Raw genomic sequence first — 60,948 nt, forward strand, 5'->3', positions numbered from 1 at the left:
GCAGTTCCAGCATAGTGAGGATGCATTGAAGGGGTTGTAAACCCTCGTGTTTTTTCACCTTAATCCATCCTATGCATTTTAACGGGAGTCCGCCGTTTTTTTTTTTTTTTTAAAGCCAGCAGCTACAAATACTGCAGCTGCTGACTTTTAAAATAATGATACTTACCCGCCCAGCACGCCCGCGATGTCGGCACCCGAAGCCGATCTCTCGATCATCTCTCGGGTGCTGCCGCCGCCATCTTGGGTATGGGAATCAGGAAGTGGAGCCTTGCGGCTTCATTTCCCAGTTCCCTGCTGCGCATGCGCGAGTCGCGCTGCACAATAAGGATGGTCCCCGCTGTCTCTGGAATCCGTGTGTTTCCCAGCAGGCAGCGGGGGACCTTCGGAAAGGGGCGTCGATTCTGCGGAAAGGGGCGTAGCTTCTGCAGAATCTACGCCGGAAGTGGGTGCAGATACCTGTACTGTACAGGTACCTGCACCCCCCTCCCCCCTGAAAAATGCCAATTGTGGCGCCGGAGGGGGGGAGGGTTCCAATGAGCGGAAGCTTCACTTTAGGGTGGACCTCCGCTTTAAGGTGAAAAAACACCTGGCAGTCACCTGAACCCCAGCCCCCCCCCCCGTTTTACTAACCTGAGCCCTGGAACTTTACCAGGTGGAGATGTGCTCTTCCTTTGCCTGGGGTTTCTCGGCTCCTGATTGGATAGATTGATAGCAGCTCAGCCATTGGCTCCACTGCTGTTAATAAAATCCAATGACGCGGGCATCCGGGGTGCCTGCAAGGTAACACCCCCCCCCCCGGGAGAGCGATTCTCGTAGGGGATTGTCTGATAAGAGGAGGAGCCACGAGAGCCACCGAGGGACCCCAGAAGAGCAGGTTTGGGGCCAAACGAGCTGCACAGTGAAGGTAAGTATAACATGTTTGTTATAAAAAAAAAAAAAGCAAACCTTTACAATCACATTAAGGGATTAAAACAGGTGGTCAGGAGGCAACATATTGCCCCTTTACCAGCTGTCAAATGCCTCTGAAAAGCGATCTGAGCACAGATCGCTTTTCAGAGGAATAGCATTTTTTTTTGCTGCTACTTTGAACAAGCAAGAAAAAAAAACAGTTCTGATTGTACACATATGGGGTAGGGCTGGGGAAAAAAAATCGATTTGAATCTTGAATTGAGTTGAGAGGTCAAATCGATTAAAATTTTCAGCAAATAGTTTTTTTTAGATATTTATTTTTTCACCAGGATCAGTGCTGACACCACATCGGTCCTCAGGAGCTGCGGGCAGGAGTTTTTAGGTGAGGCCGTGGCTTCGGCCTAGTCCGCGAGGCCAGACCTGCGGACTAGGACGAAGCCACGGCCTCACCTAAAAACGGCCTGTCCATAAAAAAAAAACTGGATTCGAATTGTGAATCGAGTGTTTTTTTTTTTAAATGACAACTTTTTTTTTTTTTTTTTTTTAGAAAATTGCCCAGCTCTAATATGGGAGGGGGGGGGGGCAGGATGAAACGCAGATACATAAAATGTGCATACATACATCTAAACAGCGGCGGCACAAATTTTTTTATAAACCAAATCATCAAATGCAGCCACTGTGCCGTCAAACACTGCCACTGTACCCTCAAATGCAGCCACTGTGCAATCAATCGCAGCCACTGTGCCCTCAAATGCTACAACTGTGCCATTAAACGCCGCCAGTGTGCCCCCCCCCCACCTGCTCACCATCTACACACATGCACATACACATGCACACACATACACACACACACATACTGTCACACACATGCACATACACACACACATACACTGTCACACACACGCACATACACACACAAATGCACACACACATAAAGTCTTTTCAAAAACGGCAGTGCTTTATCTTACCTCTTCCTGCTGGGTACTGCACTGTAGGGGGAGACAAAGAGCACACACTGCTTTCTATTTAGTTATAAGCAGTGTGATGACTCCGAGCTCCCCGCACAGTGCCGATTACACTTCGGCTGAAGATCGGGGAGCTCGGTCTCAGCCGCCCGCACCTTCAGATATACAGGGGGGCCCCCAAGGCCCCCCTGCAGCACGGGGCCCGGTCGCCTTGGCGATCTCAGCGACCCCTATAATTCCGCCACTGTGTAAGGCAATGATCAACTAGTCTAATATAAGCTTTCTCAGTGGTACCGGCATATCCTTTAAATTTAGACTATCAAGCTAAGCTTTCAATCTCTTACCGTTAAACAGCGATACTTCCTCCCTGCAATATTAAGCCATTTAAATGTCCTATTTTTCGTCTATATTATACAACTCTCTGAAAAGCATATATGTAGAGAATAAAACTAGTCTTACATCTTAATAAAACTGTTTTATTGCTCAACACGTATGAAGCGGTCATGACATAAGCAAATAAGTCACAGTTAAAACACAGTGACAAAACATTTCTTTTTACCGCAGCAAAATGTGAGAAAAGCAGCGTAAGCCGTCTTTCTGCCATATGCTTTAGAAAATTAATGTACCGCTTTTAAATCCATATCAATTCCACATCCTAATTTAAACCGTCTTAAAATTTTAACATTCACTGATAGCAATTACTGATATTACATTATGATTATACTAGTGAAAAGGACCGCGTAATTTAGCTGATAAATTTACGATTTACTCAACGATTTAAACTTAGATTTTTTCAAGCTAAGTCAATTTAATCTTAAATAATTTATACTATATTCTACTGTACTCTTAAATTATGTACTGTTTTTCTGTATTTTAGCCGTACTCATATTTCGTGTTATGTTGCTACCATCTAATCTCATTGCTATTCCGACATTCTGCCTTAATGAGGATATTACTTTGCAACTATCCCTTGAACCCTTTTGTGTATTCACTTTATCTCGACCTATATATACTGCCTCAATATACTTATTATTATTATATTATAGAGATTACTATCTCTAAATCATTGTAAACGTATCCATAGTTATAATGTACAGCTAATTTTACGTTAAAGCAAACTTCACACAAAACCATCTTTTTAAAACCTTTTACACACTGCACATTAAGAGTAATGCAACCATCTCTCTACCTCTATGCAATAGGATTCTCTTTCTGACTCTATTTTGTGTATTACGTCTTCTCCACATTAACTGTCACACTGATAACCATTTGTAACACATAACACTGGCAACCCATTTTTTAACAGCAGCAAAATGTGAGAAAAGCAGTGGGACGGTTTACTTGATTGAGAAGTGGTTGCAGTACCAAAGGACAGCAATAAAGTTTGATTGCATTAATAATACATAATGCAACTATTTTACATTCACATCAAGCACACATCCTAATGTAAACTATCTATCACTATTAATGTTCAGGGTTACTGATACATTATGCCGATAACCAGTGGAAACGGAAAACAGTCAGTGTAAGCCGTCTTCGTGCGTAACAAAATTAATGGAACGATTTACACGTTGGAATTTACAAGCTACGTCAATTTACTCTTAAATAATGTATACCCTTTAGCTGCTTAGCTCAGACTTTGCTGTATGTAGCCGCGTTAACTGTATTAATGGTTACATGTAAGTAACCAATGGGTATTGACATTTCATGTCTATCTCACATCTCTAATGCAATTTGTCTCTTTGAGACAAGTTGCTGATATTTGCTGATATTTCATGATTACAGCAATCATCTCATCTAATTGCTATTCCAACATTTTGCCTTGGTATTACTTTGCAACGCTCTATTGAACCATGTAAAGGTAAGCTAGATATTTTGTGTATTTCCACTTAAACTCGACCTGTATATACTGTCTCAATATTATCCTTTCTAATTTTGCTAAATTAGATTATAGAGTTTGCTATGTCTAAATCCAGGTTACCTACTCACCTTTATTACGTATACTGCTAATTTTAGGATAATACAAAATCATCTTTTGCTTCTTTACACGCTGCACATATTAAGAGTAATGCAATGCTATCGATGTGAACAGTTTAATTGCTCTTCTCACATTTAGCTGGTATATCTCTGCTATAGGAAACTGAATTTGTACTACAACGATAACTCGTCTAATATCAGTCCACTCAGTGCTACCGGGATAACTTTTGCATTTAGAGTAATGAAATGATTTCTCAGTCATTTTGAAGCTACTGCAACAAACGTTTCCGATCTCTTTTCAACTGCAATACTTAAGCTCTGCAATATTAAGGAATATTTAGCTGCTTAGCTGAAACTTTGCTGTACGTAGCCGTGTTAACTTGATTAATGGTTACCTGTAAGTAACCAATGGGGATTGACATTTCATGTCTAATTCACATTCACATTTCTAATGCAGTTTGTCTTTTTGCCATGTCATCCTTTGCCAGTTATTATCCTTTCACTTCCTTATGCTATATTTGGGGTATATTCACTACATGATTAAAGACACGTAATGAACCTGATTGATAAAAACCTACACTCGTCGTTGCACTTATTTCGTGTATTTCCACTTAAACCCGACCTGTATATACTGTCTCAATATTAATCTGAGTTATTTTGCTATATTTATTATTAGAATAACCAGATTACGATCTCTAAATCCTGGTAAACCAACTCACACAAAACCATCTTATTTCTACCTTACACGCAACACATTACATATTAAGATATTAACATTTAACCGGTATCTCTCTGCAATAGTAAACGAAATGTGTAGATCACTCATCTCAGTGCTACCGGAACAACATTTAAATTTAGAGTAATGCAGCGATTACTCAGTTTTATGAAGGTACTGCAACTAACGCTTTGGATTTCTTTCCTGTTAAATTACGCTCTGCAATATTAAGCCATGTAAGTTGTCCTATTGGTCTACTAACAATGCTATGTATAATAATACAAATCTTTCAAAAGCAATATCGTCTCACTACAATACTTACACTCTGCATAATAAATAAGAATAATGCGACTAATGATAATAATAAAGTCGTCTAAAACTCGGCTATAGGTAGAGAATAAAACTATCTTACATCAAAATAAACCATGTACTGCCAAACCAATAACATCCAATTACTGAACGTCTATCAGTCAATGACTTAACAAAATAAACTTAGCACTCTTTTGCTCTATTTTGTATATTTGTAGTTCTAAACATTAACTGTCACATTGATATCACCACTGACAACACACCACTGACCTTTTAACAGCACCAAAATATGAAAAAAACCACTGTAACTCTTTACATAATTTAGAAGTAGTTGCATTAGCAAAAAATAAAGTCCTGTCTTCTGTACACGCTAGCCTTTCTGTATACATTAATCTTTCTGTGTACACCAGTCCCTCTATATAGACTAGCCTCTCTGTCTTCTGTATACACGTGCCCGTAACCTATATACACTAGCCTGCCTTCTTTTTACAATAGTCTCGGTGTCCCAGCCTCTCTGCATACTCTAGCCTCACTGAATTCCCCAGACTCTCTTCTGTATACACAAGCCTATCTGTAAACAATAGCTTGTCATCTGTACACACTAGCCTCTCTGTATACACTAGCCATTCTTCTGTTTACACTAGGCTCAGGGGCATAACATTAGCCTATCTGTATTACCTTGTTTGACTTTTCTGTTTTCTCTTTCTTTTCTAGGGTGTACCTCGCCGTATACCCAAGCCAGTCTTATTACCCCAGCCTCATTCCAATTATAATAGCCTCACTGGGTTTTTGACAGGTCGGTCTTGTGTTGGGTTTTTTCAGTCTGCTCAGCCATCTTCTTGCAGGGGTTCTTCGGGTCAGCCCTTGCTCCCTTTTCCCCACGTATCCTCTCATTCACAAGAAGTTCATTCTCATGTCTGGGTTACCTTGGGCATCAGGCTCATCCTATCCTTCACGGGACATTCATTTGGGTTTGAGTAGCTTACAGGCTCTTAGGGGGTTCCTTCTCATCTCCAGGTCAGGAGTCGGTGGGTTCTACTCTCACAGCGGTAACTTACCGGTTACTTACAGTTGGCATTTGGGCATACATCATTTTGTGGATGGGATCTTTACCTTCCCTTTTCCACCTATACTTGTGTCTTTTTGCCCTCTTTTCAGGCATACTGATCGTCCAGGCCAAGGCACACCTTAGGCCTTGGTTCTTAAGTAATATCGCATTTCCCACTTGAAGACTCCCATTAAAAGTGGGAAGGCTGGCCGCAGGCCAGCCTGTATTTGTGGGAGGAGCCTGAGGGACTATTTAACCCTCCTCCTTTGTCAGGGCCAGGGTTGGTGTTTTCTAGGGAGAGAGAGACTGGGTTACACAGACTTGCTAGTGTATATAGATGGAATAGTGTAGTGTACAGAGACAAGCTGACAGTGAGGCCGGGGTATAATGAGAAGCTAGGTTATACAGTAGACAGGCTAGTTTATATAAAAGACAAAATTGGGTAAACAGAATACAGGCTGGGGTATAATGAGAGGCAAGATTATACAGAGAGGCTAGGGTACACAGAGAGGCTAGTGTATAAAGATCTATACAGAAAGGCGGGGTATACCGAGAGACTAGGTGTATAAAAGACAAGCTAGGGATACAGAGAGGCTAATGTGTACAAAAGACAGACTAATGTATACAGATAGGCTAGATTATACAGAAGAACGTCCTGGGTATGCAGAGCGCTCAGCTTCAAGGGAAGGCCAACGTGACTTTCTGACAGATCTGACTTTCATCCCCTTGCCCTCTCTGCCCCGGTCATCTGGTGGCAGTTTTATGCACTTCCCTGGCCCCCACCCATTCATAATCCTTACCGACCTATCCTTCCGCTGCTCACAGGAACACACTGGATGACTTGTCTAATTAACCAACTTGTACAAGACACCGCTATCCTCCTGTCTGACACCGGTCCCCCTTGGAGGCTTTACCCCTCACTGTTTGGGTTGTCCCTGCCTCCCCCTGGATGCTCCACATATACCCCAACGACATTGTCGAAGGGGCACCACTTGACAGGCCACGGGGCTGTCATGCCAGTGGCATCTCCCATTGGAGGAAGGGATGATGTACAGACCAGGGCGGCTCATCTTCCCTTCTGGAGTCTTGACCTTAGAGGGGGGAGTTGCACTTTGGGGGGTCTGAGTGATACCTAGTGCGCTGTACTGGAAGGGCTTGACATTCCCGCATCTGTGACCCCTCTCCCTGGTTGCGCCCCTCGTCCCCCCTCTCTGGCCCCCACCTACTCTTTGCCGACATTGCCTTCTGCAGCTTTCGGGGACACCCTGGATGACTTATTTATTGAGCCTATTGGTACGAGACACTGCTTCCCTCCAGTTTGACTCTGGACCCCCCTGGAGGATTTACCCCTTACTGTTTGGGCAGTCCCAGCCTCCCTCTGGATGCTCTACACAGCCCCCGATGGTGATGCAGGAGAGACACTAATTGGCAGGCCCCAGAACACCTGCTCGGGTGAAGTCTCCCGTTGGATGGAGGGATGGTGGCCCCAGCCCCTTGCCTGCCGGATTCTCCATGCACCGACCAGGGCTGCTCCTCTTTCATCTTGATGTGGTGACCATGGAGGGGATTAGTTGAAACTTATGGGGTCCGGGTGGTTGCTGGTGTGAGTGCGCTAAAGGACTTGACATTTACGCATGTTTGTCCCCTCTCCCTTGCTGCCCCCCCCTTCCCACCCCCTTGCCTCCCTTACCTCCTTCCCTTCCCTCACCCTTTTCCCTCTCCCTTTCCCCCCTTCCCTCCCCCTTTTCCCCCGGAGCGTGGACGGAGGAGAGGGGGTAAGGAGAGGACAATCTGCCAAAGGGAGAAATGCATTTGTTCGGGGGCTGCATGTACTTTTGGGGTATGGGACCAGGGGTGGTGGATCCCATTCTGTGATGCCTTTTCTGTTGTGACAGCCTCCCACATGCATGCCTACATTTAGGGCGAGCTGAGGAGACCCCTCAGTGCTGACAGTTATATGCTCTACCTCTGTTTTGATTATACTATTGTTTTTTGGTTCTATGATGTTACTGATTGTCTTTTATTTGCATACCGGTATCAGACGTGACATTTACCACTGCCGGGACTGGGGGGACTGGGATCCGGGGGCTCCCTCTCTGACCTGTCTACCCACCAACCCAAGTAGGACAGCGCTTTAAACCTAGTGTACATCTGGTAAGCGCTATAGCATAATTGTGCTGTTTTAGTGTACAATTCCTGTACTGTTGAGTGCGGACAACCCTTAATTTCCCTGTCCCCCTGGGGTTGAGGTGCCCAGCCTCTTTTTCCCCATACCTTTTCTTCCATTTGCCCTTCCTTTCTCCCCCTTAGTTCCCGCCATCCATTACCTACCCAATACCTACCTTGGTTCAACTTTCTTTGCTTTTCTCTGACGTCCCCCTTCCCCTCCCAGAGGAGCGATGGCAGACTCAGTCAAGGTCACCTCTCTAAACGTTAAGGGACTGAACTCCTCTGAAAAACAGTGGATCCTCCTGTGAGAACTGAAGACTTCCTGTACTGATGTGGCCTTTATAGAAGAAACACATTTTAAAAATACTAGCCTCCCCTTTCTATGGTCAAGATCCTTCGCTAAGGTCTACCACTCTACTAACCCCTCCTCTAAGACCAAGGGAATCTCCATTCTGATCTCTAGCAGGCTCCCCTTGGTTCTCCAGGATTCTCTGGTGGACCCTGGGGGCCGATATCTTTTTCTTAGGGGCCACATTGGAGAGCTCCTTTTTAAATTTGCCACTGTGTACGCTCCCAATGATCACCAAGACACATTCCTCAGAACTTTGGGACTTGGGACTTTAATGTCCCCTTTCGCCATCGGTTGACACTTCTGCCTCTTGCTCCTCGCTCCTCATTTCCTCTAGAAAGCGGATTACTAAGTGTTTACTGAATGACCAATTAGTTGATGTCTGGTGTCTGCAACACTCCGGATAAAGGGACTACTCATTTTGCTCTTCCTCTCACAAATCATACTTGAGGATAGACTTCTTCTTGATTCCACATGACCAACTGCACTTGGTGAGCTCTTCCTCCATCGGCCATATTACTTGGTCCGACCACGCTCCTGTAGCCCTTACCTACACCCTCTCTAGGAACCCCTCACCTAGGTCTCTATTCTGGCACCTTAATGAGAGCCTCCTCCAGATACCGGAAGTTTTAGCAGATGTGACCAGGGAATTGGACCTTTATTTCCAAGAAAACTAAACGCAGGACTGCGACCCGGGGATAATTTGGGAGGGTCACAAGTCAGTACTCCGCAGGGTACTTATCAGGCACGGGGCACGCATCAAAGGAACACGGAAGGAACAGCTTGCTAATCTGTTTTGTGAACTTGCCTCTGTGGAAGCAAAACATAAACATGCCCCCTCACGGACCTTAGAGATTGAATTGGGGACACTCCGTACCCAGATTACTGACCTACTCCATTATAAAGCGAAAGCGGCACTCCAGTTTTGTCGTAAACTGACGTAGGAGTCAGGGGACAAATGCGGAAAAATCTTAGCCAGGTCGGTAAATGAATTGAAATCTGCCTCTTACGGTGGTGGCCTGGCGATGCAATAGAGCGGACGTGTGCTCTGTGAGCTCCGGGCCCGACACTACTAAAATAGCCTAATTATACAGATCCTCTCACACCCTTCTCGCCTGACGATGGGTCGGAGAACGGGTAAGTACCTACTCAAGAAAGGTGCCTCTACGGGGTCGATAGGCCGGAACGGAGACCGCGCTCGCCTGAATCTTCTGCGGACTCGGGCGATGAGGAGGACCTGCCTAGTTCAGCCGGTGCGGCGACGAAGGTGAGCGGCCTGCCTACCAACTCTGACCTGGCCTCTATGTTGCTAAACTTAGAGCGGATCATTAAGGAGGTCTCCGCGGTCCGATCGGACCTATCTCAAGTACTGCTGCGGGTGGAAGAATCCGAGCAACGCCTGGATCGACATGCAAACGCCATTAGGACTTTACAGGCGACTACCCGTCAGCTTGCCATTGCTCATCGAACGACCCTTTACAAACTCGAGGACCAGGAGAATCGCAACAGACGTAATAATGTTCGGATTCGGGGCCTACCTGAAGCAACTGGGGATGATGACCTCTTACCGTCAGTCAGAGGCATTTTTAACAGCCTCCTCGGCCGAGCGGCGGATGCCCCCTTAAAGATTGACCGGGTGCATAGAGCTCTTCGACCCCGCAATCTCACCACTGACACTCCGCGGGACGTCATATTCAGGGTCCACCATTATCCCGAGAAAGAGCTGATCATGCAGAAGGCCAGGGGCTCCACACCATTCGACTTTGATGGGGCGATGTTATCCTTCTTTCCCGATTTGGCAAGGGAGACTTTAGATAGACACAGGGCCCTGCGTCCCCTCACGGAACTGCTCCGGGCGGCGTCCATTAAATATAAATGGGGCTTTCCTGCGGCCCTGATTGATTCTAAGGATGGCAGAACCGCGATACTTCGCTTCCCAGAAGATCTGGCCAGATTCTGCAACGACCTAAATGTTAATATCCTGGAGCTACCTGGCTGGCAAGATGGCATCTCACCTTTACCCAGCGGGGCCGACCAGGGATGGCAGAAAGTGGGCCGTGCCCGACGCACCTCCGCCCAGGATAACCGCCCTTGAAACGACAAAGTGCCCTGTCGTTTGCTTCCCCTCACTGGATTCTTGGCTGCAATCGCAGGGATTACCCCCCTGCTGAGGGTGAGATATCTTCCCTGCCCTGGTTGTAAGTAGACATGGACCGATTCTGGCGGCTGCTGGACCTTGCTACGGGTAGGATGTTGATTGCTGTGCCCACTACCCCTTTATGCCTCCCTTGGGGCCCCTACCCGAGGGTGGACATTGCTATGTTTTTGCTCTGGGTCCTCTGATTTTGTTTTGCATATGTTTTGTTTAATGTTGTTTTATTTTTTCTCCCCTTGTTTTTAGTTTTGGTCGGGTTGCGGTTTCCCCTTGCATGCTATACCGCCCTGGTTCCGTACTCTATTATACATGCGTACGACTGTTATACATATTGGATGATGTGAGTTATCTGCTGTAGTGTTGGCGCCGGGCCACTGGGCTGTGCTTCAGACCCCCATGGAGTGGTTTGTGCCCAGTTGCCTGAGTCCCGCCTCCCCCTTTTTGAGCGGGGGCTGTCTGGCGCGGGGCCCTGATGTCCTTGCCCCTTCTGGGGCGGGGGGCGCGGGGACCCTGTGGCGGGCACGTAGCCCGCTCTCGTATGGCATGTTTATGCGTGCAACACTAGCTGTTATCAGACAGTATTTTTTCTGGTATTTTCTGTTTTTCCCACTGCTACGTGGTCTTTTCTCTTTCTGTTCCTTTTCCCTGCTTTTTTCTTCTCTGTCCCCCCTCCCTTGGCTCCTTCCTGCACCCTCCCCTACCCTCCCCCCCCCATTTAGTTGTGGTCCGCCTCTGTATTGTACTGGTTGTATTCTGGTGTTCGCGGTTCCTCCTCTGGAGACCTCATGGCCACGGTGAACCTTGTATCTTTTAACGTTAAGGGGCCTCCATGCTCCGGGAAAGAGACACAATTTATATAGAAAGCTGGATCGTCTGCGGGGGGACGTGGTCTTCCTCCAGGAGACCCACCTCACACATACGACTCTAGTCAGACTACACTCCCCAAAGTACCCCACGTGGTACTACAGCCTTTCAGATATTTCCAAAGCAAAGGGTGTGGCCATTGGGTTTCGTGGGGGAACCGCGTTCACATTTGAAGCTATGCTGAGCGATCCTGCGGGTTTCTCCGGGGCACCCTGGGCAGCATGCCGTGTACCCTAGCTACCTTATATTCCCCTAACAAGGATCAAGCAAGCTTTCTTGCCTCCACACTCAACTCCTTGCGGAGTTTTGCCCGTGGCTGTATCCTCTTAGCGGGCGACTTTAATGTTCCGCTGGAACCTGCCCTGGACACCTCTAGGGGTGGCTCCTCTTTATCCGGCAGAAGATTAAAGTTTATACGCTCACGACTCCATGACCTGCAGTTGATGGATGTCTGGAGAATTGCTCACCCACGGGAAAGGGATTTTACTTACTATTCTTCTGTACACCAAACGTACTCCAGAATTGATTTGTGTTTCATTGATCACCAACACCTACCGCTAATAGTGAAGTCAAACATTGACTCCTCTCCCCTGTCAGATCACGCACCTATCTTGCTAACTATCAAAGTAGAGTCCTTACCCCTGAAATCCACTAATTGGAAGATGAATGAAGACCTGATATCCGAGGAGGCGGACAAAAAGGTGATGGGCGACAATTTAGAATTTTACTTTAGGACTAACGTGAGCCCTGATGTTTCCCCGGAAGTGTTATGGGACGCCCACAAGGTGTATATTAGGGGTAAGTTCATGGAATTGGGATCAAGGAAAAAGAGGGAGCGAACGCTACGCCAATCTACATTGCTACGTGAAATTGCAGGCTTGGAACGCCAACACAAACTAAATCAGACCCGGCCCTTTTCCACGCCCTGACTGAGAAACGGGAGACCCTGAAGTCCCTCCTTCATTTGGACCAAAAGCGACGCTCTCGGTTAGTGGCTCAACGGTTTTACGAGTGGGGGATAAACCCAGTAGGTTGTTGGCCAATTCGGTGCGACAGCGTAAGAATGCAGCGTTTATTGCTAAGGTTAAGATCCCCTCGGGAGACCTGGTGTTTGACACCCCCCACATAGCCAAGACGTTTAGGGACTTTTATCAACGCCTGTATCAGGTGCACCAGGACATCCGGGATGGAGAAACAAGGGGACGCCTTATCCGGGAATATTTGGCCCGTGCTGCCCTCCCCACACTCCCTACGGAGGTCTTGGCTTCCTTGGAGAGTGAGTTTATATCGACGGAGCTCCTGGGCGCCATGAAGGGCATGGTCTGTGGCAAGGCCCCGGGGCCTGATGGCCTCACGGTGACTTATTACCGATCGTACGCTGACATACTGATCCCTTACTTGACCAACTATGCTAACGTGACCTCGACCGGCGGAGATCTTCGACCGGAAACCACTCATGCCCACATCACTGTTATCCCCAAGGCGGGCAAAGACCCCAGTGATTGCGCGAGCTACCGTCCCATTTCGCTATTGAAGATTGACGCAAAAATTTATGCTAAAGCCATTGCAAACCGACTGCTCCCCCTGATACCACAATGGATCTCGCAAGACCAGACGGGGTTCATCCCGGGTAGGGAAGCGCGGGATCAGTCCCTGCGTACACTTTCCCTGATGGAGTATGTACGGCGGACTTCCCAGCCCACCCTGTTACTTTCCACAGATGCTGAGAAGGCGTTTGACAGGGTGGACTGGGAATATCTTATGGCAACGCTGATGCACCTAGGAATTGGTCCCTCTTTGCGCTCTAAAATATCGGCCTTATACCAACGTCCCACTGCTCAAATACGAATTAATGACACCCTTAGTGACCCCTTCTCCTTATACAATGGTACCCGCCAGGGATGCCCACTCTCGCCAATTTTGTTCGCGTTCTCCCTAGAACCATTTCTCTCCCTCATCAGGCGCAACCCGAGTATACATGGTATATCGATAGGCAAAACGGAACACAAATACACAGCGTACGCTGATGATATATTGTTTTATATTCAACAACCGCTGATCACCCTCCCTAATCTTATGTCTGAATTTTCGGCTTATGGCTTGGTTTCGAATTTTAAAATCAATATGTCCAAATCGGAACTATTAAATATTTCTGTCCCCGCCCGACAGGTGTCTCACTTGAAACGGAACTACCCCTTTACCTGGCAGACGAGCTCCATGAAATATTTAGATATTCAACTTACGCCCTCCCTGTCGTCCCTATTCCGCGCTAACTTCATACCTCTACTTAACACGCTTAGGTCAGATATCCAGAAATGGTCCCAGCTGCGACATTCTTGGCTGGGTAGAATCGGGATGGTCAAGATGAATTTGCTGCCCAGGGTGCTCTTTATGCTTCAGATGGTCCCGTTCGGGATACCGGGGTTTTTTTTTTACGATCTTGACCTCTATGGTGTATAGATACATATGGAATAGAAAAAAACCCAGACTCCCTAAATCTCTCCTCACCCGCCTTAAGTGCGATGGTGGTTTAGCAGTGCCAGATTTTAAGCTTTATTATCGATCCATTGTGTTGACTAGGCTCTCTGATTGGAAATACTGCAAGGAGGCTAAATTATGGGTTAATCTAGAGACAGACCTATGTGGCACCGAACTTTCCACGCTGATGTGGATCCCGAGGAAATTCCGGACTCTCTTGCCTACTACGTCACCGCTACGCAATCAACCTTGATGGTATGGGACTCTCTGTGTAAGTCACATGGATGGACGTATAATTCCCCTCTGATGCCCTTGATAGGACACAATTACTTTCCACCTGGTAATATGGACCCTCAAACTCACTCATGGCAGCTGGGCAATAAAATCTACCTGCATCAAATCGCCGGCCCCTCCGGCGTTTTACCGCTCTCTACCATCATGGGCGCATCTCCCATATCATATATGGACCGCTGGAAACATCATCAATTACTGGCCTTTGTTCGTTCACTCCCAAAACCCTTACGCTCCTTGGCTGAGCTTACGCCTTTGGAAACCGCATTTGCTGAAACTCGCCCAACTGAGAAGCCAATCTCGTACTTTTATCACGCACTGCTGTCCCTCACCTCTACTAGCACCCCCACATTCCTACGCAACTGGGAACAGGATCTACAAATGGAACTCTCGCTGACCCAAAAATCACATATCCTAGCCCTGGCACATACCTCCTCCGGATCCTCTAAAACGTCGGAAATGGCGTATAAACTTTTAACCAGATGGTATTGCATAGGTTTTTCCCCCTGACATCACCACTGTGTTGGCGGGAGTGCGGTGAGAGGGCTACCCATGCTCATATTTGGTAGTACTGCCCGAGGATCTGTCCTTTCTGGCTAACAATTTTATATTGGATTAAAGAGATCCAGGGATGGGAGGTCCCTAATGATCCTTGGTATGTTTTGTTCCACTGTACGGGGAAACCAACAGGCCCTTATAAAAGATCAATTACACCCCACCTTCTTAATGCCGCAAAAACCCTCATTCCACAATTTTGGAAACTGAGGAAGATCCCTACGCTCCGACGTTGGTTACTCAACGTGGATACCACTTATTACATGGAGGACCTGACTCTCTCCCTCCGTGGCAAATCTGAGCTGGAAAAAAAAATCTGGGCCTGTTGGGTTGCCTTTAAATACTCCTCTAGCTATGCAGATATAATGTCTCAACCACTGTGATGTAATCATAACACTTAAGGTTCTTACGGTAATTTTGGAGCTGATATCAGAGGCGGACCTGCATCCCCCTACCCCCCCTTCCCCCCTCCCCACCCTTACCTTCCCCACCCTTTTCTATGTTCTTTATTTCCTGCCTCTTTCTTTCTTTCTCCCTTTTTTTTTCTTTCTCCATATCTGTCAATCGTGTTTCCTCTCTTATAATGGAAGAGAAGGGTGTATTCTCATTACCGCAGAGGTTTGATGGTTCCAGCAGCAGTGATTCGTATTGATCACATAGTCATGTGACTTTGAAATCCTGACGGTGGTTCCAGTTCATATACTACCTCTATTAGCGAGGCCCTCATGGGCAGTACTTTGCCTTGAACCATGGTTGCTGATGGTGTGATACGACTGTCCCCTGTGCTGGTTCACGTATTGTCTTTTATGTTATTGTACATGCTTCTTTTCTTCAATAAACATTAATAAAAAAAAAAAAAAAAGAAATCTGCCTCTTACATACCACAGTTGATAGATGAGAATGGCCAGAGGGCCTCTACCCCAACCCAAATAGCCAAAGTCTTTGAAAAATGTTACTCTGATCTCTACAACCTGCCCGATTCAGGGTCCGGACAGCCGGTTCTGGTCTACCAACCCTCTCATCGGAATCACGGGAGTACTTGGAGGACCCGATCACACTGGAAGAAGTCCAGATGGCAGTGGGACCTCCGAAGGTGGGTACGGCTCTGGGCCCTGACGGATATACCGCACAATACTATAAGACCTTCCTCCCTATTCTCGGCCCGCGCTTGGTGAATTTATTTAATACTCTGAGCTCGAATGGGGATTTTCCTGAGGATACCCTTAGAGCCCACATCTCGTTGATACCTAAGGAGGGCAAAGACCCGGGCCTATGTGGGAGCTACAGACCTATTTCCCTCCTAAATTCGGTCCTAAAACTATTCTCTAAAATCCTCGCCACGTGATTGGCACATCACTTGCAGTCCCTTATACATATTGACCAGTTAGGTTTTATTCCCACCAGGGAAGATAGGGACAACACCATTAAGGTGCTTACCCTGGTCCATAAAGCAAAGTCATCTGGGACCCCTTGTCTTTTCGTGAGTACTGATGCCGGGAAGGCTTTTGATCGGGTCAAATGGACATTCATGTTCTCGGTCCTTCGCCATATAGGTCTGAGTGAACGGATGCTGGCATGGATAAGTAAGATATACTCACGCCCTTCAGCTCAACTCAAAGCGAATGGGGTGCTCTCATCTCCCCTTGACATCAGGAATGTGACCAGACAGGGTTGCCCCCTGTCGCCCCTATTATTCGCACTGTCATTGGAACCCTTTCTCTCCACAATTCGACAAAACTCAGACATAACGGGACTCCAAATGGGTACTATTGACTGCAAGATATCTGCCTATGTGGATCGGAGGCCATGGGGGTCGACGTTTACTAGACTTGCAGTCCAACTTTCGATTTAAATGGACCCATACAGCACTTCCCTGGCCCCCACCCATTCATAATCCTTACCAACCTTTCCTTCCGCTGCTCACAGGAACACACTGGATGACTTGTCTAATTAACCAACTTGTAAAAGACACCGCTATCCTCCTGTCTGGCACCGGTCCCCTTGGAGGCTTTACCCCTCACTGTTTGGGTGGTCTCTGCCTCCCCTGGATGCTCCACATATACCCCGACGACATTGTCAGAGGGGCAACACTTGACAGGACATGGGGCTGTCATGCCGGTGGCATCTCCCATTGGAGGAAGGGATGATGGCCCCAACCCCTTGGCAGCAGGTTCTTTCATGTACAGACCAGGGCGGCTCATCATCCCTTCTCGAGTCTTGACCTTAGAGGGGGGAGTTGCACTTTGGGGGGTCTGAGTGATACCTAGTGCGCTGTACTGGAAGGGCTTGACATTCCCGCATATGTGTCCCCTCTCCCTGGTTGCGCCCCTCGTCCCCCCCTCTGGCCCCCACCTACTCTTTGCCGACATTGCCTTCTGCAGCTTTCGAGGACACCCTGGATGACTTATTTATTGAGCGTATTGGTACGAGACACTGCTTCCCTCCAGTTTGACTCTGGACCCCCCTGGAGGATTTACCCCTTACTGTTTGGGCGGTCCCAGCCTCCCTCTGGATGCTCTACACAGCCCCCGATGGCGATGCAGGAGAGACACTAATTGGCGGGCCCCAGAACTGCTGCTCGGGTGAAGTCTCCCGTTGGATGGAGGGATGGTGGCCCCAGCCCCTTGCCTGCCGGATTCTCCATGCACCGACCAGGGCTGCTCCTCTTTCATCTTGATGTGGTGACCATGGAGGGGAGGAGTTGAAACTTATGGGGTCCGGGTGGTTGCTGCCCCCCCTTCCCTCACTTACCTCCTTCCCTTCCCTCCCCCCTTCCCTCCCCCCTTTCATTCCCCCCTTCCCCCCTTACCCCCCTCTTTCCCCCTTCCCTCCCCCTTTTCCCCCGGGGCGTGGACGGAGGAGAGGGGGTAAGGAGAGGACAATCTGCCAAAGGGAGAAATACATTTGTTCGGGGGCTGCATCTACTTTTGGGGTATGGGACGGGGGTGGTGGATCCCGTTCTATGATGCCTTTTCTGTTGTGACGGGCTCCCTCGTGCATGCCTACGTTTAGGGCGAGCTGAGGAGACCCCTCAGTGCTGACAGTTCTATGCTCTACTTCTGTTTTGATTATACTATTGTTTTTTGGTTCTAGGATGTTACTGATTGTCTTTTATTTGCATACCGGTATCAGACGTGACATTTACCACTGCCGGGACTGGGGGGACTGGGATCCGGGGGCTCCCTCTCCGACCTGTCTACCCACCAACCCAAGTAGGACGGCGCTTTAAATCCAGTGTACATCTGGTAAACGCTATAGCATAATTGTGCTGTTTTAGTATACAATTCCTGTACTGTTGAGTGCGGACAACCCTTAATTTCCCTCTCCCCCTGAGGTTGAGGTGCCCGGCCTCTTTTTCCCCTTACCTTTCCTTCCATTTGCCCTTCCTTTCTCCCCCTTAGTTCCCGCCATCCATTACCTACCCAATACCTACCTTGGTTCAACTTTCTTTGCTTTTCTCTGACGTCCCCCTTCCCCTCCCCGAGGAGCGATGGCAGACTCAGTCAAGGTCACCTCTCTAAACGTTAAGGGACTGAACTCCTCTGAAAAGCGGTGGATCCTCCTGTGAGAACTGAAGACTTCCTGTACTGATGTGGCCTTTATACAAGAAACACATTTTAAAAATACTAGCCTCCCCTTTCTACGGTCAAGATCCTTTGCTAAGGTCTACCACTCTACTAACCCCTCCTCTAAGACCAAGGGAATCTCCATTCTGATCTCTAGCAGGCTCCCCTCGGTTCTCCAGGATTCTCTGGTGGACCCTGGGGGCCGATATCTTTTTCTTAGGGGCCACATTGGAGAGCTCCTTTTTACATTTGCCACTGTGTACGCTCCCAATGATCACCAAGACACATTCCTCAGAACTACCCTGCACAGATTATGTGACTTTCGGGAGAACCAGTTGATATTAGGTGGGGACTTTAATGTCCCCTTTCGCCATCGGTTGACACTTCTGCCTCTTGCTCCTCGCTCCTCATTTCCTCTAGAAAGCAGATTACTAAAGCCCCGTACACACGAAAGGACTTATGTCTGACAGACTTCCGAAGGAGTTCTGCCGGAGTTCTGCCAGAGTTCCGACAGAGTTCTGACGGACTTTTCGGCTGAGCGGACTTGGCCACACACAATCCCACTAAACTCCGACGGATTCGAACGTGATGACGTACGACTGGATTCGAATAAGGAAGTTCATAGCCAGTAGCCAATACTTGCCCTAGCGTTGGTTTTAGTCCGTCAGAATAGCATACACACGAGCAAATTTTTCGAAGGGACCGAAGGGCGCAACAACATCATTTTCTCCATTCCATCCCCAATACTCAAACTTTCGCCCGCCCTCAGACGGAGTTTGAGACTCTATGCAGGAGCGAAGGCCCTTTGGTCCACATTCTCTCTCAAACAGATCACCCACACTTAACCTGTCTGTCCAACTGGGAAAAGGACCTTAATTGCTTGTTTTCCCCAGCACAGAGACAACGCATTATCACTTTGGCTCTCAAAACCTCGCTGTGCACGAAGATACAGGAGACAAATTTTAAACTTCTCACCAGGTGGTATTTGACACCATCAAAGCTGCATAAATAATTCCCCTCTTCCTCAAACATATGCTGGAGGTGTGGAGAAGAAGAGGGCACGTTGCTCCACATTTTTTGGTCCTGCCCCAGCTTGGTGGACTTCTCGACAGAGATCCGATGCATAACACAAAAATTCACAGACTTCTCTATCCCGGAAGAGGCTGCATTCTTTCTCTTGCACCATTCACAGATTCCCATTAAGAAGTACAAAAAAATCTATTTTACGACGTGATAAATGCGGCAAAATCCTGCATCCCTCTCTATTGGAAAATATGTTCCCCCCCTTTCATTACTCACTGGCTTAGGAAAATAGAGGACATTAAAAAAAATGGAGGACTTGATCCTCACATCACAAGGTAAACAAGAATTTTTTAAAAAAACCTGGGACATCTGGAATACCTTTATATTCTCGCTGGAAGGATGTCGCCTGCTATCGCCTTAGTGCTCTGAGCTTTCCTTGACTGGCCCCTTGGACAGTGGCTGCCATCGTGTCTCGTCCCCTCTTCTCCTTTCCTGATCTTTCACCCCTTCTCTTTTCTGCCTTCCTCCCCTATCTCTCACCCCCTCCACCCCCTCTCTCTTTTGGAAAAAGTGGAAAATTGGGAATGACGGCCCCACACCCCCCTCTGGATGGATTATGCTGGAGGGACCTGGGGTTTGTGTGACCCTGGATCTTGGTACAGTACTTTATCCGTGCCTTGAATCATTATGATTGATGGAAGGCAGACTCACATTTGCGAATATACCTGTATCAAGTATTGTTCAGCTGCTTTTTGCTCTGTATTTCTCTGTTGCATTATGTACTCGGGGGACCGTCTTCCCCTGTTTGGAGAAAAAAAAAAAGAAGCCTACGACACCTGGTATTCCCAGGCGGTCTCTCATCCAGGCATTAACCAGGCCCGACCCTGCTTAGCCTCCAAGATCAGATGAGATGGAACAGATTCAGGGTGATGTGGCCGTAGCCAATATCTTCAGGCACTCTCAACTCTCTTGACAAATGCCAAGATGGTCACCTTGGGAACAAGCGGAAAAAAATAGGTCAACGGCAACAACATAACAAGAAGCCTACGGCATCTGGAAATCCCAGGCGGTCTCCCATCCAGGGATTAAACTGGTCCCAACCCTGCTTAGCCTCTGAGATCAGATGAGATTGGGCTCTTTCAGGGTGATGTGGCCGTAGGAGATTTCTTCAGGCACTCTCAACCCTCTTGACTAACGCCAAGATGGTCACTTTGGGAAACAAACAAATAAAAACAAGTTAACGCCAACAACATAAGAAGAAGTCTACAGCACCTAGTATTCCCAGGTGGTCTCCCATCCAGGTATTAACAAGGCCCGACCATGTTTAGTCTCTGAGATCAGACGAGATCTGGTGCTTTCAGGGTTATGTGGCCATAGGCAAGCTCTTCAGGCACTCTCAACCCTCTTGACAAACACCAAGATGGTCACCTTGGTAAACAAACAAAACAAAAACAAGTCAACGCCAACAACATAAAAAGAAGCCTACAGCACCTAGTATTCCCAGGTTGTCTCCAATCCAGGTACTAGCAAGGCCCAACCCTGTTTAGCCTCTGAGATCAGAGGAGATCGGGCGCTTTCAGGGTTATGTGCCCATATGCAATCTCTTTGGGCACTCTCAACCCTCTTGACAAATGCCAAGATAGTCACCTTGAGAAACAAGCGAAAAAAGACAGGTCAATGTCAACAACATAAAAAGAAGAATACGGCACTTGGTATTCCAACGCCATCTCCCATCCAGGTACTAACTAGGCCCAACCCTTCTTAGCCTCAGAGATGAGAAGAGATAGGGCTTTTTCAGGGTGATGCTGCTGTAAGCGATCTCTTTGGGCACTCCCACCCCTTTTGACAAATGCCAAGATGGTCACCTTGGGAAACAAGCGAAAAAAAAAAAAAACGAATCAACGCCAACAACATAAAAAGAAGCTTACAATAACTGGTATTCCCAGGTGGTCTCCCATCCAGGTACTAACCAGGCCTGACTCTTCTTAGCCTCCAAGATCAGACAAGATTGGGTGCTTTCAGAGTGATGTGGCCATAGGCAATCTCTTCAGGCACTCTCAACCCTCTTGACAAACACCAAGATGGTGACCTTGGGAAAAAAGCTTAAAAGAAACAGGTCAACGCCAACAACATAAAAAGAAGCCTACGACACCTGGTATTCCCAGGCGGTCTCCCATCCACGTACTAACAAGGCCAGACTCTTCTTAGCCTCCAACATCAAACGAGATCAGGTGCTTTCAGGGTGATGTGCCCGTAGGCAATCCCTTCACGCACTTTCAACCCTCTTGACAAATGCCAAGATGGTCACCTTGGGAAACAAGCAAAGAAAAACTAAGTCAATGCCAACAACTTAAAAAAAAAGCCTATGGCATTGAGAAATCCCAGGCGGTCTCCCATCCAGGCACTTTCAACCCTCTTGACAAACGCCAAGATGGTCACCTTGGGAATCAAGCAACAACTTAAAAAAAAAGCCTATGGCATTGAGAAATCCCAGGCGGTCTCCCATCCAGGTACTAACCAGGTCCCAACCCTGCTTAGCCTCTGAGATCAAATGAGATTGCGCTCTTTCAGGGTGATGCAGCCATAGTAGAATTTTTTTCAGGCACGCTCAACCCTCTTGACAAACGCCAAGATGGTCACCTTGGGAAGCAAACAAAAAATCAAGTCAACGCCAACAACATAAAAAGAAGCCTACAGCACCTAGTATTCCCAGGCGGTCTCTCATCCAGGTATTAACAAGGCATGACCCTTTCTAGCCTCTGAGATCAGAGGAGATTGGGTGCTTTCAGGGTGATGTGCCCATAGGCAATCTCTTTGGGCACTCTCATCCCTCTTGAAAAATGCCAAGATAGTCACCCTGGGAAACAAGCGAAAAAAAACAGGTCAACGCCAACAACATGAAAAGAAGAATACGGCACCTGGTATTCCAAGGCCGTCTCCCATTCAAGTACTAACTAGGCCCAACCCTTCTTAGCCTCCGAGATCAGAAGAGATAGGGTGCTTTCAGGGTGATGCTGCTGTAAGCGATCTCTTTAGGCACTCTCAACCCTCTTGACAAATGCCAAGGTGATCACTTTGGGAAACAAGCAAAAAAAAAACAGGTCAACACCAACAACATAAAAAGAAGCCTGCGGCATCTGGAAAACCCAGGTGGTCTCCCATCCAGGTACAAACCAGGCCCAACCCTGCTTAGCCTCTGAGACCAGATGAGATTGGGAGCTTTCAGGGTGTTGTGCCCGTAGGCAATTTCTTTGTGCACTCTCAACCCTCTTGACAAATGCCAAGATGGTCACCTTGGGAAAAAAGGGAAAAAAAACAGGTCAACGCCGACAACATAATGAGAAGCCTACAGCACCTGGTATTCCCAGGCTGTCTCCCATCCAGGTACTAACCAGGCCCATCGCTGCTTAGCCCCCGAGATCAGATGAGATTGGGCTCTCTCAGGGTGATTTGGCCGTAGGCACTCTCTTTGGGCAGTCTGAAGCCTCTTGACAAAGGCCAAGATGCTCACCTTGGGAAACAAGCTAAAAAAAACAGGTCAAAGCCAACAACATAATATGAAGCCTACGGCATCCGGTATTCCCAGGCGATCTCCCAATCAAGACGCTAACCAGGCCAGATCCTTCTATGGCACCTGGTCTTTCCAGGCAGTCTCCCATCCAGGTACTAACCAGGCCTGACACTGCTTAGCCTCTGAAATCAGATGAGATCGGGTGCTTTCAGGGTGATGTGGCCGTAAGCGTTCTCTTCAAGACACGCCCAACCCTCTTGACAAACGCCAAGATGGTCGCCTTGAGAAACAAGTGAAAAAAACAGGTCAAAGCCAACAACATAAAAAGAAGCCTATGGCACCTGGTATTCCCAGGCGGTCTCCCATCCAGGTACTAACCAGGCCCGACACTGTTTAGCCTCCGAGATCAGACAAGATTGGGCGCTTTCAGGGTGATGGGGCCGTAGGTGATCTCTTCGGGCACTCTCAACCCTCTTGACAAATGCCAAGATGGTCACCTTGGGAAACAAGTAAAAAAAAAAACAGGTCAAGGCCAATAACATAAAAAGAAGCCTACGGCACCTGTTATTCCCAGACGTTCTCCCATCCTGGTATTAACCAGGCCTGACACTGCTTAGCCTCCGAGATCAGACAAGATCGGGTGCTTTCAGGGTGATGGGGTCATAGGTGATCTACGCCCAAAGGAGATATCCTCTTGCCCTCTGACAGCCACCTGATAGAATCTGGTGAATGTGTGGACTGATGACCAAGTTGCAGCCTTACAGATCTGAGCCAGGGAGGCCTGGTGATGCACTGCCCAAGAAGCACTTACAGCCCTAGTTGAGTGGGCTCTCACTTGAAAAGGAGGGATCTTCCCTTTAACACTATAGGCCTGAGAAATAATCTGTCTAATCCACCTTGAGAGAGTGGATTTTGATGCCGCCTGGCCCTTCCTATGGCCTTCCGGCAAAATAAATAAGCAACCAGTTTTCCTTATCTGAGCAGTTGCCTGAAGATAGATACTGATTGCCCATACCACATCCAAAGTGTGCAAAGATTCTTCTTCTGTGGACTGTGGGCCTGATGCAAAGGTTCAAAAGGTTGCCCCTGCAAAGCTGAGAGAACCAAATTCAGATCCCATGGGCATACCGGAGGTTTGACTGGCGGCCTTATCCGCATAGCCCCCTGGATGAAAGCCCGCACCAGGGAATGTGATGCAAGTGGTTTCTGAAAAAACACTGACAAGGCCGAAATATGCACCTTCATAGTGCTTACGGCCAAATTCATTTCTAGGCCTGACTGGAGGAAGGCCAAGATCCTGCTAATGACATACTTTCTAGGATGACATTCCCTGAGTTCACAACAGGAAACATATGCCCTCCAGATTTTGTAGTAAATAAGCCTGGAGGCCGGCTTTCTGGCATTGACCAGAGTAGAAAGGACTGGCCCCGAAAGCCCACGGTCTCTCAGAATTTGGGTCTCAGCAGCCAAACCGTCAAATTCAGACTGTGTAAAGCAGGATGGTAAATTGGACCCTGTAAGAGCAGATCTGGCCGGAGAGGGAGGATCCACGGCCTGCCTACTGCCAACTTCATGATCTCTGCGTACCACGTTCGCCTGGGCCAAGCCGGGGCTACCAAAAGAAGCGACTTTGCTTCCCTCTTCCCAGGAACCGCGACAGAAGCGGGCACGGGGGGAAGGCATAAATCAAATTCTACTGATCCCAGGGAACTGTCAGAGCATCCGACCCCTGAGCGAGTGTATCTCTTGTCCTTGACACAAATTTGTCCAGTTTTCTGTTGAACCTGGACGCAAACAGATCTACGTCTGGAGTACCCCACCTGCGACATATGTTCCAAAACACGTCGGGGTGCAGAGCCCATTCTCCTAGGCACAACTGCTGGTGGCGCAGAAAATCTGCCTGCCAATTTTCCACTCCTGGAATGAAGACTGCAGAAAGGCATGGAACATGCCTTTCTGCCCAGAAAAGTATGCAATTCACCTCTTTTTGGGCAACCAGACTCCTGGTACCGCCCTGGTGATTGATATAGGCCACTGCTGTGGCATTGTCGGACTGAACCCGAACAGGGAGACCCCGTAGTCTGAAAGACCAGTTTATGAGAGCCATATAAACTGCCCGGATCTCCAAGACATTTATGGGCAATAGCTTCTCGATCGCAGACCATTTCCACTGCGAGCGCGTCTCCTCCAACACTGCTCCCCAGCCTGTCAGGCTGCCATTTGTCATAATAATCTTCCATGGAAGAGGAAGAAAAGTTTTGCCTTTCAGCAAATTCTCGGTTTGTAACGAGACTCTTAAACTCGTTAGACGAGACTCTAGCGTGTCCCTGGGGATAGACGCATAGGAAGATCCAAGGACTGGGGCTTCCTGTTCCAAGCCGCAAGGATGCATCTTTGCAGAGGCCTTGAGTGGAACTGGGCGAATGGAACGGCCTCGAAGGAGGCGACCATTTTCCCTAACAGTCTCATGCACAACCGAATGGGGGAAGATCTTCTACCCAGAATTAGGCGCACCAGATCCCCAATGGCCAAGGCTTTTGGCCTTGGTAGAAACACCTTGCCCTGAGCAGTGTCGATAACCATACCCAGGTATTCCAACCTGGTAGCAGGCTGTAGGGACGACTTTTCTAGGTTTATAATCCAACCTAGGCGTTCCAGCTGTTCTAGCGTTCTGGTAACACTGTGGTTCAGGAGCGCTACTGTTTTCTCTATGAGAAGCAAATCGTCTAGATAAGCCATGATGGCTATACCCTGAGCACTTAGGTTTGCCAAGAGAGGGTCCAGAATCTTTATGAAGACTCGAGGGGCCGTAGCTAGCCCGAACGGCAAGGCCACAAATTGAAAATGGCGCCGCTCTACCGCGAACCTTAGATACTTTTGGTGTGCGGGAAAAATTGGCACATGGAGATATGCATCCTTGATGTCTATTGATGCCATAAACTCTCCCCCTTGCAGGGAGGAGACCACAGTGCGAATTGACTGTATTCAGAAGGACCGGATGCGTAAAAAACGGTTCAGATCCTTCAGATCCAGGATAGGTCTGACACTTCCATTTGGCTTTGGAACAGTGAAGAGATTCGAGTAAAACCCTGAACTCTGTTCTTTTGGGTCCACTTCTACTATCACCCCCTGGGATAGTAAGTGATCTAAGGCCAGAAATAGCGGTCTTTGCTTTACTGGGTCCCTGGGGATCCTTGACCTTAGAAAGCGAGAAGGTGGAATCTCCTGAAACTCCAGCTTGTAGCCCAGAGATACCGAAGAGACCACCCACTCATCCCGGATCTCTTCCCGCCAGGCTTCTGCAAACTGCAAGAGCCTTCCCCCCACTTGGCCGAGCGGGGGCGCCCCTTCACAAGGAAGCTTGCGGGCTCTGCTTGGTAGGCTTTCGCCCCCAGGATTTCTTCTGCCCCTGGGCCCGGCCTTGAGCCTTTCCTGTAGAGGGGGGTTGAGAAGGCCGTCGCCACTTCTTAGAGCTTGATGCTCTGGGAGAGAGAGAACGCCTAAATGATGGACGTTTGCTCCTTTTGACTGGAAGGAGAGTAGAATTACCCCCTGAAATTTTTTGGACAAATTTGTCTAATTCTTCTCCAAACAAGCGTTCCCCTTTAAACGGGAACCCAATCAAATGCTTCTTGCATGATAGCTCAGCTGCCCAATTCTTTAGCCATAGGGCCCTTCGCATGTGTACCAACAGGAGAGACAAATGAGATGCTTGTTGGACAGAATCCAAAATCGTATCAATCATGAAACACAGAATTTGAGGTATTTCTGCATAATTCTCCACTTCCTCACTGGGAAGGAGGCCAAGCATCTGCTTAACCTGTTCCTTGAGGAACTGACACAACCCCACAGCTGCGACTGTAGGTTGCACTACAGTGCCAGTCATGGAAAAGGAGGCTTTTAATAATGTTTCCAGCTTCTTATCAGTTGGATCTTTAAATACCTGAGCATTATCCAAAGGACAGGTCAGGTTTCTATTCACGCAAGAAACAGCCACATCGACAGATGGGACCCCCCATTTCTTGGTGAAACTTTCCTCCAGAGGATAAAGCATAGAAAACCTTTTAGGAGGAGCAAACAGTGTATCGGGATGTCCCCAATCCTCATACAACAATTTATCCATTAAGGGATTAATTGGAAAGGAAAAGGCCGGTTGTGGGATTTTCCTGACTCCCAGGGAAGAAACAGAGGATGTAGCGATCTCAGCAGCAGGCATTTTGAATGTGGTATGCACCAATTCAGTATAATACTGCACCGGTTTTCTGAGCGCCTGCGAGGAGGGGACTCTCTCCTCTTCCTCTGATTCATCCGACTGCTCAAGATCCCTGTCCCAAGATAGGGATTTCTCCTCATTGTCAGAAGTGTCATCTGAAAGAGGAATCTCAGCAGAGGGAGGGGATCTACCCCTTTTCCTGCTATCTTTCAGGGAAGCTGAAATAAAATTCATGATTCTCCCTTCAAAACCCTCCAATGTAGCCCTAAGGGAGTCCTCAGTGATGTATACCGGGGCTGAAATATTAGGAGAGGCTGCAAATCCTGACAGGGGCACTGACTTATCCTGTGAGGCTGACTCCAGTCTTGCAGGGGGGGGGATGGTAACCTACAGGCATTTTTAGAACCCCTAGACCTAGGCGGTGACTTACCAGTGTCCTTGTTATCTCCACCTGAGACCCTCTTACGAGGAGACATAGTCCTAAGCTACAAAGCAGAGGTACTAGTACAAAGTGCAATCACTGTTGTGCTTAAAGTCTCACAATAAATATATATGCTTAAACTGCACAACCTGATGCTGAGTAGGTGTCTTAGGTTTGCCTGGATCCAATCCCTTGGGATGCTTACTGCCCACAGCTCCTGTGTCTCCACTTACAGCCCCCTGACGCTCTGGGCTGTAAAACTGCCGCCTGGCGCCTGCGCAGTACAGCGCCGTGCACACCGAACGACGCGGCTCGCAAACACACTCCCGCCTCCTCCATTAGCACGGGAGCGTGCTTGGCGCTCGTGCATGAGGACTGCCGGTATCCAGGGGGGAAGGGAATTGCCATCGGAGCTGTCTGGGACCCCCAGACTATGTGGGACCCCTGTATTACCTTCATTGTGGCAGAGATTGCAGTGGAGACATGAGTCATCTGGGAGAACCAGGCTTCCTGAGCGTGTGTATCTGAAAGGCATGTAAGTATGCATCAGGCTGCTCTTACTCCCCCTAGTGGTGGAAACCAGGTAAGACATACAACTACTCAATGAAGAAATCCATAATATAATTTATACAGGATTAACTTCCCTTACCTGTCCTCGCCGCAGAAATTGCTGAAAACAGACAGATTCCAGCCTTCACCGATCACGGAGGCCAGAGTTGTGCCAACCTTCAGGTTTTTTTTGGGATTCCTTCTCAGAAGAACCTCCTACCTGGACCTTGTAAAAGACTCTGCCAGAAACTTCCGTGCCACTATGTAAATAGTACAGTAAGTCTGGTTTTCCCAGAGCCCAGTCTTCCAATAGGAGAGGACTTACAGGCAAAACCTTGTTTCTTCAGATGCAGGGACCTGCACAGAACTTTCTTCATAGCACATGTTTTACGTGACCAACCACCACTGGCGAAGGAAAAAATGAGGTGCCTCCCATATGGGAGGGGTTATATAGGGAAGGAATTCTCCTTAATTGGGGGTTAACCAGTGTCCAATCACCAGAGGTGCCTATATAACCCACTATGTAATGATCCTGTGTCCCGTGATGTATGATCAAGAAATAAGCATACGGCACCTGGTATTCCCAGTCGGTCTTCCATCCAGTTACTAATCAGGCCCGACAATGCTTAGCCTCCGAGATCAGAGATTGGGCACTCTCAACCATCTTGACAAACGTCAACATGGTCATCTTGGGAAACAAGCGAAAAAAAACAAGTCATTGCCAACATTGGAGACTAAGCAGGGTTGGGCAATCAGTTTCCTTGCCTGAAATAGGCATCTCAGAACTCCCATCTGGCTGCTTCCCGGGTTTCCAAATCTTTCAACTAATCCCAGGAGACAATACTTCGCCTCCATCCTGGTGGAGGTTCCAAACACCCGATCAATGGTTCCTGTCACCTCCGTCCAGTAGCAGATCAACTTCGGGCATCTCCAAAACATGTGCATCATGTCTCCCCCCATGTTCCCGCACCGGGGGAAACTTGCGTCCGGCCGTTCGGCCAAATTGAAAAAGTTTACGAGGAGCATAATAAGTTCTATATAATAAGAACAGATGTGACATCCTCTGAGAGGAGAGCCACAATTGACCACAGGCAGTATTCCTGTGGCAAATTATAGCTCAAGGGGGTTTAGTACACACCCCACACTATATAAGGCCGCCAGCGCGGCGGCCTTGTATAGTGCGTTGCGGCGGTCAGGGAAAGAGGACGATAGGCAAGGACAGTGTCTTTACTGCTTGGGAACCTAGCACTGTTACAGTGGGTGTTATGTGCCTCCTGCACAGTACACACCTGAAGCTACCCTTTATTACTGGTGTTCAATTTTTGCAATACAGGCATCTGCAGTGCAGAAGTTAGAGTGGGTGTTGTGTGCCTCCTGCACAGTATACACCTGAAGATACCCCTTATTGCTGGTGTTCTGTTTCTGTAATGGAGGAACCTAGCACTGTTACAGTGGGTGTTGTGTCTTTATTTTCGGCAGCTGGACGTGTTGAGCCACATCATGCCGAACACTTGGTCAGATGTGAAAGACCAAGCCCTCCTAATGCTCCTCATCCTCTCTCACCCAGGCTCAGGGTACTAGCCTGTGTTCTGTATACACTAGGCTTTCTTCTGTATACCCTATCCTCTCTTTATACTCTAGCCTGTCGTTTATGTACACTAGACTCTTTGTTTACCTCATAAATGGCAGTGTATATAGAAGGAAGGCTAGTTTATACAGAGAGGCTAAGGTATACAGAAGGGGCTAAGGCTTTCTTCTGTATACCCTATCCTCTCTTTATACTCTAGCCTGTCGTTTATGTACACTAGACTCTTTGTTTACCTCATAAATGGCAGTGTATATAGAAGGAAGGCTAGTTTATACAGAGAGGCTAAGGTATACAGAAGGTAGGCTAGAGAATAAAGAAGACAGGCTAGTGTATACAGGACACATGCTAATGTATACAGAAAACAGGCTTGGTTATAGAGAGCGACTGAGACTATTATATTCAAAAGAAAAGCTAGTGTATATAGAGAGGCAGGCTGGGGTATACATAGAGGCTAGTGAATACAGATAGGGTGATGTATACAGAAATGCTAGTGTATACAGAGAGGCTAGAGTATACAGTTATTCTGGGGTATACAGAGAGGCTAGTTTAAAGAGAGGCTAGTGTATACAGAATACAGACTCGTGTATGCAGATAGGCTTGAGTATACAGAGATGATAGAGTAAACAGTGAGGCTGGGGTACACAGAGAGGCTAGTTTAAAGAGAGGCTAGTATATACAAAGATGTTAGTGTATAGAGAGAGTCGAGTGTATACAGATAGGACAGTGCATATAGAGAGACTAGTGTATACAGAAGACAGGCTTGGGTATACATCCAAGCTGACAGTGTATACAGAAGACTGGGTAGTGTATACAGAGAATCTAGTGGGTACAGAAGACAGGCTGGTGTATTCTAGCTAGTTTTTACAGTCTAGTGTATACAGAAGACAGGCTGTGGTATACAGAGGGTTTAGTGTATTCAGAGAGTCTGGTGTATAGAGATGCAAGGGTGTACAGAGAAGCTAGTATATATAGAAGACTACAGCATACAGAAGAAAGGCTAGTGAATACAGAATAAAGGCTGGCTTCTACGGAGAGGCTAGTGTATGCAGAACACTATCTAGGGTATAAAGAGAGGCTAAATTATACAGAGAGGCTAGTGCATACAGTGAAGCTATTTTATATAGAAGCCTGGTTAGTGTATACAGAGAAGCTAGTGTGTACAGAAGAAAGGCTAGACAGGCTATAAAGAGAGACAAGTGTTTACAGAGGACAGTTTGGGGTATAGAGAGATCCTAGTTTATACAGAGAGGGCATACAGAAGACAGAAGATGGGCTAGTGTATTCAGAACATAGGCTAGGTATTCAGAGCGTCTAGTGTATACAGTCGGCGAGTGTATAAATAAGACTGGCTAGTTTACACAGTGTTTACAGAGATGCAAGGGTGTACAGAGAAGCTGGTATATAAAGAAGACTACAGCATACAGAAGAAACGCTAGTGAATACAGAATACAGACTTGTGCATGCAGATAGGCTTGAGTATACAGAGATGCTAGAGTAAACAGTGAGGCTGGGGTACACAGAGAGGCTAGTTTAAAGAGAGGCTAGTATATACAAAGATGTTAGTGTATATAGAGAGGTTAGTGTATACAGAGGGTCGAGTGTATACAGAAAGGACAGTGCATATAGAGAAACTAGTGTATACAGAAGACAGGCTTGGGTATACATCAAAGCTGACAGTGTATACAGAAGACTGGGTAGTGTATACAGAGAGTCGAGTGGGTACAGAAGACAGGCTGGTGTATTCTAGCTAGTTTTTACCTTCTAGTGTATACAGAAGACAGGCTGTGGTATACAGAGGGTTTAGTGTATTCAGAGAGTCTAGTGTATACAGTCGGCGAGTGTATACATAATACTGGCTAGTTCACACAGTGTTTACAGATGCAAGGGTGTACAGAGAAGCTAGTATACATAGAAGACTACAGCATACAGAAGAAAGGCTAGTGAATACAGAATACAGACTTGTGTATGCAGATAGGCTTGAGTATACAGAGATGCTAGAGTAAACAGTGAGGCTGGGGTACACAGAGAGGCTAGTTTAAAGAGAGGCTAGTATATACAAAGATGTTAGTGTATAGAAAGAGTCCAGTGTATACAGAAAGGACAGTGCATATACAGAAGACAGGCTTGGGTATACATCAAAGCTGACAGTGTATACAGAAGACTGGGTAGTGTATACAGAGAGTCTAGTGGGTACAGAAGACAGGCTGGTGTATTCTAGCTAATTTTTACAGTCTAGTGTATACAGAAGACAGGCTGTGGTATACAGAGGGTTTAGTGTATTCAGAGAGTCTGGTATATACAGTCGGCGAGTGTATACATAAGACTGGCTAGTTTACACAGTGTTTACAGAGATGCAAGGGTGTACAGAGAAGCTAGTATATATAGAAGACTACAGCATACAGAAGAAAGGCTAGTGAATACGGAATAAAGGCTGGCTTCTACGGAGAGGCTAGTGTATGCAGAACACTATCTAGGGTATAAAGAGAGGCTAGATTTTACAGAGAGGCTAGTGCATACAGTGAGGCTATTTTATATAGAAGCCTGGTTAGTGTATACAGAGAAGCTAGCGTGTACAGAAGAAAGTCTAGACAGGCTATAAAGAGAGACAAGTGTTTACAGAAGACAGTTTGGGGTATAGAGAGATGCTAGTTTATACAGAGAGACTAATGTATACAGAAGACAGGCTTAGGGGATACAGAAGACGGGCTAGTGTATTCAGAAAATATGCTAGTGTATACCGAAGACAGGCTATTGTATGCAGAAAACCGGCTAGTGTATACAGAGAAACTAGTGTATAACAGAGTGTATATAGAAGACAGGCCAGGGTATAAAGAAGACAGAGTAATGTATACAGAAAACAGAAAACATGCTGGTGTATATAGAGAGGCTAGTGAATTTAGAGGGTAGGCTAGGTGATAACAGAAGACAATCTTGGATATACAGACACATTTCATCATTTCATCTAGCTTGCATCTCTAATGGAGTTTGTCTCATTGCCATGTTATGCTTTTTCATTCTTATGCTAAATATAGATTATACTCACTACACGATTTTAATCACCCACATCAAGCATGCAATAAAACTATCATACATCAAAATAAACTATGTTTGCAGTAGCAAAGGATAGCAATAAAGTTTGATTACATTAATAACACATAATGCAACTATTTTACATTCACATCAAGCATACATTCTATTTTAAACTGTCTATCACTATTAATGTTCAGGGTTACTGATACATTATGCGAATAACCAGTGGAAACGTAAAAAAGTCAGTGTAAGCCGTCTTCGTGCGTAACAAAATTAATGGAACGATTTACACATTGGAATTTACAAGCTACATCAATTTACTCCTAAATAATGTATACCCTTTATCTGCTTAGCTCACACTTTGCTGTACGTAGCCGCGTTAACTGTATTAATGGTTACATGTAAGTAACCAATGGGGATTGACATTTCATGTCTATCTCACATCTCTAATGCAATTTGTCTCTTTGAAATCTTATACTTTTCCAGTTATTATACTTTCTCATCCTTAAAGACAAGTTGCTGATATTTTATGATTACAGCAATCATCTCATCTAATTGCTAGTCCGATATTCTGCCTTGGTATTACTTTGCAAGGCTCTATTGAACAATGTAAAGGTAAGCTAGATATTTTGTGTATTTCCACTTAAACTCGACCTGTATATACTGTCTCAATATTATCCTTTCTAATTTTGCTAAATTAGATTATAGGGTTTGCCATGTCTAAATTCAGGTAACCTACCTTTATTACGTATACTGCTACTTTTAGGATAATACAAAACCATCTTTTGCTTCTTTACACGCTTCACATATTAAGAGTAATTTAATGCTACAGATGTGAACAGTTTAATTGCTCTTCTTACATTTTGCTGGTATCTCTCTGCTATAGGAAACTGAATTTGTACTACAACGATAACTCGTCTAATATCAGTCCACTCAGTGCTTCCGGGATAACTTTTGCATTTAGAGTAATGAAATGATTTCTCAGTCATTTTGAAGCTACTGCAACAAACGCTTCCGATCTCTTTTCAACTGCAATACTTAAGCTCTGCAATATTAAGGAATATTTAGCTGCTTAGCTGAAACTTTGCTGTACGTAGCCGTGTTAACTTTATTAATGGTTACCTGTAAGTAACCAATGGGGATTGACATTTCATGTCTAATTCACATTCACATTTCTAATGCAGTTTGTCTTTTTGCCATGTCATCCTTTGCCAGTTATTCTCTGCAATATTAAGCCATGTAAGTTGTCCTATTGGTCCACTAACAATGCTATGTATAATAATACAAATCTTTCAAAAGCAATATCGTCTCACTACAAAACTTACACTCCGCATAATAAATATGAATAATGCGACTAATGCTAATAATAAAGTCGTCTAAAACTCGGCTATAGGTAGAGAATAAAACTATCTTACATCAAAATAAACCATGCACTGCCATTGGTTAATAACATCCAATTACTGAACGTCTATCAGTCAATGACTTAACAAAATAAACTTAGCACTCTTTTGCTCTATTTGTATATTTGTAGTTCTCCACATTAACTGTCACATTGATATCACCACTGACAACACACCACTGACCTTTTAACAGCACCAAAATATGAAAAAAGCACTGTAACTCTTTACATGATTTAGAAGTAGTTGCATTAGCAAAAAATAAAGTCCCTGTCTTCTGTACACGCTAGCCTTTTTGTATACATTAATCTTTCTGTGTACACCAGTCCCTCTATATAGCCTCTCTGTCTTCTGTATACACGTGCCCGTAACCTATATACACTTGCCTACCTTCTTTTTACAATAGTCTCGGTGTCCCAGCCTCTCTGCATACTCTAGCCTCACTGAATTCCCCAGACTCTCTTCTGTATACACAAGCCTATCTGTAAACAATAGCTTGTCATCTGTACACACTAGCCTCTCTGTATACACTAGCCATTCTTCTGTATACACTAGGCTCAGGGGAATAACATTAGCCTATCTGTATTACCTTGTTTGACTTTTCTGTTTTCTCTTTCTTTTCTAGGGTGTACCTCGCCGTATTACCGTATTACCATATTACTCGTCTTATTATCCCAGCCTCATTCCAATTATAATAGCCTCACTGTATACCCCAGGCGGTCTTGTGTTGGGTTTTTTCAGTCTGCTCAGCCATCTTCTTGCAGGGGTTCTTCGGGTCAGCCCTTGCTCCCTTTTCCCCACGTATCCTCTCATTCACAAGAAGTTCATTCTCATGTCTGGGTTACCTTGGGCATCAGGCTCATCCTATCCTTCACGGGACATTCATTTGGGTTTGCGTAGCTTGCAGGCTCTTAGGGGGTTCCTTCTCATCTTCAGGTCAAGAGTCGGTGGGTTCTACTCTCACAGCGGTAACTTACCGGTTACTTACAGTTGGCGTTTGGGCATACGTCATTTTATGGATGGGATCTTTACCTTTCCTTTTCCACCTATACTTGTGTCTTTTTGCCCTCTTTTCAAGCATACTGACCATCCAGGCCATGGCACACCTCAGGCCTTGGTTCTTAAGTAATATCGCATTTCCCACTTGAAGACTCCGATTACAAGTGGGAAGGCTGGTATTTGTGGGAGGAGTCTGAGGGACTATTTAACCCTCCTCCTCTGTCAGGGCCAGGGTTGGTGTTTTCTAGGGAGAGAGAGACTGGGTTACACAGACTTGCTAGTGTATACAGACGGAATAGTGTATACAGAAGACCAGCTAGTTTATACAGAGAGGCTAATGTGTACAAAAGACAGGCTAGATTATACAGAAGAACGTACTGGATATGCAGAGATGGAGGCGAGGTTATACAGAGGGAGAGGCTGTTTTACACAAAGAGGCTAGTGTATGCAGACTTGCTTAGAGTATACGGACAGACTAGTGTATACAGAGAGGCTATTTTATACAGAGAGACTAGGGAAAACAGAGAGGCTAGTGAGGCCGGGGTATAATGAGAAGCTAAGTTATACAGTAGACAGGCTAGTTTATATAAAAGACAAAATTGGGTAAACAGAATACAGGCTGGGGTATAATGAGAGGCAAGATTATACAGAGAGGCTAGGGTACACAGAGAGGCTAGTGTATAAAGATGTATACAGAAAGGCGGGGTATACCGAGAGACTAGGTGTATAAAAGACAAGCTAGGGACGGACTAGTGTATACAGAGGAACGGCTAGTTGATACAGACAGGCTAATGTGTACAAAAGACAGGCTAATGTATACAGATAGGCTAGATTATACAGAAGAACGTCCTGGGTATGCAGAGCGCTCAGCTTCAAGGGATGGCCAACGTGAGTAATATGAGTGACACTCCTCACCCCCCCACCTACCAGATCTGACTTTCATCCCCTTGCCCTCTCTGCCCCGGTCATCTGGTGGCAGTTTTATGCACTCCCTGGCCCCCACCCATTCATAATCCTTACCGACCTTTCCTTCCGCTGCTCACAGGAACACACTGGATGACTTGTCTAATTAACCAACTTTTACAAGACACCGCTATCCTCTTGTCTGACACCGGTCCCCGTTGGAGGCTTTACCCCTCACTGTTTGGGTGGTCCCTGCCTCCCCCTGGATGCTCCACATATACCCCGACGACATTGTCGGAGGGGCACCACTTGACAGGACACGGGGCTGTCATGCTGGTGGCATCTCCCATTGGAGGAAGGGATGATGGCCCCAACCTCTTGGCAGCAGGTTCTTTCATGTACAGACCAGGGCGGCTCATCTTCCCTCCTGGAGTCTTGACCTTAGAGGGGGGAGTTGCACTTTGGGGGGTCTGAGTGATACCTAGTGCGCTGTACTGGAAGGGCTTGACATTCCTGCATATGTGTCCCCTCTCCCTGGTTGCGCCCCTCGTCCCCCCCCCTCTAGCCCCACCTACTCTTTGCCGACATTGCCTTCTGCAGCTTTCGGGGACACCCTGGATGACTTATTTATTGAGCCTATTGGTACGAGACACTGCTTCCCTCCAGTTTGACTCTGGACCCCCCTGGAGGATTTACCCCTTACTGTTTGGGCAGTCCCAGCCTCCCTCTGGATGCTCTACACAGCCCCCGATGGCGATGCAGGAGAGACACTAATTGGCGGGCCCCAGAACTGCTGCTCGGGTGAAGTCTCCCATTGGATGGAGGGATGGTGGCCCCAGCCCCTTGCCTGCCGGATTTTCCATGCACCGACCAGGGCTGCTCCTCTTTCATCTTGATGTGGTGACACTCCTCACCCCCCCACCTACCAGAAGTCTCCCATTGGATGGAGGGATGGTGGCCCCAGCCCCTTGCCTGCCGGATTTTCCTTGCACCGACCAGGGCTGCTCCTCCCCGACATATACCCCGACGACAGGAACACACTGGATGACTTGTCTAATTAACCAACGTGTACAAGACACCGCTAATGAGGAGAGATGCTAATTGGCGGGCCCTAGGACTGCTGCTCGGGTGAAGTCTCCCATTGGATGGAGGGATGGTGGCCCCAGCCCCTTGCCTGCCGGACTTTCCATGCACCGACCAGGGCTGCTCCTCCCCGACATATACCCCGACGACAGGAACACACTGGATGACTTGTCTAATTAACCAACTTGTACAAAACACAGCTAATGAGGAGAGATGCTAATTGGCGGGCCCTAGGTCTGCTGCTCGGGTGAAGTCTCCCGTTGGATGGAGGGATGGTGGCCCCAGCCCCTTGCCTGTCAGATTCTCCATGCACCGACCAGGGCTGCTCATCTTGATGTGGTGACCATGGAGGGGAGGAGTTGAAACTTATGGGGTCCGGGTGGTTGCTGGTGTGGGTGCGCTAAAGGACTTGACCTTTCCGCATGTTTGTCCCCTCTCCCTTGCTGCCCCCCTTCCCTCCCCCCTTCCCTCCCTTACCTCCTTCCCTTCCCTCCCCCCTTCAATCCCCCCTTCCCCCCTCTTTTCCCCCCTTCCCTCCCCCTTTTCTCCCGGGGCGTGGACGGAGGAGAGGGGGTAAGGAGAGGACAATCTGCCAAAGGGAGAAATGCATTTGTTCGGGGGCTGCATGTACTTTTGGGGTATGGGACGGGGGGTGGTGGATCCCATTCTGTGATGCCTTTTCTGTTGTGACGGGCTCCCACATGCATGCCTACATTTAGGGCGAGCTGAGGAGACCCCTCAGTGCTGACAGTTATATGCTCTACCTCAGTTTTGATTATACTATTGTTTTTTGGTTCTATGATGTTACTGATTGTCTTTTATTTGCATACCGGTATCAGACGTGACATTTACCACTGCCGGGACTGGGGGGACTGGAATCCGGGGGCTCCCTCTCCGACCTGTCTACCCACCAACCCAAGTAGGATGGCGCTTTAAACCCAGTGTACATCTGGTAATTGCTATAGCATAATTGTGCTGTTTTAGTATACAATTCCTGTACTGTTGAGTGCGGACAACCCATAATTTCCCTCTCCCCCTGGGGTTGAGGTGCCCGACCTCTTTTTCCCTTACCTTTCCTTCCTTTCCCCCCCTTAGTTCCTGCCATCCATTACCTACCCAATACCTACCTTGGTTCAACTTTCTTTGCTTTTCTCTGACGTCCCCCTTCCCCTCCCCGAGGAGCGATGGCAGACACAGTCAAGGTCACCTCTCTAAACGTTAAGGGACTGAACTCCTCTGAAAAATGGTGGATCCTCCTGTGAGAACTGAAGACTTCCTGTACTGATGTGGCCTTTATACAAGAAACACATTTTAAAAATACTAGCCTCCCAATTCTACGGTCAAGATCCTTCCCTAAGGTCTACCACTCTACTAACCCCTCCTCTAAGACCAAGGGAATCTCCATTCTGATCTCTAGCAAGCTCCCCTCGGTTCTCCAGGATTCTCTGGTGGACCCTGGGGGCCGATATCTTTTTCTTAGGGGCCACATTGGAGAGCTCCTTTTTACATTTGCCACTGTGTACGCTCCCAATGATCACCAAGACACATTCCTCAGAACTACCCTGCACAGATTATGTGACTTTCGGGAGGGCCAGTTGATATTAGGTGGGGACTTTAATGTCCCCTTTCGCCATCGGTTGACACTTCTGCCTCTTGCTCCTCGCTCCTCATTTCCTCTAGAAAGCGGATTACTAAGTGTTTACTGAATGACCAATTCGTTGATGTCTGGTGTCTGCAACACTCCGGATAAAGGGACTACTCTTTTTGCTCTTCCCCTCACAAATCATACTTGAGGATAGACTTCTTCTTGATTCCACATGACCAACTGCACTTGGTGAGCTCTTCCTCCATCGGCCATATTACTTGGTCCGACCACGCTCCTGTAGCCCTTACCTACACTCTCTCTAGGAACCCCTCACCTAGGTCTCTATTCTGGCACCTTAATGAGAGCCTCCTCCAGATACCGGAAGTTTTAGCAGATGTGACCAGGGAATTGGACCTTTATTTTCAAGAAAACTAAACGCAGGACTGCGACCCGGGGATAATTTGGGAGGCTCACAAGTCAGTATTCCGCAGGGTACTTATCAGGCACGGGGCACGCATCAAACGAACACGGAAGGAACAGCTTGCTAATCTGTTTTGTGAACTTGCCTCTGTGGAAGCGAAACATAAACATGCCCCCTCACGGACCTTAGAGATTGAATTGGGGACACTCCGTACCCAGATTACTGACCTACTCCATTATAAAGCGAAAGCGGCACTCCAGTTTTGTCGTAAACTGACGTAGGAGTCCGGGGACAAATGCAGAAAAATCTTTGCCAGGTCGGTAAAGGAGTTGAAATCTGCCTCTTACATACAACAGTTGATAGATGAGAATGGCCAGAGGGCCTCTACCCCAACCCAAATAGCCAAAGTCTTTGAAAAATGCTACTCTGATCTCTACAACCTGCCCGATTCAGGGTCCGGACAGGACAATATAGACAGATATGTAACCGGTTCTGGTCTACCAACACTCTCATCGGAATCACAGGAGTACTTGGAGAACCCGATCACACTGGAAGAAGTCCAGATGGCCATGGGACCTCCGAAGGTGGGTAAGGCTCCGGGCCCTGACGGATATACCGCACAATACTATAAGACCTTCCTCCCTATTCTCGGCCCGCGCTTGGTGAATTTATTGAATACTCTGAGCTCGAATGGGGATTTTCCTGAGGATACCCTTAGAGCCCACATCTCGTTGATACCTAAGGAGGGCAAAGACCCGGCCTATGTGGGAGCTACAGACCCATTTCCCTCCTAAATTCGGTCCTAAAACGATTCTCTAAAATCCTCGCCACGTGATTGGCACAGCACTTGCAGTCCCTTATACATATTGACCAGTTAGGTTTTATTCCCACCAGGGAAGATAGGGACAACACCATTAAGGTGCTTACCCTGGTCCATAAAGCAAAGTCATCTGGGACCCCTTGTCTTTTCGTGAGTACTGATGCCGAGAAGGCTTTTGATCGGGTCAAATGGACATTCATGTTCTCGGTCCTTCGCCATATAGGTCTGAGTGAACGGATGCTGGCATGGATAAGTAAGATATACTCACGCCCTTCAGCTCAACTCAAAGCGAATGGGGTGCTCTCATCTCCCCTTGACATCAGGAATGGGACCAGACAGGGTTGCCCCCTGTCGCCCCTATTATTCGCACTGTCATTGGAACCCTTTCTCTCCACAATTCGACAAAACTCAGACATAACGGGACTCCAAATGGGTACTATTGAGTGCAAGACATCTGCCTACGTAGATGACATGCTGTTCTCGTTGACGAATCCCAGAGTTTCCTTGCCAAATCTCCTTCGGGAATTCCAGATATACGGGATACTTCTTGAAATCAGAGGCCATGGGGGTCGAAGTCCCCCCGCAAACGTTACTAGACTTGCAGTCCAATTTTCAATTTAAATGGACCCATACAGCCCTTAAGTACTTAGGTACTTACATTCCACCGGACAACGCGCGTACGTTTATGTTGAACTTCCCCCCACCCCTTGTCACTAAGATCCACAGTTTGCTTCACGGGTGGCATTCTGGCCTCCATTCCTGGTTCAGGAGATGCAAAAATGCTAAAGATGCTAAAATGAACATACTCCCTAAATTTACATATCTTTTCCAAGCTCTCCCGATCCAGATTCCAGTCCCGTTTTTTAAGCAAGCTCAATCCCTGCTCACTCAATTTAACTGGGCCCACAAAAATCCCAGACTTAAGTGGTCACAGCTGACATTGTCTAAACAACAGGGAGGGTTGGTTCTCCCTGACTTGCGATGCTACTACCTGGCCTCCCATCTGGGGCGTGTATTGGACTGGAATGGAAACAAACTTTCTAAGCTCTGGGTGCAACTAGGACAATCTCACTCCCGAATTCCGCTAAGAAGCGCCATGTGGTGCTATAAGGATTTACCCACAGAATTGACGTCACATACCACTATAGGGGCTTCATTGAAAGTCAGTCACCTGATCGCTACCCAAAACACACTCACGTCTTTGACTTCCCCCCTTTTCCCTATACGTGGCCATCCGAACTTTGAACCGGGGACCCACTTAGAAATTCCAACCTAGACCATGCGTCTAAATTCGTCATTGATGGAAAATGGCCTTCTTTCTCAACCCTAACAGATCCGACAGGGCTTTTCCAACTGCCTTTTTGGAGAGCGGCGCAATAACATCATTTTTTCCATTCCATCCCCAATACTCAAACTTTCGCCCGCCCTCAGACGGAGTTTGAGACTCTATGCGGGAGCGAAGGCCCTTTGGTCCACATTCCCTCTCAAACAGATCACCCACACTTAACCTGTCTGTCCAACTGGGAAAAGAACCTTAATTGCTTGTTTTCCCCAGCACAGAGACAACGCATTATCACTTTGGCTCTCAAAACCTCGCTGTGCACGAAGATACAGGAGACAAATTTTAAACTTCTCACCAGGTGGTATTTGACACCATCAAAGCTGCATAAATAATTCCCCTCTTCCTCAAACATATGCTGGAGGTGTGGAGAAGAAGAGGGCACGTTGCTCCACATTTTTGGTCCTGCCCCAGCTTGGTGGACTTCTGGATAGAGATCCAATGCATAACACAAAAATTCACAGACTTCTCCATCCCGGAAGAGGCTGCATTCTTTCTCTTGCACCATTCACAGATTCCCATTAAGAAGTACATAAAAATCTATTTTACGGCATGTGATAAATGCGGCGAAATCCTGCATCCCTATCTATTGGAAAAAATGTTCCCCCCCTTTCATTACTCACTGGCTTAGGAAAATAGAGGACATTAAAAAAAATGGAGGACTTGATCCTCACATCACAAGGTAAACAAGAATTTTTTAAAAAAACCTGGGACATCTGGAATACCTTTATATTCTCGCTGGAAGGATGTCGCCTGCTATCGCCTTAGTGCTCTGAGCTTTCCTTGACTGGCCCCTTGGACAGTGGCTGCCATCGTGTCTCGTCCCCTCTTCTCCTTTCCTGATCTTTCACCCCTTCTCTTTTCTGCCTTCCTCCCCTATCTCTCACCCCCTCCACCCACTCTCTCTTTTGGAAAAAGTGGAAAATTGGGAATGACGGCCCCACCACCCCCCCCCCCCCCCCTCTGGATGGATTATGCCAGAGGGACCTGGGGTTTGTGTGACCCTGGATCTTGGTACAGTACTTTATCTGTGCCTTGAATCATTATGATTGATGGAAAGCAGACTCACAGTTGCGAATATACCTGTATCAAGTATTGTTCAGCTGCTTTTTGCTCTGTATTTCTCTGTTGCATTATGTACTCAGGGGACCGTCTTCCCTTGTTTGGAGAAAAAATTATATTTGAAAAAAAAAAAGAAGCCTACGACACCTGGTATTCCCAGGCGGTCTCCCATCCAGGCATTAACCAGGCCCGACCCTGCTTAGCCTCCAAGATCAGACGAGATGGAACAGATTCAGGGTGATGTGGCCATAGCCAATATCTTCAGGCACTCTCAACTCTCTTGACAAACGCCAAGATGGTCACCTTGGGAAAGAAACAAAAAAAAAACAAGTCAACGCCAACAACATAAAAAGAAGTCTACAGCAACTAGTATTCCCAGGTGGTCTCCCATCCAGGTATTAACAAGGCCCGACCCTGTTTAGTCTCTGAGATCAGACGAGATCTGGTGCTTTCAGGGTTATGTGGCCATAGGCAAGCTCTTCAGGCACTCTCAACCCTCTTGACAAACACCAAGATGGTCACCTTGGTAAACAAACAAAACAAAAACAAGTAAACGCCAACAATATAAAAAGAAGCCTACAGCACCTAGTATTCCCAGGTTGTCTCCAATCCAGGTACTAGCAAGGCCCAACCCTGTTTAGCCTTTGAGATCAGAGGAGATCGGGCGCTTGAGATACAAGCGAAAAAAGACAGGTCAATGTCAACAACATAAAAAGAAGAATACGGCACCTGGTATTCCAACGCCATCTCCCATCCAGGTACTAACTAGGCCCAACCCTTCTTAGCCTCAGAGATGAGAAGAGATATGGCTTTTTCAGGGTGATGCTGCTGTAAGCGATCTCTTTGGGCACTCTCAACCCTCTTGACAAATGCCAAGATGGTCACCTTGGGAAACAAGCGGAAAAAAACAAACGAATCAACGCCAACAACATAAAAAGAAGCCTACAATAACTGGTATTCCCAGGTGGTCTCCCATCCAGGTACTAACCAGGCCTGACTCTTCTTAGCCTGCAAGATCAGACAAGATTGGGTGCTTTCAGAGTGATGTGGCCATAGGCAATCTCTTCAGGCACTCTCAACCCTCTTGACAAACACCAAGATGGTGACCTTGGGAAACAAGCTAAAAAAAAACAGGTCAACGCCAACAACATAAAAAGAAGCCTACGACACCTGGTATTCCCAGGCGGTCTCCCATCCACGTACTAACAAGGCCCGACTCTTCTTAGCCTCCCACATCAAATGAGATCGGGTGCTTTCAGGGTGATGTGCCCGTAGGCAATCCCTTCAGGCACTTTCAACCCTCTTGACAAATGCCAAGATGGTCACCTTGGGAATCAAGCAACAACCTAAAAAAAAAGCCTATGGCATTGAGAAATCCCAGGCGGTCTCCCATCCAGGTACTAACCAGGTCCCAACCCTGCTTAGCCTCTGAGATCAAATGAGATTGCGCTCTTTCAGGGTGATGCAGCCATAGTAGAATTTTTTTCAGGCACGCTCAACCCTCTTGACAAACGCCAAGATGGTCACCTTGGGAAGCAAACAAAAAATCAAGTCAACGCCAACAACATAAAAAGAAGCCTACAGCACCTAGTATTCCCAGGCGGTCTCTCATCCAGGTATTAACAAGGCATGACCCTTTCTAGCCTCTGAGATCAGAGGAGATTGGGTGCTTTCAGGGTGATGTGCCCATAGGCAATCTCTTTGGGCACTCTCATCCCTCTTGAAAAATGCCAAGATAGTCACCCTGGGAAACAAGCGAAAAAAAACAGGTCAACGCCAACAACATGAAAAGAAGAATACGGCACCTGGTATTCCAAGGCCGTCTCCCATTCAAGTACTAACTAGGCCCAACCCTTCTTAGCCTCCGAGATCAGAAGAGATAGGGTGCTTTCAGGGTGATGCTGCTGTAAGCGATCTCTTTAAGCACTCTCTACCCTCTTGACAAATGCCAAGATGATCACTTTGGGAAACAAGCGAAAAAAAACAGGTCAACACCAACAACATAAAAAGAAGCCTGCGGCATCTGGAAAACCCAGGCGGTCTCCCATCCAGGTACAAACCAGGCCCAACCCTGCTTAGCCTCTGAGACCAGACGAGATTGGGTGCTTTCAGAGTGCTGTGCCCGTAGGCAATTTCTTTGTGCACTCTCAACCCTCTTGACAAATGGCAAGATGGTCACCTTTGGAAAAAATGGAAAAAAAACAGGTCAACGCCGACAACATAATGAGAAGCCTACGGCACCTGGTATTCCCAGGCTGTTTCCCGTCCAGGTACTAACCAGGCCCATCGCTGCTTAGCCTCCAAGATCCGATGAGATTGGGCTCTCTCAGGGTGATTTGGCCGTAGGCACTCTCTTTGGGTACTCTGAAGCCTCTTGACAAAGGCCAAGATGCTCACCTTGGGAAAAAAGCTAAAAAAAACAGGTCAAAGCCAACAACATAAAAAGAAGCCTACGGCATCCGGTATTCCCAGGCGATCTCCCAATCAAGACACTAACCAGGCCAGATCCTTCTATGGCACCTGGTCTTCCCAGGCAGTCTCCCATCCAGGTACTAACCAGGCCTGACACTGCTTAGCCTCTGAAATCAGACGAGATCGGGTGCTTTCAGGGTGATGTGGGCGTAAGCACTCTCTTCAAGACACGCCCAACCCTCTTGACAAACGCCAAGATGGTCGCCTTCAGAAACAAGCGAAAAAAACAGGTCAAAGCCAACAACATAAAAAGAAGCCTATGGCACCTGGTATTCCCAGGCGGTCTCCCATCCAGGTATTAACCAGGCCTGACAGTGTTTAGCCTCTGAGATCAGACGAGATTGGGCGCTTTCAGGGTGATGGGGCCGTAGGTGATCTCTTCGGGCACTCTCAACCCTCTTGACAAATGCCAAGATGGTCACCTTGGGAAACAAGTGAAAAAAAAAAAAACAGGTCAAGGCCAATAACATAAAAAGAAGCCTACGGCACCTGTTATTCCCAGACGTTCTCCTATCCTGGTATTAACCAGGCCCGACACTGCTTAGCCTCCTAGATCAGACAAGATCGGGTGCTTTCAGGGTGATGGGGCCGTAGGTGATCTCTTTGGGCACTCTCGACCCTCTTGTTAAACGCCAAGATGGTCACCTTGGGAAACAAGCGAAAATAAACAGGTCAACACCAACAACATAAAAAGAAGCCTACGGCACCTGGTATTCACAGATGGTCTCCCATACAGGTATTAACCAGGCCGTACACTGCTAGGCCTCTGAGATCAGATGAGATTGTGCGCTTTCAGGGTGATGTGGCCATAGGTGTTCTATTCAGACACTCTCAACCCTCTTGACAAGTGAAAAAAAACAGGTCAACGCCAACAACATAGACCCTGGCGGTCTCCCATCTGACCCTGCTTAGCCTCTGAGATCGGGCGCTTTCAGGGTGATGTGGCCTTAGGCGAACGCTTCGGGACATACTCAAAACTCTTGACAGATGCTAAAATGGTCACCTTGGAAAACAAGAGAAAAAAAAAACAGTTCAAAGCCAACAATATAAAAAGATAAGTACGGCACCTGTAATTAGGTACTATCCAGGCCGGACCCTGCTTAGCCTCTGAGATCAGATGAGATCGGGCACTTTCAGGGTGATGTGGCCATAGGAGATTTCTTTGGGCTCTCTCAGCCCTCTTGACAAATGCCAAGATGGTCACCTTGGGAAACAAGCGGAAAAAAAAACATGTCAACGCCAACAGCATAAAAAGAAGCCTATGGCACCTGGTATTCCCAGTCGGTCTCCCATCCAGTTACTAATCAGGCCCGACAATGCTTAGCCTCCGAGATCAGACAAGATCGGGCACTTTCAGGGTGATTTGGCCGTAGGCACTTTCTTTGGGCACTCTCACCCTCTTGACAAACGCCAAGATGGTCATCTTGGGAAACAAGCGAAAAAAAACAGGTCAACGCCAACAACATAGAAAATAGGATTTTTATATACAGCTTACCTGTAAAATCTTTTTCTTGAGAGTACATCACGGGACACAGGAGCTTCATTACATAGTGGGTTATATAGGCACCTCTGGTGATTGGACACTGGTTAACCCCCAATTAAGGAGAATTCCTCCCCTATATAACCCCTCCCATATGGGAGGCACCTCAGTTTTGTAGTAAAGCAATAGGAAACCACGTAAAACCCAAGAGGGGTGGGAGCCCTGTGTCCCGTGATGTACTCTCAAGAAAAGGATTTTACAGGTAAGCTGTATATAAAAATCCTATTTTCTTGATCATACATCACGGGACACAGGAGCTTCATTACATAGTGGGATGTCCCAAAGCAATGCTCAGATTGAGGGGAGGGAGACACAGATCATAATATATAGACCGCCAAGGACCGGAGGACCTAAACTGCAGCCTGCAGTATACTGCGCCCAAAGGCGATATTCTCTTGCCCTCTGACATCCACCTGATAGAATCTGGTGAATGTGTGGACTGATGACCAAGTTGCAGCCTTACAGATCTGAGCCAGGGAGGCCTGGTGATGCACTGCCCAAGAAGCACTTACAGCCCTAGTTGAGTGCGCTTTCACTTGAAAAGGAGGGATCTTCCCTTTAACACTATAGGCCTGAGAAATAATCTGTCTAATCCACCTTGAGAGAGTGGATTTTGATGCCTCCTGACCCTTCCTAGGGCCTTCCGGCAAAATAAATAAGCAATCAGTTTTCCTTATCTGTGCAGTTGCCTGAAGATAGATACTGATTGCCCTTACCACATCCAAAGTGTGCAAAGATTCTTCTTCTGCGGACTGTGGGTCCAGAAAAAGGGATGGTAGGCTTACATCTTGATTCAAATGGAATCCTGAAACCACCTTAGGCAGAAAGGACCTGTTGGGACGCATTACCACCAGGTCCTTATGAATAATTAGATACGGTTCTTTACTGGAGAGAGCTGCTAGTTCTGACACTCTTCTAGCCGTGGATATGGCTACCAAGAAAACCAATTTTTTAGTCAAAAGAACTAACGAAGCCTGATGCAAAGGTTCAAAAGGTTGCCCCTGCAAAGCTGAGAGAACCAAATTCAGATCCCATGGGCATACCGGAGGTTTGACTGGCGGCCTTATCCGCATAGCCCCCTGGATGAAAGCCCGCACCAGGGAATGCGATGCAAGTGGTTTCTGAAAAAACACTGACAAGGCCGAAATATGCACCTTGATAGTGCTTACGGACAAATTCATTTCTAGGCCTGACTGGAGGAAGGCCAAGATCCTGCTAATGACATACTTTCTAGGATGACATTCCCTGAGTTCACAACAGGAAACATATGCCCTCCAGATTTTGTAGTAAATAAGTCTGGAGGCCGGCTTTCTGGCATTGACCAGAGTAGAAAGGACTGGCCCCGAAAGCCCACGGTCTCTCAGAATGTGGGTCTCAGCAGCCAAACCGTCAAATTCAGACTGTGTAAAGCAGGACTGTGTAAAGCAGGACCCTGTGAGAGCAGATCTGACCGGAGAGGGAGGATCCACGGCCTGCCTACTGCCAACTTCATGATCTCTGCGTACCACGTTCGCCTGGGCCAAGCCGGGGCTACCAAAAGAACCGACTTTGTTTCCCTCTTGACTCTTCCCAGGAACCGCGACAGAAGCAGGCACGGGGGGAAGGCATAAATCAAATTGTACTGATCCCAGGGAACTGTCAGAGCATCCGACCCCTGAGCGAGTGTATCTCTTGTCCTTTACACAAATTTGTCCAGTTTTCTGTTGAACCTGGACGCAAACAGATCTATGTCTGGAGTACCCCACCTGCGACATATGTTCCAAAACACGTCGGGGTGCAGAGCCCATTCTCCTGGGCACAACTGCTGGTGGCGCAGAAAATCCGCCTGCCAATTTTCCACTCCTGGAATAAAGACTGCAGAAAGGCATGGAACATGCCTTTCTGCCCAGACAAGTATGCGATTCACCTCTTTTTGCGCAACCAGACTCCTGGTACCGCCCTGGTGATTGATATAGGCCACTGCTGTGGCATTGTCGGACTGAACCCAAACAGGGAGACCCTGTAGTCTGAAAGACCAGTTTATGAGATCCATATAAACTGCCCGGATCTCCAAGACATTTATGGGCAATAGCTTCTCGATCGCAGACCATTTCCCCTGCGAGCACGTCTCCTCCAACACTGCTGCCCAGCCTGTCAGGCTGGCATCTGTCATAATAATCTTCCATGGAAGAGGAAGAAAAGTTTTGCCTTTCAGCAAATTCTCGGTTTGTAACCACCAGACGAGGCTCTTCCATGTCCCTGGGGATAGACGCATAGGAAGATCCAAGGATTGGGGCTTCCTGTTCCAAGCCGCAAGGATGCATCTTTGCAGAGGCCTTGAGTGGAACTGGGCGAATGGAACGGCCTCGAAGGAGGCGACCATTTCCCCTAACAGTCTCATGCACAACCGAATGGGGGAAGATCTTCTGCTCAGAATTAGGCGCACTAGATCCCCAATGGCCAAGGCTTTTGGCCTTGGTAGAAACACCTTGCCATGAGCAGTGTCGATAACCATACCCAGGTATTCCAACCTGGTAGCAGGCTGTAGGGACGACTTTTCTAGGTTTATAATCCAACCTAGGCGTTCCAGCTGTTCTAGCGTTCTGGTAACACTGTGGTTCAGGAGCGCTACTATTTTCTCTATGAGAAGCAAATCGTCTAGATAAGCCATGATGGCTATACCCTGAGCTCTTAGGTTTGCCAAGAGAGGGTCCAGAATCTTTGTGAAGACTCGAGGGGCCGTAGCTAGCCCGAACGGCAAAGCCACAAATTGAAAATGGTGCTGCTCTACCGCGAACCTTAGATACTTTTGGTGTGCGGGAAAAATTGGCACATGGAGATATGCATCCTTGATGTCTATTGATGCCATAAACTCTCCCCCTTGCAGGGAGGAGACCACAGTGCGAATTGACTGTATTCGGAAGGACCGGATGCGTAAAAATCGGTTCAGATCCTTCAGATCCAGGATAGGTCTTACACTTCCATTTGGCTTTGGAACGGTGAAGAGATTCGAGTAAAACCCTGAACCCTGTTCTTTTGGGTCCACTTCTACTATCACCCCCTGGGATAGTAAGTGATCTAAGGCCAGAAATAGCGGTCTTTGCTTTACTGGGTCCCTGGGGATCCTTGACCTTAGAAAGCGAGAAGGTGGAATCTCCTGAAACTCCAGCTTGTAGCCCAGGGATACCGAAGAGACCACCCACTCGTCCCGGACCTCTTCCCGCCAGGCTTCTGCAAACTGCAGGAGCCTTCCCCCCACTTGGCCGAGCGGGGGCGCCCCTTCACAAGGAAGCTTTCGGGCTCTGCTTAGCAGGCTTTCGCCCCCAGGATTTCTTCTGACCCTGGGCCCGGCCTTGAGCCTTTCCTGTAGAGGGGGGTTGAGAAGGCGGTCGCCACTGCTTAGAGCTTGATGCTCCGGGAGAGAGAGAACGCCTAAATGATGGACGTTTGCTCCTTTTGACTGGCAGGAGAGTAGATTTACCCCCTGAAATTTTTTGTATGAATTTGTCTAATTCTTCTCCAAACAAACGTTCCCCTTTAAACGGGAACCGAATGAAATGCTTCTTGCATGATAGCCCAATTCTTTAGCCATAGGGCCCTTCACATGTGTACCAACAGGAGAGACAAACGAGATGCTTGTTGGACAGAATCCAAAATCGCATCAATCATGAAACACAGAATTTGAGGTATTTCTGCATAATTCTCCACTTCCTCACTGGGAAGGAGGCCAAGCATCTGCTTAACCTGTTCCTTGAGGAACTGACACAACCCCACAGCTGCGACTATAGCTTGCACTACAGCGCCAGTCATGGAAAAGGAGGCTTTTATTAATGTTTTCAGCTTCTTATCAGTTGGATCTTTAAATACCTGAGCATTATCCAAAGGACAGGTCAGGTTTCTATTCAAGCAAGAAACAGCCGCATCGACAGATCGGACCCCCCATTTCTTGGTGAAACTTTCCTCCAGAGGATAAAGCATAGAAAATCTTTTAGGAGGAGAAAACAGTTTATCGGGATGTCCCCAATCCTCATACAACAATTTATCCATTAAGGGATGAATTGGAAAGGAAAAGGCCGGTTGTGGGATTTTCCTGACTCCCAGGGAAGAAACAGAGGACGTAGCGATCTCAGCAGCAGGCATTCTGAATGTGATACGCACCAATTCAGTATAATACTGCACCTGTTTTCTGAGCGCCTGCGAGGAGGGGACTCTCTCCTCTTCCTCTGATTCATCCGACTGCTCAAGATCCCTGTCCCAAGATAGGGATCTCTCCTCATTGTCAGAAGTGTCATCTGAAAGAGGAATCTCAGCAGAGGGAGGGGATCTACCCCTTTTCCTGCTATCTTTCAGGGAAGCTGAAATAAAATTCATGATTCTCCCTTCAAAACCCTCCAATGTAGCCCTAAGGGAGTCCTCAGTGATGTATACCGGGGCTGAAATATTAGGAGAGGCTGCAAATCCTGACAGGGGCACTGACTCATCCTGTGAGGCTGACTCCAGTCTTGCAGGGGGGGATGGTAACCTACAGGCATTTTTAGAACACCTAGAACTAGGCGGTGACTTACTAGTGCCCTTGTTATCTCGCCCTGAGACCCTCTTATGAGGAGACATAGTCCTAAGCTACAAAGCAGAGGTACTAGTACAAAGTGCAATCACTGTTGTGCTTAAAGTCTCACAATAAATATATATGCTTAAATTGCACAACCTGATGCTGAGTAGGTGTCTTAGGTTTGCCTGGATCCAATCCCGTGGGATGCTTACTGCCCACAGCTCCTGTGTCTCCACTTACAGCCCCCTGACGCTCTGAGCTGTAAAACTGCTGTCTGGCGCCTGCACAGTACAGCGCCGTGCACACCGAACGACACGGCTCGCAAACACACTCCCCCCTCCTCCATTAGCATGGGAGCGAGCTTGGCGCGCATGCACGCATGTGCGCGTGTGCACGAGGACCGCCGGTATCCAGGGGGGAAGGGAATTGCCATCGGAGCTGCCTGGGACCCCCAGACTACGTGGGTCCCTTGTATTACCTTCATTGTGGCAGAGATTGCAGTGGAGACGTGAGTCATCTGGGAGAACCAGGCTTCACTGAGTGTGTGTATCTGAAAGGCATGTAAGTATGCATCAGGCTGCTCTTACTCCCTCTAGTGGTGGAAACCAGGTAAGACATACAACTACTCAATGAAGAAATCCATAATATAATTTATACAGGATTAACTTCCCTTACCTGTCCTCGCCGCAGGAATTGCTGAAAACAGACAGATTCCAGCCTTCACCCATCACGGCGGGCAGAATTGTGCCAACCTTCAGGGTTTTTTTGGGGTTCCTTCTCAGAAGAACCTCCTACCTGGACCTTGTAATAGACTCTGCCAGAAACTTTCGTGCCACTATGTAAATAGTACAGTAAGTCTGGTTTTCCCAGAGACTAGTCTTCCAATAGGAGAGGACTTACAGGCAAAACCTCGTTTCTTCAGATGACGGGGCCTGGGTATCATATCATCTTGGGAGTCAAAATATCGGCCCGAGATATGGATCTGGTTTGTTGTAGCCCTTTGGCCCCCGCAGGGACCTGCACAGAGCTTTCTTCATAGCACATGTTTTACGTGACCAACCACCATAGATACAGGCGAAAAAATGGAGGTGCCTCACATATGGGAGGGGTTATATAGGGAAGGAATTTTCCTTAATTGGGGGTTAATCAGTGTCCAATCACCAGAGGTGCCTATATAACCCACTATGTAATGATCCTGTGTCCCGTGATGTATGATCAAGAAATAAGCATAAGGCACCTGGTATTTCCCAGTCGGTCTTCCATCCAGTTACTAATCAGGCCCGACAATGCTTAGCCTCCGAGATCAGACAAGATCGGGCACTTTCAAGGTGATGGGGCCATAGGCGATCTCTTTGGGCACTCTCAACCATCTTGACAAACGCCAACATGGTCATCTTGGGAAACAAGCGAAAAAAAACAAGTCATTGCCAACATTGGAGGCTAAGCAGGGTTGGGCAATTAGTTTCCTTGCCTGAAATAGGCATCTTAGAACTGCCATCTGGCTGCTTCCCGGGTTTCCAACTCCTTCAACTAATCCCAGGAGACAATACTTCGCCTCCATCCTGGTGGAGGTTCCAAACACCCGATCAATGGTTCCTGTCACCTCCGTCCAGTAGCAGATCAACTTCGGGCATCTCCAAAACATGTGCATCATGTCTCCCCCCATGTTCCCGCACCGGGGGCAACTTGCATCCGGCCGTTCGGCCAAATTGAAAAAGTTTACGAGGAGCATAATAAGTTCTATATAATAAGAACAGATGTGACATCCTCTGAGACGAGAGCCACAATTGACCACAGGCAGTATTCCTGTGGCCAATTATAGCTCAAGGGGGTTTAGTACACACCCCACACTATATAAGGCCGCCAGCGCGGCGGCCTTGTATAGTGTGTTGCGGCGGTCAGGGAAAGAGGACGATAGGCATGGACAGTGTCTTTACTGCTTGGGAACCTAGCACTGTTACAGTGGGTGTTATGTGCCTCCTGCACAGTACACACCTGAATCTACCCTTTATTACTGGTGTTCAATTTCTGCAATACAGGCATCTGCAGTGCAGAAGTTAGAGTGGGTGTTGTGTGCCTCCTGCACAGTATACACCTGAAGATACCCCTTATTGCTGGTGTTCTGGTTCTGTAATGCAGGAACCTAGCACTGTTACAGTGGGTGTTGTGTGCCTCCCATGCTTGTCCTTATTTTCGGCAGCTGGACGTGTTGAGCCACATCATGCTGAACACTGTCAGATGTGAAAGACCAAGCCCTCCTAATGCTCCTCATCCTCTCTCACCCAGGCTCAGGGTACTAGCCTGTGTTCTGTATACACTAGGCTTTCTTCTGTATACCCTATCCTCTCTTTATACTCTAGCCTGTCGTTTATTTACACTAGACTCTTTGTTTACCTCATAAATGGCAGTGTATATAGAAGGAAGGCAAGTTTATACAGAGAGGCTAAGGTATACAGAAGGTAGGCTAGAGAATAAAGAAGACAGGCTAGTGTATACAGGACACATGCTAATGTATACAGAAAACAGGCTTGGTTATAGAGAGAGACTGAGACTATTATATTCAGAAGAAAAGCTAGTGTATATAGAGAGGCAGGCTGGGGTATACAGAGAGGCTAGTGAATACAGATAGGGTGATGTATACAGAAATGCTAGTGTATACAGAGAGGCTAGAGTATACAGTTATTCTGGGGTACACAGAGAGGCTAGTTTAAAGAGAGGCTAGTATATACAAAGATGTTAGTGTATATAGAGAGGTTAGTGTATAGAGAGAGTTGAGTGTATACAGATAGGACAGTGCATATAAAGAGACTAGTGTATACAGAAGACAGGCTTGGGTATACATCCAAGCTGACAGTGTATACAGAAGACTGGGTAGTGTATACAGAGAATCTAGTGGGTACAGAAGACAGGCTGGTGTATTCTAGCTAGTTTTTACAGTCTAGTGTATACAGAAGACAGGCTGTGGTATACAGAGGGTTTAGTGTATTCAGAGAGTCTAGTATATACAGTCGGCGAGTGTATAGATAATACTGGCTAGTTCACACAGTGTTTACAGAGATGCAAGGGTTTACAGAGAAGCTAGTGTATATAGAAGACTACAGCATACAGAAGAAAGGCTAGTGAATACAGAATAAAGGCTGGCTTCTACAGAGAGGCTAGTGCATACAGTGAAGCTATTTTATATAGAAGCCTGGTTAGTGTATACAGAGAAGCTAGTGTGTACAGAAGAAAGGCTAGACAGGCTATAAAGAGAGACAAGTGTTTACAGAGGACAGTTTGGGGTATAGAGAGATGCTAGTTTATACAGAGAGACTAATGTATACAGAAGACAGGCTAGGGCATATAGAAGACGGGCTAGTGTATTCAGAAAATAGGCTAGTGTATACCGAAGACAGGCTATTGTATGCAGAAGACCGGCTAGTGTATACAGAGAAACTAGTGTATAACAGAGAGCGTAGTGTATATAGAAGACAGACCAGGGTATAAAGAAGACAGAGTAATGTATACAGAAAACAGAAAATATGCTGGTGTATATAGAGAGGCTAGTGAATTTAGAGGGTAGGCTAAGTGATAAAAGAAGAAAATCTTGGATATACAGAGACATTTCATAATTTCTTCTAGCTCACATCTCTAATGGAGTTTGTCTCATTGCCATGTTATGCCTTTTCATTCTTATGCTAAATATAGATTATACTCACTACACGATTTTAATCATCCACATCAAGCATGCAATAAAACTATCATACATCAAAATAAACTATAAACTGCCAAAACAATAACGGCCAATAACTTAACAAATGACTTATCAGTCAATGACTTAACAAAATAAACTTTGCACTCTTTTGCTCTATTTGGCATATTTGTAATTCTCCACATCAATTGTCACATTTATATCACCACTGACGACACACTATCCTGACTTATTTTGCTTTATTTATTATTAGAAATAGAGAGTACTAGCTCAAAACCAGTTAAATCTATTCACTTCGATGAGGTCTACCGCTAATTGTACGGTATTGCAAAATGTTCACAAAACCATTCATTTGCTACCAGACATGCTGCACATACTAAGAGTAATGTAACTATCGCTCGCTAACGATGTAAACAGTTTTATTGCTTTTCTGACATTATCCGAGTATCTCTGACATTAACTGAGTATCTCTCTGCACTAGGATCTTAATAATAATAATAATAATAATTGGATTGTGTAAGGCAATGATCAACTAGTCTAATAATTTAAACCGTCTTAAAATTTTAACATTCACTGATAGCAATTACTGATATTACATTATGATTATATCAGTGAAAAGGACCGCGTAATGGAACTGTCAAATTAATCATAATCTCAGAGTTAACTTAGCTGATAAATTTACGATTTACTCAACGATTTACTCAACGATTTAAACTTAGATTTTTTCAAGCTAAATCAATTTAATCTTAAATAATTTATACTATATTCTACTGTACTCTTAAATTATGTACTGTTTTTCTGTATTTTAGCCGTACTCATATTTCGTGTTATGTTGCAACCATCTAATCTCATTGCTATTCAGACATTCTGCCTTAATGAGGATATTACTTTGCAACTATCCCTTGAACCCTTTTGTGTATTCACTTTATCTCGACCTATATATACTGCCTCAATATACTTATTATTATTATATTATAGAGATTACTATCTCTAAATCATTGTAAACGTAACCATAGTTATACTGTACAGCTAATTTTACGTTAAAGCAAACTTCACACAAAACCATCTTTTTAAAACCTTTTACACACTGCACAGTAAGAGTAATGCAACCATCTCTCTACCTCTATGCAATAGGATTCTCTTTCTGACTCTATTTTGTGTATTACCGTATATACTCGAGTATAGGCCGACCCGAATATAAGCCGAGGCCCCCAATTTACCCCCAAAAAACTGGAAAAAATTATTGACTCGTGTATAAGCCGAGGGTGAGACATGCCTGTCCATCCCTGTGTGTCCGTCCATCCCTGTGGGTCCATCCATCCCTGTGTGTGTGTCCATCCATCCCTGTGTGTGTCCATGCATCCGTGTGTGTGTGTGTGTGTGTGTGTCCATGCATCCGTGTGTGTGTGTGTGTGTGTGTGTGTGTGTGTGTCCATGCATCCGTGTGTGTGTGTGTGTCCATCCATCCCTGTGTGTGTGTGTGTGTGTGTGTGTGTGTGTCCATGCATCCGTGTGTGTGTGTGTCCGTCCATCCATCCATCCCTGTGTGTGTGTGTGTGTGTGTGTGTGTGTGTGTGTGTGTGTGTGTGTGTGTGTGTGTGTCCGTGCAGCCTACCTGTGTCCAGCCTGCCTGTGTCCGTCCAGCCTGTGTCCGTCCAGCCTGTGTCCGTCCAGCCTGTGTCCGTCCAGCCTGCGTCCGGTCCGTCCCGTCCCGGCCCGGCCCGGCCCGTCCCGTCCCGGCCCGTCCCGAGCCGAGCCTCCGTCCTTCAGCTCTTCGTCGGCGGCCATTCTAGGATTCAAAAGCCGCGCCTCCGTCGGTGATAGGCGGAACACTCAATTTCCCACTGACTGCTGGGAAATTGAGTGTTCCGCCTATCGGATGTCCGTGATAGGCGGAACACTCAATTTCCCAGCAGTCAGTGGTCCGCCTATCATGGACGTCCGCTCATCATCATACTACGGACGAGGATGAGAGGATGTCCGTGATAGGCGGAACACAGACTGCTGGGAAATTCAGTGTTCCGCCTATCACCGACGGAGGCGCGGCCTTTGAATCCTAGAATGGCCGCTGTCTGTCTGCTCGACACGCTGATCGGGCAGACAGACAGCGATGACTCGAGTATAAGCCGAGGGGGGCACTTTCAGCCTCAAAAAAGAGGCTGAAAATCTCGGCTTATACTCGAGTATATACGGTACGTCTTCTCCACATTAACTGTCACACTGATAACCATTTGTAACACATAACACTGGCAACCCATTTTTTAACAGCAGCAGTTTACTTGATTGAGAAGTGGTTGCAGTATCAAAGGATAGCAATAAAGTTTGATTACATTAATAACACATAATGCAACTATTTTACATTCACATCAAGCATACATCCTAATGTAAACTGTCTATCACTATTAATGTTCAGGGTTACTGATACATTATGCCGATAACCAGTGGAAACGGAAAACAGTCAGTGTAAGCTGTCTTAGTGCGTAACAATATTAATGGAACGATTTACACGTTGGAATTTACAAGCTACGTCAATTTACTCTTAAATAATGTATACCCTTTAGCTGCTTAGCTCACACTTTGCTGTATGTAGCCGCGTTAACTGTATTAATGGTTACATGTAAGTAACCAATGGGTATTGACATTTCATGTCTATCTCACATCTCTAATGCAATTTGTCTCTTTGAGACACGTTGCTGATATTTGCTGATATTTCATGATTACAGCAATCATCTCATCTAATTGCTATTCCAACATATTGCCTTGGTATTACTTTGCAACGCTCTATTGAACCATGTAAAGGTAAGCTAGATATTTTGTGTATTTCCACTTAAACTCGACCTGTATATACTGTCTCAATATGATCCTTTCTCATTTTGCTAAATTAGATTATAGAGTTTGCTATGTCTAAATCCAGGTTACCTACTCACCTTTATTACGTATACTGCTAATTTTAGGATAATACAAAACCATCTTTTGCTTTTTTACACGCTGCACATATTAAGAGTAATGCAATGCTATCGATGTGAACAGTTTAATTGCTCTTCTCACATTTAGCTGGTATGTCTCTGCTATAGGAAACTGAATTTGTACTACAACGATAACTCGTCTAATATCAGTCCACTCAGTGCTACCGGGATAACTTTTGCATTTAGAGTAATGAAATGATTTCTCAGTCATTTTGAAGCTACTGCAACAAACGCTTCCGATCTCTTTTCAACTGCAATACTTAAGCTCTGCAATATTAAGGAATATTTAGCTGCTTAGCTGAAACTTTGCTGTACGTAGCCGTGTTAACTTTATTAATGGTTACCAGTAAGTAACCAATGGGGATTGACATTTCATGTCTAATTCACATTCACATTTCTAATGCAGTTTGTCTTTTTGCCATGTCATCCTTTGCCAGTTATTATCCTTTCTCTTCCTTATTCTATATTTGGGGTATATTCACTATATGATTAAAGACACGTAATGAACCTGATTGATAAAAAACATACACTCGTCGTTGCTCTTATTTAGTGTATTTCCACTTAAACCCGACCTGCATATACTGTCTCAATATTAATCTGAGTTATTTTGCTATATTTATTATTAGAATAACCAGATTACGATCTCTAAATCCTGGTAAACCAACTCACACAAAACCATCTTATTTCTACCTACACGCAGCACATTACATATTAAGATATTAACATTTAACCGGTATCTCTCTGCAATAGTAAACGAAATGTGTAGATCACTCATCTCAGTGCTACCGGAACAACTTTTAAATTTAGAGTAATGCAGCGATTACTCAGTTTTATGAAGGTACTACAACTAACGCTTTGGATTTCTTTCCTGTTAAATTACGCTCTGCAATATTAAGCCATGTAAGTTGTCCTATTGGTCTACTAACAATGCTATGTATAATAATACAAATCTTTCAAAAGCAATATCGTCTCACTACAATACTTACACTCTGCATAATAAATATGAATAATGCGACTAATGCTAATAATAAAGTCGTCTAAAACTCGGCTATAGGTAGAGAATAAAACTATCTTACATCAAAATAAACCATGTACTGACAAACCAATAACATCCAATTACTGAACGTCTATCAGTCAATGACTTAACAAAATAAACTTAGCACTCTTTTGCTCTATTTTGTATATTTGTAGTTCTCCACATTAACTGTCACATTGATATCACCACTGACAACACACCACTGACCTTTTAACAGCACCAAAATATGAAAAAAGCACTGTAACTCTTTACATGATTTAGAAGTAGTTGTATTAGCAAAAAATAAAGTCCTGTCTTCTGTACACGCTAGCCTTTCTGTATACATTAATCTTTCTGTGTACACCAGTCCCTCTATATAGCCTCTCTGTCTTCTGTATACACGTGCCCGTTACCTATATACACTAGGCTGCCTTCTTTTTACAATAGTCTCGGTGTCCCAGCCTCTCTGCATACTCTAGCCTCACTGAATTCCCCAGACTCTCTTCTGTATACACAAGCCTATCTGTAAACAATAGCTTGTCATCTGTACACACTAGCCTCTCTGTATACACTAGCCATTCTTCTGTATACACTAGGCTCAGGGGCATAACATTAGCCTATCTGTATTACCTTGTTTGACTTTTCTGTTTTCTCTTTCTTTTCTAGGGTGTACCTCGCCGTATACCCAAGCCAGTCTTATTACCCCAGCCTCATTCCAATTATAATAGCCTCACTGGGTTTTTGACAGGCGGTCTTGTGTTGGGTTTTTTCAGTCTGCTCAGCCATCTTCTTGTAGGGGTTCTTCGGGTCAGCCCTTTCTCCCTTTTCCCCACGTATCCTCTCATTCACAAGAAGTTCATTCTCATGTCTGGGTTACCTTGGGCATCAGGCTCATCCTATCCTTCACGGGACATTCATTTGGGTTTGCGTAGCTTGCAGGCTCTTAGGGGGTTCCTTCTCATCTCCAGGTCAGGAGTCGGTGGGTTCTACTCTCACTGCGGTAACTTACCGGTTACTTACAGTTGGCATTTGGGCATACGTCATTTTATGGATGGGATCTTTACCTTCCCTTTTCCACCTATACTTGTGTCTTTTTGCCCTCTTTTCAGGCATACTGACCGTCCAGGCCATGGCACACCTTAGGCCTTGGTTCTTAAGTAATATCGCATTTCCCACTTTAAGACTCCGATTAAAAGTGGGAAGGCTGGCCGCAGGCCAGCCTGTATTTGTGGGAGGAGCCTGAGGGACTATTTAACCCTCCTCTTCTGTCAGGGCCAGGGTTGGTGTTTTCTAGGGAGAGAGAGACTGGGTTACACAGACTTGCTAGTGTATACAGACGGAATAGTGTAGTGTACAGAGACAAGCTGACAGTGAGGCCGGGGTATAATGAGAAGCTAGGTTATACAGTAGAAAGGCTAGTTTATATAAAAGACAAAATTGGGTAAACAGAATACAGGCTGGGGTATAATGAGAGGCAAGATTATAGAGAGAGGCTAGGGTACACAGAGAGGCTAGTGTATAAAGATCTATACAGAAAGGCGGGGTATACCGAGAGACTAGGTGTATAAAAGACAAGCTAGGGACGGACTAGTGTATACAGAGGACCGGCTAGTTGATACAGAGAGGCTAATGTGTACAAAAGACAGGCTAATGTATACAGATAGGCTAGATTATACAGAAGAACGTCCTGGGCATGCAGAGCGCTCAGCTTCAAGGGAAGGCCAACGTGACTTTCTGACAGATCTGACTTTCATCCCCTTGCCCTCTCTGCCCCGGTCATCTGGTGGCAGTTTTATGCACTTCCCTGGCCCCCACCCATTCATAATCCTTACCGACCTATCCTTCCGCTGCTCACAGGAACACACTGGATGACTTGTCTAATTAACCAACTTGTACAAGACACCGCTATCCTCCTGTCTGACACCGGTCCCCCTTGGAGGCTTTACCCCTCACTGTTTGGGTTGTCCCTGCCTCCCCCTGGATGCTCCACATATACCCCGACGACATTGTCGAAGGGGCACCACTTGACAGGCCACGAGGCTGTCATGCCGGTGGCATCTCCCATTGGAGGAAGGGATGATGTACAGACCAGGGCGGCTCATCTTCCCTTCTGGAGTCTTGACCTTAGAGGGGGGAGTTGCACTTTGGGGGGTCTGAGTGATACCTAGTGCGCTGTACTGGAAGGGCTTGACATTCCCGCATCTGTGTCCCCTCTCCCTGGTTGCGCCCCTCGTCCCCCCCTCTGGCCCCCACCTATTCTTTGCCGACATTGCCTTCTGCAGCTTTCGGGGACACCCTGGATGACTTATTTATTGAGCCTATTGGTACGAGACACTGCTTCCCTCCAGTTTGACTCTGGACTCTGGACCCCCTTAACTCTGGAGGATTTACCCCTTACTGTTTGGGCAGTCCCAGCCTCCCTCTGGATGCTCTACACAGCCC

The 60,948-nt window shown here is 46.6% G+C and overlaps 13 pseudogenes; all 13 read right to left on the reverse strand.

The window, feature by feature from the left end:
• Window positions 1-20,633: 20,633 nt before the first annotated feature.
• Window positions 20,634-20,752, reverse strand: LOC143999153 (5S ribosomal RNA; annotated as a pseudogene).
• A 100-nt stretch (window positions 20,753-20,852) lies between these two features.
• Window positions 20,853-20,971, reverse strand: LOC143999013 (5S ribosomal RNA; annotated as a pseudogene).
• Window positions 20,972-21,294: 323 nt separating this feature from the next.
• On the reverse strand, window positions 21,295-21,413 carry LOC143998777 (5S ribosomal RNA; annotated as a pseudogene).
• Window positions 21,414-22,716: 1,303 nt separating this feature from the next.
• On the reverse strand, window positions 22,717-22,835 carry LOC143998450 (5S ribosomal RNA; annotated as a pseudogene).
• A 160-nt stretch (window positions 22,836-22,995) lies between these two features.
• LOC143999383 (5S ribosomal RNA) lies at window positions 22,996-23,114 on the reverse strand (annotated as a pseudogene).
• A 99-nt stretch (window positions 23,115-23,213) lies between these two features.
• Window positions 23,214-23,332, reverse strand: LOC144000109 (5S ribosomal RNA; annotated as a pseudogene).
• A 101-nt stretch (window positions 23,333-23,433) lies between these two features.
• On the reverse strand, window positions 23,434-23,552 carry LOC143999501 (5S ribosomal RNA; annotated as a pseudogene).
• An 18,877-nt stretch (window positions 23,553-42,429) lies between these two features.
• Window positions 42,430-42,548, reverse strand: LOC143999390 (5S ribosomal RNA; annotated as a pseudogene).
• A 100-nt stretch (window positions 42,549-42,648) lies between these two features.
• LOC143999379 (5S ribosomal RNA) lies at window positions 42,649-42,767 on the reverse strand (annotated as a pseudogene).
• A 466-nt stretch (window positions 42,768-43,233) lies between these two features.
• LOC143999100 (5S ribosomal RNA) lies at window positions 43,234-43,352 on the reverse strand (annotated as a pseudogene).
• A 100-nt stretch (window positions 43,353-43,452) lies between these two features.
• On the reverse strand, window positions 43,453-43,571 carry LOC143999367 (5S ribosomal RNA; annotated as a pseudogene).
• Window positions 43,572-44,523: 952 nt separating this feature from the next.
• LOC143998467 (5S ribosomal RNA) lies at window positions 44,524-44,642 on the reverse strand (annotated as a pseudogene).
• A 1,380-nt stretch (window positions 44,643-46,022) lies between these two features.
• Window positions 46,023-46,141, reverse strand: LOC143998479 (5S ribosomal RNA; annotated as a pseudogene).
• Window positions 46,142-60,948: the final 14,807 nt, after the last annotated feature.

This window comes from Lithobates pipiens, unplaced genomic scaffold (genome assembly GCF_037356315.1).
Source record: "Lithobates pipiens isolate NorthernLeopardFrog02 unplaced genomic scaffold, aLitPip1_a1.2 Scaffold_19, whole genome shotgun sequence".
NCBI lineage: Eukaryota > Metazoa > Chordata > Amphibia > Anura > Ranidae > Lithobates > Lithobates pipiens.